We start from the raw sequence: 72,089 nt of genomic DNA on the forward strand, positions 1-72,089 counted from the left end.
TGAAAATGGGACATTGAATCTGATGTAATCCACTCCACCAATAATATACCTATACTCGACCAGGACTATATGTACAAATGTTTCAATGATATAATGTCAGTTGGTGTTGCCTGGGTTATCCCAAATCATGACTAGAACTAAGGGTGTTAACAAAATTCGAAAAATTTGATTTCGAATTTGAGATTTGACATAATTGAATCGAATCAAATTTGAATATTTTAAATATTTAATTGATCAAATTCGAATATTACCTGATTTAATTCGATAAATATTCAAATTTGACCAATTATTTAGGTTGCGTTTGGAAAAGGTGTAAATCCCGATTTGGTGTAATTTTACACCGTAGTCTACTTTTGTATGTGTTGGTTGGGATGTAAAAGAACACCGAAGACCGGTGTAAAACTTTATTTTGAAAGATGTTTACATCGATAATCGATGCATAAAATACATCGTTTTTTTCGATGTAAAACTCGATCGAACTGCCCATCGATGTAAAAAGCAACGACTCTCTTCCTCCTCCACCATCAAGTTTCCTATTTCCGTCGTCGTTTTCCGACTCCATGCAACCCTCTTCTCTCTTCCACTCCCTCTCTCTCTCTCTCTTCTCTCTTCCACTCCACGCCTGCCCAAAAGACCAGAGCCTCTCAAAAGAAAAAAAGAGGGAAAGCAAAGCCATCGCCACCTCCACCTCTTCTTTTTCTCCTCTTCACGGATCCATTTCGAATTGAAACTTGAAACTTTTCCCTCTCGAAAAACGAAAAAGAAAACAGAATTGACGACAGTAATAATAACATATTAGAGAGAGAGAGAGTATCAAATCGGTTTGGATTGGATTTCTGATGCTAAAAGAGAAGTCCATTAAGCTTTTCTCCTTTAGATAAAACCCATAAATCTTTCTTATTTTATTTGTCTTTCTTCATCTTCTCTTCGCTATTGTTGTCAAGAAAATAGAGAGCTCAAACCAATAGGAAGAAAAACACCTAAAAATGGATTCAAGGGGTACCAGAATAGAGAATGTTAAAAGAATTTTCCAGCAATTCGATATGAATAAAGATGGAGGTCCCAATAGGCAAGAAATGGTGTATCGATCTCGTCGTCGCCGAAAATCCTAGGGTTAAATGAGAAAATCAATGCAATCCTTGACGAGGTCTTCAGCCTACAAGGACTTCATTGACGGCAAAAATGGTCTCTCCTAAAGGTCTTCTCTGCACCTACGACGATGGTGCTGGTGATGTTGATCGCGACTTTGATGCCCTAGATTTGGACTTAAATAACGGCATTGGTAAAGCTCCCCCAAGCTTCCAAGGCTTCTTCCCCAATAACCGCTTCCAAGCTCCCCTCAAGCTTCCCCAAGCTTCCAAGGCTTCTAAAAAGAAGCATGAAAATATCTAAAATGCCCATACAGTTACTTAATGACCAAAATGTTTATTTTTCAAACTTTTTTTTATATGTATTGTTAGTCCAAACCTTCTAATCTTTTTTTTTTCTGAAATTGATTTATTTTTTAAATTTATCCTTCATATTAATCATTCAAAAGTAAACTGTAACTTTAAATTATTTTTTTTATTGTTTATAAAATTTATATTGTTTTTTTCTCGTAGAAACCAACACTAATAATAACTGTATGGATATTTTGGACATTTTGTACCTTTTATTAGAGAATTTTAATTTCTAACTAAAGAAGATCCACTTGCAACTGTGCTAAAAAATTAAGAGAAATAATTTTATTTTTGGGGTTCAGTCCACCCTGGGTGGAGATAGGATTTCTACAGGGCTACAAGTAGACTAGGAGGGGCTAAAATTCAAATTTTTTAGATGGATTGCAGTCCATTTATTTTTTTATTTTTTTGGTAGAAGAAATAACCTGCTTTCACTGTTTCACACACTGGCACACTACACACATCACACTTGTCAGCCAAGTTTTCAACTTCGCCCATACCCATTTTTTCCAAGGACCAGAACCGGGTCGATCGACTTGGCAAGAACCCTAGTCGCTTGTCAGCCCTAATTTGGGGAGTGCGCGGTTTTAGGAGAAAGCATTTTCCTTCAAGAACTAGCCCGGTTGGTTGGTCGGCACGTCGAGGTTTGAATATAACTCGGCGAGTTCATAACAGTGTAAGCTCTTTTTTGGACACTTACTAGTGAATAGTGATAGAAACCAGACAGTAGAAACTGGAAAGAGGGAAGAAAAAAAGTGAGATGGATTAAGGTTTAAGAAGGGTTTATGGCGGCAGCCGGCAGCCACTCTCTCTGTCCATCTCCGATGTAATGAATTGGAGTCTCGTAAGGTTTAACTTGAAGTCACTTGCTCCAATCTATATATCATCTTCATTTTTCTCATTCTTGAGCTCTACTCATTTTCTTCGGAAAATTGTAAAATTTGATGTCAAGTAATGCAACTTTGATTTCCTCTACGAATCTAAGCAACAAGTTCGTTTACTTGATTCAAGTCGATAAGGCCACATTTTGCCCCCCAAACTCATCAAGGATAAGCACAGCGATGTGGAGACATATAGCAAGACGAGCTTCTTTAACGAAGGTTAGGCTTTCCCGCGACTCCTCTTCTATCTTACGCACTTTTGGTTTTATGGGTTTCTCTCAAGACTCGATATTGAACGATACAACCAGACCATTTGAGCTCAAAAGCAGCATGAGTTTTCGGTTTTCTGAAAGGAGTTTTCTCCGAAATGGGGAGTTACCATCCAAAGAAGATGAATTGGGAAGGCCCATTTTGGGGTGTTTTAGGAACCCAATCAGTCCTCCCAGGTTATCGAATCATCCGAAGGGTTATGCCAGTGTTGCCGAGGCTGTATGCTCAATGGATGCGGAGGAGGATTTGTCTGCCATCGACGAAATTCAGGAATTATTGGAGGAGATGGGCAAAGAAGAGAAGAAAGAACTTGAACTCAGGGATCAGAAGCAGATAAAATTGGTTGGAGGAATGGGACAAGGGAAGTACCTATTGCTTCGGAGGAGGCAAGTGAAGATTGAGACAGAGGCATGGGAGCAGGCTGCCAAGGAGTACAGGGAGCTTCTCATGGACATGTGTGAGCAGAAGCTAGCGCCCAATTTGCCTTACATGAAGTCTTTATTCCTTGGTTGGTTTGAGCCCTTACGTGATTGCATTGTAGCAGAGCAGGAATTATGTAGGAAGGGAAAGAACAGAACTGCTTATGCTCCATATTTTGATCAGTTGCCGGCAGAAATGATGTCGGTTATTACAATGCATAAATTGATGGGGTTGCTGATGACCGGAGGTGAACATGGCAGTTGCAGGGTGGTCCAAGCTGCTTGCCAGATCGGTGAAGCTATTGAGAATGAGGTCAGTGGTCTTTGTTTTGAAGCGAGTACTTGGTTTGTTATTACTTAAAAGTAATAGGAACCTTTTTTATGTAGAACTGATTTCTAGAGTGAATCTAGTTTGAACCTATTTACTTGCATCCCGGTATTAAATATCTCTTTCATGATGATTTAAGTTGCAAAATGTTCTATACGAAAAGAATATAAGACGACCCACAACATTTTGTTCTTTAAATCTGTCATTTCTATAAATTGTACTTGCAATCATGTTACTGGTTTGCTGGATAAATGTCAAATTCGACAGAGGGTGCAGTAACCATTTTTTTCAGTAACAATTGAAATTTTATTGAAGTAACAAGTATATAGCAAAGTGCCAAGCACCCCTTATGGATAGCTAGCTTTGGTTAGCCATCATTCCATTTCAATAATTTCCACCTATTGAGACTAATTCCCAATACATCTGATTTCTGTTGGCCCCTTATTTTGCAAGCCCATCAGTTAAATTATTAGCTGATCTCAAATCCATCTGTAGACTTCTCTAGTTCTTGATTCTTATGCCAGCTTGTTGGTTTCCCTCATCATGTATCTGTATTTCCAAGGCCCTGCATAGTTCATTGTTATCCATCTGATAATTACTTGTGAATTTCTCTCAACGAATAAATCTCTGAAATTCTGTTTTACCATCCTTAGACTATGTAGTACTGGTGTAGCCATATTTGAGCCTAAAACAAAAAACCGAACCAGTCGGTTTGGTGTTTTTAAAAAACGAGGGTACCGGTTCGGTTTCGGTTAACCAATATAGAAAACCGGCGGTTAACCGAACCGACCGGTATACGTATATTTCTATATATCTTATATATATTTATGTATATTGTATATATTTTTTATATATTATAAATTAATAAATATGCATTATATATAAATTTATAAATTTATAATATATGATATATTATTTATTATTTAAAATATAATATTATATATATTTTTATAATATATTGTAAAAATTAAAAAACCAAAAAACCGACGAACTGAACCGACGGTTAACCAAACCGGTCGACCGGTTAACTGATAGGTTTCGGTTACCGGTTTTCCAAAACCGGTACTACCAGTTCGGTTACAAAATATACCCCACAGTTCGGTTAACTGAACCGTGAGCACCCCTAGTAGCCCATAGAGAAAAAAAAAACAAGGGTTGCTGGGTTCAAAGCTCAAAAGAGAATAAATAGGGTGCAGTAACCATTATGATCCCATTTGAATGCATAACATGCCTTTGCCTATCTAAAAACAGGTTCTTTTTTCTCTTTTGTTGTTTTTTAACTTTTTTGTGAACTAGCACAATGCATGCATATCAACAAATAAAAAAATATATTGGTTTATTATCTTGCAAAAGATATTGCCATGGTGCCTTGGAGGTTGCATTGATGTGAGGCTGTTTGCAAGTTTTGGCATTAAATAGTAAATATAACAAAAGAAAAAAGAACTTAAGAGAAAGAGAAGTACAATCACTGTCAGCTCTATAACACAAGGAAGTGTTTTGACCTCAGTGAAGCAAACTGATGTTGAAATTGAACCAAGAGTCTTCTTTTTAACTCTTGGATAGTTGGTTCTTTCTTGTTTCTTGTTGTTGTAAGGGGTTGATATTTTCTTGCGCATTTTTGTTTTAAGTGCAGGATCTTTTGTCTGGTGTGGTGGAGTTTCTTTCTCAGGGGAAGGGATGATTGTTTTTTCTCTGTTTCGGGTAGAGTGTTGAAAAAGTATATTTGTTTTTCTTTTTCTTATTCTCTTGGGTGATCACTGGTCACCTTCCTTTGTACTTTCTTTTTTATTTAATAAAACTTATTTTCTTTTATTATAAAAAAAATTTGAGCCATGAATTAAAATTGTATTTGATTTCTTTTTTTGAGTTGTTTTTGAATTTTATATATTTAACTCAATAAGTGAATGGGTTATAACTACATTTGTTTTTTTCTTGAATTTATTAATTACAAAGGCTTATGCATAGAGTTCAGTTTTTCTTATTTCCATGACAAGCATATCCTGAACCTTCTCCCAGATTTGCAATTTATGCTGATCCCCCTTCACATATAGTACAGTTTGAGGGGGTTTCCTGGAATCCTGAACATTGTAAGTGCATAATCAAGTAGCTGAGGGTTTACCTGATTCTGTATAGATTTTGCAGTAAAACCTCAATTTATGGATCAAACCTTTCCTATGTTTACCTTACCCAAGGATCCTGAAATTGCATTTCTTTACTCTTTCCCCATTTAAGAGAATTCCTGGAACATATTTCTATGGCTAAAACCATGTGCTTTTCCCTGTTTGAGGGATGCAGAGCTTGAGGGAGAGTATTAACTCCTTCACACCACATTGTAAATGATTTACCGAAGTAATTGAAAATGTTTGAGAATTGTTTTGCAGGAAACCTCATATGTAGAGTACCTTTTCTACATTTTCCTCTTTTCACCAACGTTTTCTGACTCAATCACTCAATGCCCCACTTAAAAGGAATACCTAAATAATATTTTTTTGATCAGCAAGAATACCTAAATAACATTTCCACATCATCCTTTAATTCTCTTTTTTATGCCATCTCTTTTGTGCTTTTCTTTCTTTCTTGTCCAATTTTGTAAAGATAGAAAATGTAGCACCAGAAATATCAGAAAAAGAAACACTGAAAAGAGGCAGTGAAGTCATTACTGATATAACTTCTTTAGTGTGACCAACCAGAAAAAGAACTTTGTTGACGTAAGTTACCTGTGGTTATTACTTATTAGCTATTTTATTTGATGTTGTTAACATTATTCAAGGAATGGATCCAAATAGGAAAAACTCTCACTGGCCCTTAGATTCCACAATATATTCTTTAGATTCCACAATATTATTCCATTTTACTTTCTGATTTAATAAAGTTTGTAATCATCTTTCTCATTATGTTCTTGATTCTCAGCATGTTAGACCTTCTTTATTTCCTCCTTTTATGAATTAGTAATTTGGATTTGGAGTCAAGGGTGTAGGATATTTAAAACTAGCACATCCTTATGGGGAAGTGGTATTTCTTCTTTATCCTTTACATTTTGAATAAAACCAGGTCCTCTGGAAAAATTTGGAGGTCCTGTTCATCAAGCAAATAAAAGAGTTGTTTCTGGGCTTTCTATCCACTAATTGAATATATTTTTGCTTCCAAGTGATCCTCCTCCCCACCTTTACCATCTTGAATTTCCACCATCATTGGTGAACATTCATTTTTAAATATTGTTGGGATGGATCAGGTTAGAATACACAAGTTTTTGGAAAAGACAAGGAAAAAGACTGATAAGGATAAGAAAGCTGATGGCGGTGAATCTGATCCTGTAATCAAAGAACAACAAAGATTAAGGAAAAAAGTTACTGATTTGATGAAAAAACAAAAGCTGCAGCAAGTCAGACAGATAGTGAAGGGCCAGGATGATTCAAAGCCATGGGGCCAGGATGCTCAGGCTAAGGTATGTGTTCTTTATGGCATTTACTGGGGGAATAAGTTCTGGTTTCTTAAGCACAATGCTGTATGCGAAGGTTTACATTTCGTTTTTGTGTATTCCAGGTTGGGAGCCGTCTTATTGAATTATTGATGCAAACGGCCTATATACAACCTCCAGTTGATCAGTTGGCAGATGGTCCACCAGATATTCGACCTGCTTTTAGACACTCCCTTAAAACTGTTACTAAAGAAGCACAGTGAGGATTCTGTCCTATCTTGTTGATTTACAAAGCTAGATATGAAATTCGTTGTATATCACCACTAAACATTATTAATAGGACAGTTTTTTTTCCCTTCTTCTCTTTCAACAGGAAAACTAGCAGAAGATATGGGGTTATTGAATGTGATCCCTTAGTTCGCAAAGGGCTAGAGAGAACTGTAAGTTAAACCTAGAACTTTGGTAGAGACTGGTGTTGCTGTCTGAGATTTGGTACTCTGCTACAAATAAATTTACTTTTCTACCGTGTGTGTGTGGGTAGCTGTGTTTGCATGTTTTAATTACATGAGACATCTTCAAATGAAAAACTGTTTTCTTAAAAATTATAATCACTGCTTCAGTCATGAGGGCGTTAAGAATCTTATGCCATAAAAATTGCTCCTTTTTATAACAGGCAAGGCACATGGTGATCCCTTATATGCCAATGTTGGTTCCTCCAGTCAACTGGACAGGGTATGATTTCCAGGTTCTATTAATTTCTGTATTTCTGCATTTCAGTTTTTATTCATTTTCTGACTTGATGTTTAGTTCATCTGACAACCTAAGTTCTGACTGGTGAAACTGGGATTTGTCAAATAAGATGAGCTATTTGATGATTTGATCACAAACATTTTTATCTATTTGGATTGGGAGCTATATATAATTATAAGCTAATAACTGCATACTGGTTGGTTATTCACATGAAGCCTGTGCTTATTTTGTTTTATGGTTTTTCTTTTACATCTTCTGGAAGATATGATAAAGGTGCATACCTGTTCCTACCATCTTATGTCATGCGAACACATGGAGCAAGACAACAGCGAGAAGCAGTTAAGAGGGCTCCCAGGAAGCAATTAGAACCAGTTTTTGAGGTTTGAGAACTTTGGATTTGTTTTTAGTTTTGTATCTTTTTACAACAATGATGCTGTGGATTTTGTTATCACTCTTCTGCTTGTTTTTTGTTGCAATAGTGACTCAATGGTGTTCTAAACTGTTTAGGCCCTTGATACACTCGGCAATACCAAGTGGAGGGTTAATAAAAGGGTTCTCAGTGTTGTAGACCGAATATGGGCCAGTGGCGGTCGTCTTGCAGATTTGGTTGATCGTGAAGATGTGAGTCACATTTTCTTTAGTGGATGAATTTTTAGAACTTTTTCATCCTTGTTTTTGAATAAATATCAGAAGTTCACAATTGTTGTTCAAGCACATATAAACAAACATGAAGAACCTAATATGTTCTTATTCTCTACAGGTTCCTATTCCAGAAGAACCTGATACAGAAGATGAAGCAGAGATCAAGAAATGGAAATGGAAAGTTAAAGCTGCTAAGAAGGAGAACAGTGAGAGGCATTCACAACGATGTGACATAGAACTTAAACTCGCTGTAAGAAGATTTCTTGTCTACCCCATAAATTGGTTATTGTAATAGATGCTCCATTATACAGTTTACCAACTGTCCTTATTTGAGAGCAGGTAGCTAGGAGAATGAAGGATGAGGATGGCTTCTTCTACCCACACAACCTTGACTTCCGAGGTCGTGCATATCCCATGCACCCATATTTAAACCATCTTGGTTCAGACCTGTGCCGGGGAATCTTGGAGTTTGCAGAAGGGCGTCCTCTCGGAAAGTCTGGCTTGCAGTGGCTGAAGATACATTTGGCAAATTTATATGCTGGTGGTGTGGACAAGTTATCCTATGAGGGTCGAATAGCATTTACTGAGAATCACTTGGATGATATATTTGATTCTGCAGACAGACCACTTGAAGGTAGGCGCTGGTGGCTAAATGCAGAAGATCCATTTCAGTGCTTGGCAGCATGCATCAATCTCTCCGAGGCATTAAGAAGCTCTTCACCAGAGACTACCATCTCCCATATGCCTGTTCACCAGGTACTTTCTCTTGGAATAGTCAGAAGTCTGTTCTTTGTAAATTATCTTTGTGGGAATTATCATGTAAGGAGACTGTAATTACATTATTTTTTTATGGGATATTATTAGGAGTTTAGAACCTTCTTCTCTATTCATGGGAAGGGGAGCAATTTTGTTAGGCATTTATGAGAATATTACACCTATACATACATTCTTTGAGAGACAAAATCTCTTATCTCTCCTCTTTTATTTTCATTTCCTTGTTACAGTTGTGCCCAAAACATTCGATTCACCCTACCCCTTGTTTTGCTAAAGCATCAGCCATGCTATTCGCTGACCATTGCACCAATTGAGGCCTCACTTCCATCTTCCTAGTTATCCACTTAAATTTCTTGGATTCATTTTGATAAGTATATGGAGCATTGTCGTCATTCTTCAACCATGCTATTAACGATTTTGAATCTCCATAAATAATCATTTTTTTATTCATTATCCTAGCCTTGTACACCCCATCCAAAAGGCCCTTGATTCCCATACTGTTCCCATCAAAATTCAGTTTAACATAATCTTTTTCTGGTGCTGTCTATACTCCATGTATTTTATCCTTTTTTGAGGTTGACCCTGCTACTTTTTTCCATTTTTTCGTAATGTCTTATGTGGAGAAAGGAGAAAATCTTTCTAGTGTTATTACCTAATGGGCCACTTTTACTATGATGCATTCTATTAGAGCTTCTTTGCTCCTTTCATTCTCTGAAAATTCTTGCATTCCTTTCTTCCCATATGGTCCACATAGTTACAACCCATCATCAGATCATAAATTTCAAAACTAATCATTCTTCTATACATTTATTTGTCCATAGAAAACAAACAAACAAACAAACAAACAAACAAACAAATAAATAAATAAATAGATAAATTTCTTCTGAACATGCAAAGTTAACTGAACATTGGAGAAAAGACATTGAACCTATCTCTTCTTTTTTAGTTCCTTCAGACTCCACTTCTGGTTTTGGTGGAACCTCGGCCTGCGAAGGGAAATTAGGGATATAGACTTGGACAGCCTCTTACCTTTATTAGCCATCCTTGAGAATATCTTCCTTGATCCTAATAGGGGAGACACCAGAATTTGGATCCCTTCTACTTCAGGAACCTTCTCTTGTGCTTCGTTTTTTGAAACCTTAACTCAGTCATCTGTCCCTTCTGGTGTGTCCTTTCCGATTAAGGAATTTTGGAGCAAGCCCATTCCTCCTCAGGTTGGGCTTTTTTGTTGGGAAATTTTCCTGGAAAGAATAAATACAAATGATCTACTTCAGAAAAAGAGACCCAATTCTTGTTTACTTCCTAATAGATGCTCTCTCTGTAAAGATGATGGGGAATCCGGTTACCACCTTTTGGTCTCTTGTAAGGTTACTAAAACTGTTTGGGAGTGGGTACTTTCTCGCTTTGGGTGTACTTGGAACCCTCCTGAGAGTGTCCAAGGTTTGTTCTCCCCTTCGTTTTTTAGATGGCCTAAGAAGCGAGGGAAGATGATGTGGATGAGTATTAGGGCAGCCGTGTGTTGGTCACTATGAGAGGAAAGAAACTCTCGAATATTTTCAGAAAATGAAAGATCCCTGGAAGAACTATTAGACCTAATACTTTTAAGGGCTGCCCACTGGTTAAAAACTATGGAACTGTTCTCAGACTTTCCTATTGCTGACCTGTTAAGAAACTGGAAAGAGATAGTAACCTCTACTCTGTGTAAGAGGACTCTTAGTCCCTTGTGGTCCCCTCCTCCCTTCGGATTTATAAAAGTGAATTTTGATGGCAGTAGCATAAGGAATCCAGGGCCCTCTGGGATTGGGGGAGTTTTCAGGAATGAGGAAGGGATTGTTATTGCTCTGTTCTCAGGCCCTATTGGAGGAGACTCTATTAGGGCTGAGATCCTTGCAGCTTTGGAAGGGGTTCAAAGAGCAAGGGAACTAAATATCAGTTGGCTGATTTTGGAAGGTGATTCAAAGGTGGTGATTAGCTGGTTGAAGAAAGAGGACAGTGGCTTGTGGAGTTACAATAATGAAAAGAAAAAATTCTTATGGCTATGTAGAGGCATTGAGATACAATACAGCTGGGTGAAAAGGACTGCTAGTTCTTTTGCAGATGGGTTGGCCAAGCAAGGGGTGAATAGGGAGGCTATTTTTTGGGCTATTTTTTGGGCTATTTTTTAATCTTCTTTCATTGTAATTTTCTGATGGGGAGATAAGACTCTTATCTCCCCCTTTTTTGTACCTAAAGCTTCATAATTCTTAATAAAGTTTCTGTTATTGATAAAAAAAAAATGGAGAAAAGACATCGAAGATGTGCAAGGGAGCTCCTAGGACATGTGGAAAACAGTATTAATGTATAAATTCATCAATTATCTTTTCATTTGTGTCTGTTATGTATCTTATACCACAGTTGTGGTCATCCAACATCCAAACTGATTGTGTCTTTTGTCTCATGCTACCAATCTATTATAATGAATTCTGAAGGATAAAGCAAAAGTCTCCTCCAGGGTATTGGATAATTTTGGGTGCTTTTTTCTGTTTTTAAATTCATACACATAAACTAATGTATAAAAGCAAATTTGTGTTGCAAAACTTTGCAGGAAAAGCCCAAACCAAATTTTCCTGGAATCACCTTTTTAATTGTGTTATAATCTGGTCCCCATGTCCTAGAAATTAATGGGGTTGCAACTTTGGTGGGTCCAACCCAAGCCTGGACCACCCAACCTGAAACTTAACATGGGCTAGGCTTGAACTTTTGGTCCTCCAGTTTTTCCCCCGAGGCTGTGCCTGGGCCTAGCCCTTAGGTAGCCCATGCCTGGCCTGAGTCCAGCTTGAAACCTGCTCTAGCTTACATGCATACATGCATATGTACAAAATTACAATATTCCTATTTAATGCTCTAAACTAGTGATAATAAATAGGTTTATAGCAATTTTTAATACATTGGATGTAATAGACCCACTTTAACTTGATTGACCAACACGTGTCCAGCCCAGGCCTGAGCCCAATCTAAATGGGTTGGGCACATCAGAAATGAAAGACCAGCTGTACCCAGCTTGAGTTATTTTATATTATCTTATGTGACATGGAAATGACAAGAACATGGCATGGACGAGGTGGACTGTCCGACAAGAAATTTATACTAAAAGTTGAAATGTTAGAGACAGACATCACACCAATTTTGACATGTCCATGCAACATGGACGCTATTATAACAACACAATTTTTTTTTTTTTTTGTATAAAAAATAGACAGATTTGTCTTGATCCTCTCATACTGGAAAGCTTGATCCAGTAAGGTTTATGTCTCTATTTTATGCTTTCAGGATGGATCATGTAATGGCTTACAACACTATGCTGCCCTTGGAAGAGACAAGGTAATAATCTTTCTATTTTCATTATTATTTGGTATTAGTTTTTGCTACTAATTTCTGGTTATGATAGTATCCATGTATATATTTGAAGATCTTTTATGCAGATATATGTCATAAGTCATAACTTGTTTTTCATGTTCATCAAATAAAAGGAATGATTACTTGCATCATTCATGAAAACAATGTGGCAAGCATACATACATACATGAAAACAATGTGGCAAGCATCATTCATCAAATACAGTGCCTCATTGGACTGGACCATACTCTGAAGTTGGTCTATCACTTGGCTAAAAATCAAACTGGCAGCATGATTTGGTGAGCACAATCAGATGTTTTCGATATTTTGTGTTCTTCATTTTGTTTTTTATTTGGGATAATTAACTTTTTTTTCTTGAAGAAAACAGAGATATTTTATTTCTAATCTGGTTAAAGAAATATTTTACTCTTTATGTGTGATTGTGTGCCAAGCTTATTTTACTACCAAGCAATATAATCTGCCTTTTCATCAGCTTTCCTTTTTTTTTTATTTTTTTGATTGCTAAATGCAGGGTCAATGGTTATCTTGTTCATTACCTTCATGAGATCACTGTATTGATTGTCTGGTAGATGGAACTAGGAAATGCATTTTGGACTAAATAGTTCACTGCTTCTTGATATTTCTATTTATTTTATTTTTGTGTTTTGTTATTGAAATGAAATTGTTTCATTCATTCAGTTGGGAGCAGCTGCCGTGAACCTGGTTGCCGGAGAGAAACCTGCAGATGTTTACTCAGGAATAGCTGCTAGGTATGCTGATTCCTTAAATACATGAAAGCGTGCTATTTTAAAGCCATTACCCTCCTCCCCCACCCCTGTATAAGTTTTTGTATAGGAAAAATAGTTAAAGAAATAGAGGACATAAGGATGGGGAGTGTGAAAAGAAAATGAAAATTATGATGGTAAACAGCTTATGATATGTGATATTCATTTTATCCCAGGTACCTGTGTTGGACTCAACGTGGCATGGATGTGGATATTGATGTGTTTGACCTGCCAAATCTATGCCCATTTTTCTGTGCCAAGTTTTGATGGATTGGGTGTTTATCCATCTAATTGAACATGCAACCAGCATTCATTAACTGGTTTTTTTTTTATCAATAACACTTTCATTAAATCATCAATAGAAGATTTACAAGAGGAAGGCAAACACACTTATCTTCCAAGAGCAACAATGAACCTCAAGAAAAGGAAAAAACACTAAAGTTACAGCTTAGCCCAAAACAGTGAATCCCTTTCTGCCCCTTGTTTAGCTAAACCGTCAGCTAGGGAATTAGCCGATATTTTAACCCAACATATCTTAACTTCCATCTCCCGCACCAGCCACTTGAATTTCATCCTCTCATTGTTGTACTTCCATAAGCCATTGTTATCTTTAATCAGCCACCCTATCACCACCTCTAAATCCCCTTCAATTATGAGTTTCCTGATGTTCAACTCCTTAGCTTTCTGGACTCCTTCCATAACTGCAAAGATCTCAGCTCTAAGGGAGTCACCCACTCCAATTAGGCCTGAGAACATGGCAGAAATGATCCCATTCTCATCCCTAAAAACACCCCCAATCCCCTATTGTCCCGGATTTCCCCTACTACACCCATCAAGGTTTAATTTCAAGAATCCACCAGGTGGAGGGGGTTCAAGCCACACTCATTACTGACTTGGTCTGTGTGCAATTTGCAATTTCACCCCACTTCCTCAACATGTCATCCACAGTGTAATCTGTGAATAGCTCCAAAGATTTCAGCCACTGTACAGCCCTAATATGTATGATAGCCCTCAGATCTGCTGCTCCTCTCTCAACTTCTGAGAATATCCTGGAGTTTCTTTCCTCCCAAAGTGTCCAACATACTGCAGTCCTTAGTCCTCTCCACATAGTCCTTCCCCTTTTTATCCGCCACCTGAAAAAAGAAGGGGAAAAAAGGCCCTGCAAGTCTGATGGAGGATTCCAGCTACATCCAAATAGGGAGAAAGCCCATTCATTAACTGGTTTGGTTAAGATAAATGTTGCAGTTAGAAGTTGAAGCTTGAAAATATACAGAATTCAACAAGGAATACCATCTAATGAATGAATAATAGACTGCAACTTCTAACTGCTTTTATTAGACCTTCGAATTGCCTAGCCAGATGTCCAATTGATGCCTAGGTGATGCTTTAAGCACACTGTTTAGGCATAAGAGCTTTAAGAAAAAAAAATGTATACTACAATAGTTCGATGCATACAGTGGAAAATTTTCTTGCTAGGCAGAAGCCACAAGGCCTGTAGTATTTTGAACCTTACAGCCAAGTTTGATAAGTAATTGAATTTCATACTTGCTTCATAAAACTTGTTAAATATTAGTAATAATTATCACATACATTCTATGATTATTGTGAAGTAATATAATTGTATAAACCTTTTATCTCCTGAGAAGTGGTCTAATCTAGAATGTTTATAATCCAGAGTTCTTGATATCATGCGAAGAGATGCAGAGAAGGATCCAGAAACTCATCCAAATGCAATGCATGCTAGGATTTTAATTAATCAGGTTGGTTTGTTATTCTCAGGCCCTTGTTATTTTGAATGGTATTTTGTAATTTAGGATGGGGAGGGTTTGTTAAAATATGAAAATGTTTCAACCAGGTTTTTCTCTTTCTTTTAGTTTATATTAGTATGACTTATGGACAGTGTTTTAACAACACAGTAATTTTAGTGTTTGAGGCACAAGGTGCAAGGTGATGCACACACCTTTTTGAAGCAAGGCACAAGTTTTTGAATATTTTGAAAAAAAATAAAAAGATAAAGGAAAGATAGTAATGCATAAAAAATGTAAGCGTGAATTTTAAAAGAAATTAAATATTTTAAAAAGCCTATTAGCTCAAATTAAAACACATAAACGTAACAGATAAAACATATCTAAAGTGAGATTGTATAATTAAAAGCAAGCATATGTGGATTGTACCAAATTGCTTCAAGCAGTTTGGTTGTGTGATGTTAAACGTCTTGCATTCATGATCCTAGGAAACTGGTCTTCAGCCTCCAGAAAGGCCTCTTGAGGCAAGTCCAAATCCAAACAAGACCATGCAGGGCAGGGGTTTGAGGTGGCTCCTTGATCTAAACTTTTGGCCTCTCTATTTAAAAACTTTTGGCATCAGGAATTGGATATTAGTCATATTGTTGTTGCTTCTTTAAAGGAAATTTTGCCATTTGAGAACCTTAAAGTCAATCAACCATGGCCCATGGAGAAAAGAGAAGAAAAGTAGAAGAGAACTTGAATAAGGTGTGGCAGCTTGTTGTTTATCTGTCCAGCCCTACTGTTAACTTTTATATGTAGTCATAATAAAGGAGGAAAAACAAGTCTGCCCTCATTAGGCAACAATAGCAAAATACAACAAGTATAAGACTAGGCCCACACCCATTCAGCCCAATAAAAAAGAATATAAAATTACAAATATGCAGCACCCTAGCTCACACAGTTTATGGCTTGCAGCAAACCTATTTGCAAGAATTAAAGCTTTAAGAAGTTTTTGTTTTTGTTTGTCTTAAAAGGTAATAGGCAATTACTAGTGTACAAACAGCAATACAAGTTAATTTAGAAGTTGATAAATCATTATAAAGGTGTCAATCCACAAAAAAATAGGAAAAAAAACATTTTAAAAAGGTGGGCACCTGGGCTGGGGCACATGCCTAGACACACCAAGCATGTGCCTTTTGAAAGGGGCTGCACCAAGCAGGGTGCCAGATGGCTAGTCGCTAAGGTCTCTGGCTTGTTGTAGTGGAGACTTGGGATTGAAGCCCTCCTACACCAGGGTTGGGGGGGGTTATGGGTTTGGGGGATGGGCTGCCCCCGTTGTATAGCCCCATAAAAAAGGGAAGAAAAAGAAAGAAGTAAAGAAAGAAAGCAAGAAAGAAAGGGGCTGCACCTGATTTCAGACAAGGTGCATGTCTTAAAATGTTCCTTGCTTGTGTGCATAGATGCACCATAGGGGTGCCTTTTAAAACACAGCTTATGAATTAGATAATTTTAAACATGTCTGGTTGTACTGGTTTTTTCCTGATTTGGTATTTGACTAATAGTTGCTCTTGGCAATTGGACATCTCTAGGTGGATAGGAAATTGGTGAAGCAGACAGTGATGACATCTGTCTATGGTGTCACATATATTGGAGCCCGTGACCAAATCAAGAGGAGGTTGAAGGAACGTAATGTCATTGCAGATGATTCGGAGCTGTTTGGTGCATCTTGTTATGCAGCAAAAGTAAGTGGTAGATAGAACTACAGTACTTTATAAGTTATTTTTGAAAGATGTATGACATCCTTTCATTTATATGTCATAGGAGATGTATAACAATGATATTTTATTTTCTTTTGTTGCTTGAATAGACCACCTTAACTGCATTAGGCGAGATGTTCGAAGCTGCACGTAGTATCATGAGCTGGCTTGGTGATTGTGCAAAGGTATGTGTGTTGTTTATTTTGTGACTCGTACACATGTTATTCATGTAAAATGTTGAAAATGTGCCATCTCATCATCTGAACCTTGTCCCAACTGTATGGGGTTGGCTACATCAATCCTGTTTTGTCATTCCATTCAGTTTAGTACCATATCTATTGTTAAATTATGAGTGCTTAAATCGTTTCTTACTACAGTCCATTTCCCTAGCTCATCTAACCCCTTCAATTTGCAATGGTCCACTTCTTACCTCTAGTGCATGACATGAATTTTGTTGTATTAATTATTTATTTGTGGATTTGGACTATGAGGCAAAATAAGTTCTCATATATTTAAGTTTTTAGAAAACTAAGTTTGATCATACGAGCTATGATGATTTGTGATAATATATGCTTTTCAGAGCATTGGGCAATGGGTATGACTATTATTGAGTTATGAATGCTCATACCTTTCCTAGTACCCATCCAATATCCTTTTTGGAGGTCCAAACAAACACATTCTTGAAAAGTTTCTGGAGAAAATATTCTATGTTCATCTTGAGTGAGTTCTCTTAGAACTCAAGCACAGCTTCAGGCCAGAGGAGTAATCTCTCATCCATCAAATCACAGTATCCTCAACTAATAAGTCTTTTGTAGCCCATACAAAAAAATGGTATGAGACCTTAGAGGGAGAGAAGCTAGGCTAGGTTCTCACCTATTCACCAGTTTCTATGGGCCTCGTGAAGTTTATCCTTACATTTCTCACTTTTTGTCCATCAGAATTTTCATTAATTTGTTCTGTTTTAGAGGCTTTATGCCTGCTAACTATGAAGCTTGAACATCAACCAGATAATTGCTTCAGAAAATCAGCCAGTGCGGTGGACTACTCCTCTTGGGCTTCCTGTTGTGCAACCCTACCGCAAACTAGGAAGGCACCTCGTAAGTGATCGCTGATTATATTTTATATGCATACTTAAACATATGTCCATACTGTGTTCTTTTCTTGTAATAAAACATTATCACTATTTGATGCTATTGGGCCCTATTTTGGTTTAAATTGAGTGCAGATTAAAACTTCCCTTCAGGTTTTGACACTACAACGAGAAACTGACAAGGTAATTACTGCTATCAGCTTCATCTGCCCACTACCCTAAAAGTCCTTGAAGTTACCAGTTTTGTTGTAGTCACATGCATCTTACTCCATGCAAACTTCGCTGCTACTATCTCAAGATGTGTTTTAAAAACAACTTTTAAGAAAATATGTTCCTGGATGCATATTATTGGTGATTTAAAATGCTGTCATCAATAATGCTTTTTTCAACTGCTTGTAGTAATCATATAAGATGATGACTGCAGTTGACACTGGATATGTTCATTAATTGTTGAAACTGAATTACCACTTAACATTTGGTATGTGTGTGTTTCCCTGTAAAACTATTCTCTTACTATTATTTTGACTATTATAGGTCATGGTCAAGCGGCAGAGGACTGCCTTTCCACCCAACTTTGTTCACTCTCTTGATGGTTCCCATATGATGATGACTGCAGTTGCTTGTAGGAAAGCAGGCTTGAACTTTGCAGGTTGATAGTGAATATCCATATTTTTCTTTCTCTTACTATTTTTTATTTAGTTATTACATCTGACCTTCCCTTTACAGGAGTCCATGATTCATATTGGACACACGCATGTGATATTGACGAAATGAACAAAATACTCCGAGAAAAGTTTGTTGAACTCTATGAGAAGCCAATACTAGAGAATGTATGGTCTCTTCATTCTGAGATTGCTTTGTCACAGTTAGAGATTGAAAATCTTTGACTTCCAATTGCTTTTAGTATGAGAAAGGCTACTTTCTCTTCGTGTATATTGTACCTCTTGTACTATCTTTAAATCATTAATATAAATCTTGTTGATAAAAAAAGGCTACTTTCTCTTTGAGGGAATCATGAATATGTACTGGACACAACAAAGCCTGTCCCAAATATATGGGTTCCACTTCAAGATTCCTGTTTTGCCACTCTCTATCAGTGGATGGTGTTAAATCCTTAAGTTGACATTTATCAGAGTTCTAGCAGCTAAAATTATGTAGTACTTGTAATTCTGATTTTATATATCATTAATAAAATTTCACTGTTATTGATCAACAAAAAATTATGTAGTACTGGAATACATGTACTTTGTAATTGTAAATGCTGGAAATGTCGGGAAAGTGTCAACTGAAGACCAATCAAAAAATAACGTCAACTGAAGGATCTGACACCATCTATTGAATGACAATAAAATTTAGCTTTTTACCAAGAGAGGTTGCTTAGCCATCTCTTGGGAGTCCGAACTGTAATTTGGCCTTGCTACATTGTATTAATAAGCTTACATGTTCCTGCTTTCATGCACAGTTGTTGGAGAGCTTTCAACAGTCCTTCCCAACATTAAATTTCCCTCCTTTGCCAGAGCGTGGAGATTTTGATTTACGGGAAGTTCTGGACTCGCCGTATTTCTTCAACTGATCTGCGGCTCAGTGCTTCTCTTATTCATGCTCCTGTATTAGTATTCACTACCTTTTCTATTAAATTGCAAGGAAATGAAAGCTTTTTTTGTATTCTTTTCATTCATGGATTGACAAAGTACAAGGTGAGTCTGGAAGTAGGTTGCATTGCCTACAATACCATCGAGGCATTCAGCTCTATTCATGTGAATATCTCAAATCAAGTTGCCTTCAAACATTAAAGTGACCGACCAGGTTCCACTCTGTAGTTGAACCAGCTTTGACAACACTGGTCTTCGGGGATGATGACAGATTATCATAGAAGAACAACAGAAGACACCGTGTGGGGGAAGGAAGCTTTCCAAAACTGACTTACTAGCAAGATGTTAGAAGTAGTACATGAACTGGTTAGAGAATGAATAAGATGGCAGTGATACGCAGCAGGATTAGCTGAATAAACAGACCCTACAGTTGGTATATGCATGAAGCAAGTTGTCCTTGACAAAGCTCCGATGGGTGTAAAGCAAGAACAAGGTAAAGCTGCGGATATCAGTGATGAATGCCATGTGACAATGCTCTAAGCAGATGATCTAATTGAAACAGACTGAAGAAGGTATTCCAATTTCCAACTTCTAGCGCACTACACTGCAGGATAATCATTGACCTTTAAATGTGTAAAGAGAGCAGATCCCATTGAAGGTTGTTTAGAAACTCCATTGGCCTGATCTGTGTGGTTTGTATGTGTCCGTTGTGGTATTCAATATTTTTCAGTCTCTGTATCAATATCTTGAGACTTGTATATGCGCAGAGCATACCTGTATCTTGCTTTATTCTTTGTTTGAACAATACAAAAGTGAAAATGATATAAGTTGCCATATTGGCGAATTTGAGAAATAATCACGAGTTGCATGACATCCATGTGTATGCACTGAAACATGCAATGTTAGTAAAGAAAGTTGATTCCATTTAACCTAGTTCATTATCTTTTTTTTTTTTCCTTTCAGTGGTAAAATATGGTAAATAAATGATAGCTATGTCCCAAACCATTATTTGACTATTTTTTTCCCTTTTGGCATTCTTTGTGTGTGTGTGTTTTTTTTCCAAATGAATATGCGATTCTGCACTCTGGAATCTGGATACTATCCAGATACTCAGGGATTTCCTACTCGCTTTTCCCAGAGATATGTGGCTGCAATTCACGGCGGGTAGAGAGGTTAGGAAAAGCGATAGAAAATCTGGGCTCCTGCATCTATTAAATGTTCTACAATTCGAAGAAAAATCGTTGGCAAATGTCGTAGATCTACACGAAAGCGTAAAACTAGCGTTATGAGCATCGTCTTCCTAGCTTTTCCAACACATACAAATGATTGAATTTCCAGCATTTGCAACTGTTACAAATGGTCAACTATATTTTACTATGGTTAAAATCAAATGTTTTAAAAATCGACCTGGAACCGGAACTGCTTTGGCCATCAGTTTTCGGGTCAGTGGTTCGACTGACCGATTTGAACAGATGGTCCATTCCAAATTAAAAAATAATAATAATTAAAATAAAAACGGCGAAAACCATTGTATGGGTCGAATGGGTCAACGGTTAGACCGCTCAAGTCAATGGGTCACTGACCAAGTCAACGGTTTGACCAAATAACTGGTTGCCTGGACGGTTCCTGGGCCGAACAGTCCGAAACAGTTCAAAAACACCGATAAAATATTGAATAGAATACAAATACTACCTACCTTGTACTTTAGGAGTAGTGATTTATAAGTCCCCAAACTATCATTTATGAGTTATCTTGTAACTGAACAATCTTGTATTTTAAAGAATTTGTGCCTGCGGCAACTTAGCGTGCCCCACAGCACATCCTATCGTGTATTGGGAGCATCTTTGATCTTCCAATGGCAACTTCAGGAGATGTTTCCAATACACGCTGAGATGTGCATGTGGGGCACAGATTCGAACTCTATTTTTAGATTCCAACACTTTTCTCCCACTATTAACAGTCCAGTTTTGTACCCTTATGAGATTATTCTGCCCTCTTTTTATTGCACCTCCAAAACCCTAGTTTTAAACATTTTCTTTTCATTCCACTTTCAACTTTCTTGTCTCTCTCTTACACCTTGAAAAAAGTTCAAAACTATTCAAATGCTAATGCTGGGAGAAGAGTATTAGAAATTTAGAATCTGAGAGTACAATGTAACTCTTGGGGACCTCAGTATCACTACAACACTATGGTAGTTCTCTCTATATTTTTTTTACCATGAAATATTTGATCTAGCAGGAACAAACTTTCCACTGTAATTGTTGGGCTAACAATATAATTCATTTCCATCGAACATCAAAGGGTACGTTACTCCCAAAATGACGAGCTTGCCATACTTGGAAAATTTGATATAATCTCGAAGTCCGGTGGCCTGCACATTTTTCTTTCGAAATACTTTTGACAGAAAGCTTGGAAATGTAGTTCAATCAAAATCATAAACAGGATACCCCAACTCTTCTATTCTACGACTTTGACGATGAAGACGGCAACCTATTTATAATTTTATATGACAAATGATCCTCTCGAAAACGCCATTGTACCATCGTAACTTTAGGCTCATTTGGGAAGAGTGCAAATACAAATATGCACAGTGAAACACAATTCTAACACTGCTGAGTGCTGACCATAGGCTTTTATGACGCATCCACCTCTGATACTCGTACATACGCATTTGTTTTCATGGACTGCTGCAAATGATTTCGGCTTCTACGCAAAAAAAAAAAAAAAAAAAAAAAAAAAAAAAAAAAGAAAGAAAGAAAAGAAAAAAAAACTCAATATCTGAAATTGGATTTCAATTTTTGGGGTGAAAATTTATTAATATTTTATATATTATTTTGGAATTTATATTCTTCACTTTATTAGTTTATACAAACAGAAATTTCAGACAAAATATATAATAAAATCCCAAATTTTCAGCTGAAATACATTGAGCTGAAATTTTCAGGATTCCATTTCGGTTTGAAATCTCCCAAAATTTAAAACCATGCACAAATATTAGAAAAGAAAATGAACAAAAAAGTTGTGTACCGTCTCGTGAAAAAAAATGTTATATGTACTCTCTTAGTAACTCTGGCCTTGTTTTTGTTAGCATCTCTCCTGCCACTTAAAAAAAAAAACTCTACTGTTGATGTTTGGAACTTTGGAATGGAGGAAAGAAAAACACAGGAGAGAGCACTTGAAACTTAAACATTTGGGATTCGCTTTCATATAACAGTTGATCTTCACAACATACATGGAACTTTGACCGGTTGTCATGAAAACGTAACATCCCGCTGCAATGGCTCCCCAAGTTATCGGTCAAAAGTCCTGAGGTTATCCTCCTACTTTCAAGAATACATCTGCAGCCTATGTTCGTCACTTCCAAACCCATTGAACCTCGCCAAGGGTACCAGATGTTCAGTGCACGCCAATATAAAATATGACCATGCTGGCGGTTCGATATAGTTAAGATGGATTAAACAAAAATGAAACTATTGGAGTACTTAATCAGTAACCATAACGGTCGTTCAATGAAGTCCGTCCATCACCAGATTGTCCTGCATGTTTTTAAAGAATCAGAGGATTAGTCTCAATTAAAATGGAAATACTGAGAAAAATGGAAGACTACATCTATATAATAACCACTAAATTATGTATGAACGAAACACCCCACCTTCAGGAGGCATCCATGATTCATAATCTGGACTACTGTTAAGAAAGGCAGGTCTCTCAGGACCTAGCACTCTTCTAGGCCTTGCATTATCCTTTCTAGATTCCATTCCACCTTTAGTGTCTTGGCTTTCAGTTCTTTCCTCGCCCTCTAGTGCATAATACCCACGCTTGTGCTTTAACAATAGTGCCACAGCATCTGCAGCTGTGGTTTCAGCTCCCGTTGATGAATACATGGACTGTTTTGCTTCATTAGTTTCTTCGGATTTCTCAACCTGCTTTCGCTTCCTTATTATTAGACCAGGAGCGGCAGATTCTATTCCAGATTCTTTTTCCTGTGTCTCATCCACAGTTCCCAAGGCCTTTTTCCTGTCTTTATAGTCAACAAACTGGTCAAGTTCATTTACACTTACTGGAACTTCATCATGTTTGATCTCTTTTATTTCCATATCTTGTGTAGCCCCAAGCCACTGGGGCTTTGAGACTGTGTATATTGGTGGCTTGCTTTCTGTGGCTTCATTAACATTCTGATCAGCTTCTTGTTGCTTGCTAGCTTGTATGGTAGCATTTTCAGTTCCCTCCTTGATGGTGGATCCATTCCTGGGCTTTGTTGATGTAGAGATTTTCTTTTGTTCAGCAGGAAGTTGTTTTGTGACGCCAGAAGTAGGTCTATCTTGTTGACTACTTTTTGATACCTGTACCCTTTTCCTAGCAGCTTCTCCTGTTGGATCAGCAATTTTCAGCAAGTAGAGGATCCTGTCCAATTCAGACTGGAGAGTGGATAGCTCATCCTGAATTTGCACGGTCCTACCGAGAACTGGTACAGATCAGAAATCAAATGACATGTTCAGTGAAACTATGAGTGATTCCTTGAGTATGTCACCATGCACCAAATTACTTGGTTGTAAAATTGTATAATAGGCAACAACATCACAACGTATCAGTATGAATGACATGTAAGAATTTCACCACCACTTTTCTTGTCCATTTTATTGTAAAACATACAGAATGTAAGAACTATTTCACCAGACTACAGCAAATGTTTTGTGAAGAAGAATGTACAATGATTAACTAACCTAGTTGGGAAGAAAGTCCAGTCATGTAAGCATCAAGTGCATCTCCATCATCATTTCCACCCTCCATCTCTGGTGCAACTTTACTCTTCTCAGTCAAAAGCAACTTTTTCTTCTCTTCCATTTCATTGATGATGGCCTCTTTCTTAGCAAGAAGAGTATCAGCCGTTTCAATTGACTGGTGATCACCAGTTTTTAGGCTTGCAGGCTTTTTCTTCTTTGTCCGGTCATAGAATTCATCATCATCACTGAACATGCAAGCTAAAAATTAGCATGCTCTTATTCCCCAAGTTTGACTGTGGAAATACATATTGATATGTAATTGTGTACATTATTTACAAATTAAAACTACATACAAGAAACTTTCCAACATGGAAACGAGGCCCTCCTAGAAATAATTACACATACAAGCTTAAGAACAAAAGAAATCATTTAGATGGCTACTATCAAACAAAAATTTCCTCATAATTATATAATAGTTTTACTTGAGACCCTCCTAGAAATAACTACACACACAAGCTTAAGAAAAAATAAACATTTAGATGGCTACTGTAAAACATAAATTTATGTATAGTTATTAATAGTTTTTAGGGAAAATAACTGATCAGTCCAGGTCAGAATTTTTTAGCCCCACCGTACAGGGGGGATGAATCCTGACCATGAATTGATGCCAAATTCACGGGCAGGATGTGTTTTATGGGGGGGGGGGGGGGCTACTAGTAGACTATGGGGGGTTGTCATTCAGAATTCTGCATTGGGTTGCAGTGTACTTAACCCTAGTTTTTAACTTGCAAAAAGATTGATGTGACCTTTCTTCCATAAACAATTATTAATCCAGATGTGAATGTTCATCTGGATTTCAATTTTCCTCAAAGAGGTATTATATAGATTAAAATAAACACGAGTATTCTAGATTAATCACTTAGGAACGCTAAGAGATTATTAAAAAGTAGGAATTTTTTAAGGCAACATTGGTTACCTAAGAACTTCATCTTCTTCCTCTGTAACTCCCTTCTTACCACGAATTACCTTTCCAGCACGTGCTCCTATACTTTCTTGGATACTTTCATTCAGGGTCTCTTCCAAGCTCTCAATTTCTTCCATAATCTGAAAGCAACATGCAGAAGAGTTGGATTAAGCATTTCAAAAAGTGCAATTCTGGGTATCAATTGAAGATGAGGATAATAACACTTTTGCAAGAGACTTGACCTGTGATATTCTTTGCTCATTCCGAGCAATCTGAGTTTGTTGGCCCTGTGTCAACCCACCTTGGGCAATGTCCTTTGCTCGAATGGAATCTATTTCTCTCTTCATATTAGCAACCTTTAGCCAAAAGAGTTGTATTTAGAAAAAAAACTAGCGCAAATCTAGAACACATGGGGGAAGAAAAAAATTAGCATAATCAGCAAGCATGGAGAAGGATGGGAGGGACCTAGTAGTCCCTCAAAAATATACACGAACGAAGTTTGGATATTCTAGCTCTTGAAAGTGGTAAGGGCTACAATACTACAAATCTTGTTCTATTCCACTTGTTATTCATCTCATAAAAGGTTAACAGCCTTGTGATTTAGCTTCAACCATTGGCAGTGTTTTTTGTGTGTATGAATGCATGTGTTTTTGTTGAGTAATTGGATTCCACCAGCACCCAACATATTAAAACTCAACTTTGAAGAATGTAGCCTAGGGCCTTTGGGTATTGGGGATGTTTTTAGAGATGACTAAGGGGGCATATAATAGCTATCCATTCAGGACCATCTGGTCAAGGAGACTCAAACAAGGCAGAACTGGAACTGGAATTACAAGGTCTTAGACTCGGCAAGGAGCAGAACTATAAGAAATGTGGTAGTGGAAAGGGATTCAAAGGTGGCTATTGGCTGGCTTAAAAGTTACAGCCAAGGCATGTGACAACATAGATACACTCTACAAGAAGTGAAAAAGCTGATAAGGGGATTAATAATAGATTGAAACTGACAAGAAGGTCAGAAAACAGTGCGGCTGATGCTTTGGCTTGACAAGGGATTAATAGAAACCACTTGAATTGGGGGAAATGGATGATTAATTCCATGGAGCAGGCAGCTAAGTGACATCTTACTGTCCTCGGGATGTTAAGCATACTTGTTTCATTGTTTTGTACATAATACTTTTTCCATCATCTTAATAGAATTACATTACCGATCAAAAAAAGTGCAATCAGATAAACAACAAAGGTAATAATTTACCAAACTTCATTGCATCACAGAATTCAATCAGCAAAACAGTACTAGAAATGAACAATCACTTGCCTTCTCTGTCCTTTTAATGATTTTATCACGGGTTTTTTCCTGCTTCTCTGTGAGCTGACCTTTGTAGGTTTGCCAAGTTACTTCATCTGCATCTTCCTAGAAATTAGAAATAAACAGAGTAAGTATGGAAAAGAACATGATATTACCAAATCTAATTTATCAGCCAAATAAATAGGAACTTAGAGGTGAAAGAAATAAAGCTAAATAAAAGAAAGAATATCAAGAAACGATGTCGTCAACATAAAAGAGACCATCCAAATGATCAAATGATGAATTTTGATCTTGTCACCAATAAAACAAAGAGGGAAAATATCAAATAATTAAGTGCTAGTGCTATAAACAATATGAAAGTAAACCATTCAAATTCAAAGAATCTTCTTATATGGTCAATACATTTTTTTAGGTTCAGGTTGATCTCCAGGTTTTACCCATACCATTCAAATTTAAAGACTCTTCTTATTTGGTCAATACAGTTTTTTGGTTCAAGTTGATCACCAGGTTTTACCCATATACGTAAATGAGGGCAAGAAGTACCATTGACCCTCCATACTCTTTCCATTTTCTTTCTTCTTTTAAGGCCCCATTCGTTTACCAGTAAATAATCCTGGGAAAGTTGATCAATGGGTATTTTTTTCCCATTGACCAACTTTACAATGTTCTTTTTGCATTAAGCAGTGGACCCCATGGTAAGATTACCTTTACTTACCTGGGTAAAACTTACCCATCTCCCAGGTGGGTAAGTAACTTTTCCACCCGGGGAAAACTTTTATAAAACATAATGGGACAACTTTGCCCATTTTAATACTAGCTTTTTATAGGTAAAAATGTCATTCTGTTACTTACCTGGGAATTAAAAGAACATGGGTAAGTGAATTTACCCAGGTAAACATTTACCTGGGTAAGTGTAGTTACCCAAGTAACCTAACAAAGTTGTAAACGAAAAAGGCCTAAATGTCATTCTGTTACTTCCCTCTCTTATTTTTCTCCTTCATTCTATTTCTTCCGTTATCTTCCTGTTCTTGAGAATCCTAAAATACAACTACACTGTATAGCACCCTCGCTCTCTCTCATTCCCTCCCCCACCCCTGAATTTTATTTTATAATCGCCATTGTCATTGCCCCACCTAAGTGGGATAGGTAGCACTGTAGCACGAATACTAGTCCTCCGTTATCTAAGCCCATATCTTCTACTAAATAATCTTCTAACAACTACTTACAACCTAAACCCAAGTCGTTTCATGCCCATTCCCTTGCCTATAGAAACTTCAACTTGCACCAAATTGTTCCTTATGGATGTATTAACTATCTTCTTCTGTACATGGTCAAACTATAGAAATCCAAACTCCTTATTGTTGATTGGTGCTACCACTAAGCTCCACCCAATTGGAGAGGACCAACTCACACACTGAATCATTCAGAATGTCCATTATGCCATTACAAGTTATAGTAAGTGACTATAAACCACTGAAAATTAAACAGATAACAAGGTTCTCATTAGCAAGTGGTTCTACCACTCTAGTACTAAACCTGAAAGCTCATGGAAATCCAATTTAGAAGCAATGTTTGGACTGAGAAACAGTGGTTGGGACCTGGGTCAGGCTTTACCCTCCTACAGCTATCCAGTGTGTTAAGGAATCGAGAAATATTTCAATTCTTTTTTTTAATCAATAACACATTTTATTAATCAATCATAAATGCTAATTACAAAGGAGATAAACTTTCTTTTTTTTTATCAATAACAATAAACTTTATTAATGATGTTAAGCTTTGTGAAACTTTAATTACAATAGGGGGAGGTAAAATGTCTTAACTCCCCACCAACAGAATACAAGGGAAGAAAGTAAAAAATTAAACCAAAACAAAGATTCTCTATTCACCCCTTGCTTGGCTAACCCATCGGCAAATGTGTTAGCAATTCTCTTCACCCAGCTGTATTTCACCTCAATATCCCTAAGCCATTTGAATTTTTTCCTTTCATTGCTGTACCTCCACAAACCACTGTTGTCTTCCTTTAGCCATCTAATCACCACCTCCAAGGACCAAATATCTGATGTTCAGTTCTCTTGCCCTTTGGGTTCCTTCCAGAACTGCAAGAATTTCAGCCCTAAGAAAGTCACCATCTCCAATTGGGCTTGAAAACATGGCAGTGATAACCCCATTCTCATTCCTGAACACTCCCCCTATCCCAGAAGGCCCTAGATTCCTTAAGCTACTATCATCAAAATTCAGTTTTATGACTCCAGAGGGAGGAGGGGACCAAGAGGGGCTAAGAGTCCTCTTACATAGGGCAGAGGTAGCTATCTCTTTCCAATTTCTCAACAAGTCAGCCACTGAATAATCTGAGAACAGCTCTATAGATTTCAGCCAATGGGCTTCCCTTAAGTGTATCAGTTCTAATAAGTTTTCCATGGTTCTTTCCTTGTCTAAAAAAAATTGTGAGTTTCTTTCTTCCCACAAGGACCAACACACTGCTGCCCTAATGCTTCTCCGCATAATCTTCCCTCTTTTCTTAGGCCATCTGAAGAATGAAGGAGAGAACAAACTTTGCACACTCAAAGGGGGATTCCAAATACACCCAAAAAGGGAGAAAGCCCCATACAGTTTTAGCAACCAGACAAGTAACCATAAGGTGGTAACCAATTTCCCCATCAACTTTAGCAACCAGCTCGCGAGCCTCACGAGCCGAGCTTCACTAGGCTCGAGCTCAGCTCGATTAGCAAATGAGCCTATATATCAGGCTCGAGCTCAGCTCGGCTCGGTTTAGCTCGTGAGAAGCTCGGCTCATGGCCACCCCTGACACTTTAATGGGCAGATCATGGGGATCTTCCTGTCTTGTTTTGAGAAAGAGCTCTCCTTTTTTTCTAATAATATAGATAAAACTCAATAAAAGAAAATATACAAATGAGGGTAATAAGAAATCACCTGAAAGGAAAACAACCAAAACGAAAATCACCAAAAAACTCCCCTCACAGCCAACCTAATTCCTCAATTTCCTTTAACCCAACAAAAAAAAAACACATCACCAAAACCAGATTATTTGAAATTAATCCTCTTCCATGGCACCATCATACTCGATAATAATAATAATAATAATAATAATAATAATAATAATAATAATAATAATAATAATAATAAAGCAGCTGCACTGTTCTTTTTCTCCAACTCGCAAAAAGCTCTTTTTACAAAATCCTCCCTTCCCAAGAAAAAAAGGCCTAAATACTTACTTGAATTTCGCTCAATTACCTTCTCCAATTCAATTTTCTTCTCAACCTATCTGACTTGATTAAATATCACTTCAACCTCTTCCTTTTGATTCTCAGTATCTTCCTCATTGTCTTCAACTATGTTCCTCCTCTTGCACTACACCTCCTTTTGTGGATGTACAGGTTCTCACTGTCCGGGGAGTTATTTGAGTGCGTATGTCTGTGTGTGTGTGTGTGTGAGAGAGAGAGAGAGAGAGACCCAGCACTAACAATAAGTAGTTTGTCCTACACTAATATGCTAACAACCAATAGCATGTAAACACCATTGATGACATCACTATGAACCTCATAGTCGATTGAACTGCTTACCATTAGCATTGGGATCTCAAGTTCAGTTTAGTTTTACAAATATTGGTTCCATGTGATAAACTTATTCAAATTTCTATCCTCCTTTTCCCATCCATATCAGCATCCTCTTCACTATACCCATATCATATTAATGACATCTTGTTTCTTGATCAACACTTGCTTTGAAAAGCATGTTGCCTATTAGTTTTCTCAAGAGTCTATGAGTAGAAATAAGAGCCTTATTGCAATTATGAGTTATGGCTGTCACAGATAGTTGTCATGGGGTGTAAGAGAGTGGAGATAGAAAGGGATTTACAAATTACAAGATAAGCATTGGACAGTTCAGGAATGGGAATGAAGGACCATTGCTCTTCAGGCATCAGGTTAAAAAAGGCAAGAATCATTATATCTCAAGTAAACACATTTGTTCAGATAGGTACGATGAGAAGTAAATTCCCTACCAGACAGCCTAGCTAAAGATAGGATGGGCAATGTGCAAAGCTGATTTGCTCTGGGATCTTTCCTTACCAGAATAACATAGTAGCTGATCTGTTTTCTCCTGATATATATCTTTGATGCATTTTGAGTTTCTGCTTTATCTGAAAGGTCTTCAGCTCTGGTTATACTTTTGGAAACCATAGTTCATATAATTCTTCGCTTTTATTTTATTTACTTATCATGAACAATATGTTAGGGAAAAAAAGAATTAATTCATAGAAGGAAAGATGCTACTGCCATTAGAGAAAAAGAAGGAACTTTCAATTAGAAGTTATGTATTCTGATTTCTAGAAGGATAATGGTACTGAAACCGTGGCAGCCAAAGAGGCATACACATCTTTCTAACACTAATTGCAAAACTACCAACATGCAAAGTTAGAAGTGCAGACATAAACATTGCTTTGCACAATGTGTCACTGCAAAGAAGCTTTCTCTTTTCTTTTTCTTTATAATACTAATAATTAGTAAATCCATCAAATGAAGCATATAATCATACAAACCTCATCTTCTTCAACTGCATCCTCTGCCATACCCCATGATATACCTTCTGCCAGAGTTGCCTGCTGTCTTGCTCGTAAAAGTGAAGCTTCACGATCTTGCATCTCCTCTCGAATCTTTGCATATCTAATATTTGCCAGGTCATTTTCCTATACCAAATAGTCTATTAGTAGTTGATTCTAGCACCAGAAAAATCAGCTTAATCAATTAGAACTTTTAGGTTTTAAAAAAATGATCACAAGACTAAATAGGAAAATCGGAATTTTAAAAGAGAATTATCCATCCCTGCTGTCCCCCCCCCAACAGGTATGTACCTGTTACCTGTTCATATAAAAGAATGAGTGGATTGGTTGATTTTCTAAGAAAGATTATTAAGACAAAAAAATCTGCCTCAGAATTGACCCACAAACAAAGCATTAGACGCTCCCTAACCCTCAAATCCACTTCACTCCCTCAAATTAAATGTCACATAATGGGACTGAAATGCTCTTATCCATGGAAGAGAAAACCAATTCTATAAAAAAGATAATTGAAACCCCCTTTTCTATTTTAGCAGATTATCAAATAAACCACCACAACCATAACAAAACATCCATGCAACTTAGCTAACAAGATACTTTCTCATAGTCAAAACTCAAAATAAGCAGCTAACTGGACATACACCACAACCTGAAAAATTAATTATTTTTTTAGGAAATAAAATTAAAGAAATTACTATCATTTTTCTTTGTAAATTACACTAACTGAAATCTAAGTTGGAGAACAGAGCAAAGGCAAATACCATGTAAGCCATTGATCAAACAAAAAAAAAAACATGCAAGCGATGTATCTGCTTTAAAATCATGTAAGAGCAAATAGCATAACTAATGGTGTATGCAAAACTAATAGCCTAGTAAATTCATCAAACAAGACAAGCAAATAGTTTTGTTAGGCAAAGGGTACAGGCCCTCATCTGAGGGAAGATGTGGGCCAGTATCAAATGGTTACTTGGTTCCTTTCTGATCCCAGATTATAATACTTATTTACTTATTTGGAGCAGGAAATGCTATGTCAATGGTGGTGAGGGATGTGGCAGACATTTGGAAAAAAACATGGATAGAATGAAAAAGCACAGCTGCAGTTTTTTTTTTTTATCAATAAAGCATAGCGTAGCTGCAGTTTGCAGACCAAAAATTGAATAATGAAAATAATTTCCATGTATGCAGAGATTAATGTAGAAGCAAGTATATAACAGAAATAAAATATCTGATCAGCAAATCCATCAAATTCTTAATTTCAATAGATCACAAACCAGTCTTACCGGAGGCATCAATTCAGATGGTCCTTGGAATATATACAACCTAGATGAGCTGTTAGGAATCAAATAAAACAGATGATTAATAGGAATTAGGATGAATGAAATAGTTTTACAGTATTTTCAAGCATCTGTAGCTGATTCTGACCTTTTCATTTAATTTTCCTTAAAAGAATTGAGCTAAGATATTCATGACATCAACAATATGACCATACTAACAAATCTTGAAAGTTCAAATAGAGCAGATTCTGCAAATGTTAGTTTTATCAATAAATGGAAGTCGTAATCTATTTTAATTTTAATCTGCATCATAGATTTCAGATACGACCGAGATTCCTTTTAATCAAAGAATGAAACCATGTTCCCCAAGGTACATGACAAGAAAGATGACTTCTTCTTCCAGCACTACAGAAACTAGGTGAGTTTATTTCATACCCACAAAAAAAATAAAAAATCAAGTATAAACCAGAAATAGGCACACAAAATATGAGAGTTCAGAGTTAATAATTATCCAATGTATCATGTTTATGTTGATATAAGTCAACCAATTATAACATGTTGAGCATGTTGTAAAACACCTGCCTAGAATCTTTAGCCTCCAGGGCACCTGCCTTGTCACCTAGGTGTTTGCCTAATGGGCTGAGCAAGTACCTTTTATAAAACACTTGAGGTGATGCAATTAGGAAACCACCTTGTCTTGTCACCTTGATAACCATTCTTTTGGGTGGGTCCTTTACTATGTTTTTGTTGACAGGACTAGCGTAAGTCATGGTATATGGTAGTCTTCGGGGTGTTTGAGAGCCTGAAATTTGTGGGGAGGGGTTAGATATGGCCTATGTAGAGGGTTTAGTAATTGTTTTCAATTTTGTCTTTTGGAATGGTGGGGTGTCGTCTTTGGGGTGCTTGGGCTGCAAAGCCTGTATCCTCCTTGTAATACTTACTGCTCTTTTTTCTTTAATGAATTTTCTTTTACTATCAAAAGAAAAAAATGTTCCTAAATCCCTCAGGAGAAGAGCAGGAGATTGGTGAAGAATGCCCTACCATAAGGACATAGAAAACACCACAAGTTGCAGTGGACCATAATGGTCTGTACTGAAGCATGTTAAATTATTAGTTTTCTAGCATATTGCCTCCCAACTAAATGCCCTAATTTTTTATGGGGTCAAACTGAACCTGACTGCTTTAGTCGGAAGTGCACTCCAGGGAAGACCTCAAGGAAAAGAACCGAAAAAAAAAACACATTAAAGCCCATATTCTCTCATCATAACTAGGAAAATTCAAGGAACTTCTACCAGCCATTATTGCTCAAGATAGTCCTTTTTTTTCTCTCCAAAGAGGAGCATACCTGCATATAAAGATAGTAGTTCACTCTACATTTCCTAGTTGATAAAAGGTTCAATGTTTTGTTCGGAAACTCTATTTCCATTCCTTTAGAACTAATGACTTTTCTCCTACAGCAATAGAACTAAAGCATTCCCTCCCCTTAGGTTAGTAAGATCAAACGCACCCACTTGGGTTTGGGTACTGGGACTACTAATATCCTTCCTTTTTCTTGAATGATAGAAAAAATAATATTATTAAAAATCGAAGGGGAGATACAGACTAGGGTAAGCCCAGTAGCATAGAATGGCAATCTTGCAGTAGTAAAAGAAAAAAAAAAGTTTCCCCACAAGGATACATCTTACACGAAGGATATTTTATTAATCAGCACGAAGGATACATCTTACAAAAATCCCCACAAAGAGATGTGAGATGCCACTTCTAATCTATTACACAAAGCTTACAAATGAGCCCAGAAAAACTGATTCCTATGTACCCCTTGTTTGGCTAAAGAATCTGCCAACCCATTTGCCCATCTTCTTTCCCATTGAATTGTGGCCAACATATTTGATGTTAACCATCTGCGCCTTCTCAAAGCCCCTCTATAGGACCATGCTGCCATTTCCAGCTCTTTTAACCACCCAACAACCAGTTTAGAGTCGCCTTCAATAAATAAGTGTTCCATTGCCAGCTCCTTAGCAATCTCTGCTCCTTTTAGAACTGCTTGAACTTCTGCATTGACTGAATCTCCCACACCTATAGGACCAGAATATAAAGCTAAGATCTGGCTCTCGGCATTTCTAAACACTCTCCCAATTCCAGACAGCCCTGGATTACCTAGGCTGCTGCCATCAAAATTTAATTTAATAACACCTTCAGGAGGTTTACACTCCACCATAGGCTTGACTCTAACAGCAGAGCTTTTGGCAATTTGCTCCCAATTCCTCCACATGTCATCAAAGGTCCAATGTCTTTGCCCAACTTATGGCCCTATTTAAAATGCTTTCCCATAGACCATTCCCATCCCTCTCATTGTCATTAAAAATTCTGACATTCCTTTCCTCCCAAACAGTCCACACAAAAGCAGCTCTTGCACACCTCCACAAGACTCTACTCTACCTCTTTTCTTTGGCCACCTGAAAGTTGTTGGTTCAAAAAGATTACAGATCTGCCTTGGTTTTGTCCACCTGCACCCAAAGAGATCCACAGGCCTACAACAAGAGGGCAAGAGATTAGTAGATGGAAACAACTTTCCTCATTTGCTTTGCAAAGGATACACCAGTTAGGGGAGATACAAAGACCGGGTCTTCTTTTTTGCAAGACATCCAAAGTATTTATTTTCCCAAGAGGCACTTCCCAACAGAGGGCTCCCACTTTTGGAGGGACAGGCTTGGACCAAACCTCCTTGCTATGAAACGGCTGAGGATTAGGAGTTGAACACGGAGACAAGAAAAAGGAGGCACAAGAAAAGGAACCCCAGGAGTTAGGCACCCAAATGCAACTATCAAGAGAGGAGGGATCCAAACAAACAGGTTCAAGAATTCTAAGGAGCAAGGCAACCTGGTCAAGCTCAAAATCTCTGAAATTTCTTCTAAAGCCCAAGTTCCAGTTAAGACCGGAGGAAGAAGAGAATGATGCAAACTTCTGTATTGGCGCATTTTTAAAACACGAGAAGGCATACAAAGAGGGGAAAAGGTCCTTGAGGGTAGAGTTACCAACCCAAATGTCCTCCCAAAACAAAACCTTATCTCCAGTACAAGCATCATACCTGATCAATCTCAAGAAGAGAGGAAGAATATAATAAATATCCTTCAAAGGAGAGTTCAGCATAGCCCACCAAGATACACCAGCATCCCAACCATTACCTGCCGCCCCATGAACACTTCTCACAACCTTGTGCCAAAGTCTTTCCCTCTCCAAAGGCCACCCCCACAACCATTTACCCAACAGAGTTGTGTTCTTCTTCCTTAAATTGCCTAAACCCAAACCCTACCCATAGCAATCTCAACCTGAACCTGACCTGACTGAATTGAGAGAGGATACACCAAACCTACCCCACCTCGCCCCATAGTACACCTATACTCAATTGACACTATATAAACTAATATTTCAAAGTTGCAATGTCAACAGGTTGGGTTCAGCAAGGGTTTACCCCAACCCAAACCTGACCAGAAACTCAAATAAGACTAACCTGACCCTAACACGATAGGATCGGTTCAGTGCGGGTTTACCACCTAACCTGACCCACTGACATTTCTACCTCTAGGGTAACACACATGCATGATCAAGGATTGAATCAAATATACCACCCAAACCCAATTCCCAATAGCTCTCCAAAACAGCTTAAAAATTAAAATCAATCCACTCACCCCACAACATACTCAAGATTGCTCAGTGTCAGGCACCTTGTTAGAAAAATTAATTTTTTACTTCCCTTTCCCTCAATCCTTTACCTTAACCCCTTATCATCCCTGCCTCTTCCTCTTTCAGAAATTGGGGCTTTCTTGTTTGATAACTCAACTAACTTCTGTCCAGCATATTTGATAGAAGGAAATGAGCTAGACTGAACTTTCACTCTGACATTTAACTTTGAGAATGCTAATATTCCATAAAGGGTCACCTGGTCAGATTCCTCTCTCTTCAAAATGGTAGAAGTATCACAGTAGCCAATCGTAGCCTCCAATAAAAACACCCCCAATTTCTTGCTTAACTCTGTCATTCTATTTAGCAGAGATTATAGAATAGGATCATGCTGGACCTTTCTAGATCCATCAAGCTTGTCCTTGATTCATTAATGGTTCCTCTTCCTCCAAAGCTGATGATCCATAACTTAAGATCTTCCCTCTCCCTCAGAGATGACTTCTTCATCACCACTTCTATTAATCATCATACCCTGTCTTGTATCCTTCCATTACCCAAACCTACAGGGTTGACCTCCTCTGCATCACCCCCCAGACTGTGTTCAAGTTGGAAATCTACTAGAGTCAGGGTCCAAAATTTGAAAGCTCCCCTCATTTTCCTCCTGGCAGCAATAAATCCTCCATTGGGAATCCTCATCAGAAGCTTGCCCAACCCGAAATCTGAAAGTCCCCTTGCCAACCCTTTTCCACTTTTCAGTTTGTGAAAATCTCCACTGGAGGCTGAATTCTACTAGAGTTGTGCTAATGAATTTACTTTCTCTGTCATTTTGAGAATCACATCAATGCCTGATTTGCTCAATCTTCATTAATAAAAATCTTCCTTTGTTTACCAACAGAAAGATTAAGATTCCAATTTCTGATTCAACAAGATAGTCATCACAGAATGCCAATCCACTTAGATTTGCTAAATTGTTCAATTTTAAAGCACTGCAGTGATAATTATGGATTGAGAATCAACCCCATTTGGCTACAATGCACAAATCAAATAATAATATGAACTACCAAAAAAAAATCTTTTTCATTCTCAACCAGTACAAAGAAAATAAAAACAAGAAAATAGGAGATGAGAAATAAAAGAGATGAAGGGTGTTTCATGATGCAATATTATAAGCAGAGAAGTATAAGGAATTTACTTACTGGCCAAATCGTATCACATCACCAACATGCAACCCCATGTATTCCTTTTTCTTCACCTAAATCAGAATGAGTAATCCATATAAAAGTTACTTAAAGCACCCATCATTGAAATGATCCATTACCCCAGCAATAATTACAAGAGGATGTGAAAATGATTTAATATCATGTGAACCTAGGAATAGCTCCAATAAGTGATAAAATGAAGGAAAGTACACTAAGATGGTTTGGTCACATCCAGTAAAGACCATCTACAGCACCAGTAAGAAGTGATCTTTAACAGGTTGAAGGGTATAGAAGAGCCAGGGACAGGCCAAAAAAGATATGGATTGAAGTAGTTAGTAATTATTTAAGGGTCCATAACTTCACAATGGATAATGGAAGACCAGGATTCATGTGGATGACCCCAAATAGTTGGCACGAGGCTTAGTTGAGTTGAGGGGACATTGCTTGGTGCAATGGTAACATCTCAGGCTAACAAGCATGATAATGTGGGTTTGAATATGAAAGTGGTCACTTAATGCAAAAAAAAAAAAAAAAAAGAAAGCTCAAAATTAGGTCCTTATCATGGTTTAAAATACTTCAATACTTCAAAGGCCTAGTTAGCACTTTACTAGACCATAGAAAAACCATTTCCCTAATAATGTCGTTTATCAACCAAGAGGTTTCATATTTCAAAGCAGCATCTTCAGAGAATACCTAACCTTTGATAAATTATTAGTGATAAACTAGCTAAAAATTTTACAAGGCATGGAGCAAAAGAAAAAAAAAAGTTGCAAGCTACTACCTGCTGCTTGTTGACAAAAGTGCCATGTGTACTGCCAATATCATAAAGGTATGCATCTCCATCTTTATTGAACTGAAGAACTGACAAACACCAAAGACAAGATGTCAGATGACAACACTTCATGAAAACATTTATTAGGATGCTACAGAAAACTAGCAAGTTCCTCATGTATCATCCACTAAAGTGAAGCCCCAAAATTGTTATCAAATGCCTCAACCAGTCACTCTAGCAACTTGAATACTTATTTTAGAGCCTCAAACATCTTATAGAATATTCCCTGTGGTAGAAAAAAAACTCAAAAGATTAGCTTTCATATAGAGATGGATATTGTTAATTCTCTATCTTACCAGGAAAGCAGGAAACCAAGGTTTTTTTATCAATCAGGAAAACTTCTTATATGGATAGGAAACCAAATTATCAAAAGACATAATTTTTAGCGAATAGAACATAGGTTTTCTTCTCCTTGGTAGGGAAGGGTCAAAATACTTCAATATTTTTTCACCTCACTAGGCTTTCAAAAGATGCACATACCCTTCAAACCTTGTCTGTATTCTTTTCCTGTTTGCTTCATGCATTACTTGGATGATCCTCGATTCCTATGTCATAACATCCACAAATTGCTTCCTATGATATAAGTAGAAATCTGCTGAATTAAAAAAATATGAAAGAAAGTAGTTTCTTGAAGAGAGAAGGAAGAGAGAAGGAGAAGGAGAAGAAGATAAGAAGAGAAGTTGAAAGAAAAGAGAGCAATTAATCTGGTCGCCCCCTTCACTTATTATTTATACTAAAATAATAGTACAGTACAAAGACAACTATGCCCTTATAGGGTGGCAAAACATAAAACAGCATATATAACACTCAAAAAACATAATACAATTTGGACTCACATAACTACTATGGTCCCCACCTCCTATCTAACAACTAACATAAACATCTACTCAGAAAAACATCATAAAACTAATTAATCTTCAACACTCCCCCTCAAATTGGGAGTAAATGTCACACATTCCCAACTTGCATAGATCATGTTCAAGCTTGTTCCTTGCCACCCCTTTAGTGAGAACATCAGCCAGCTGCAACTCTGAAGAGACATAAGGCAAACAAACCTCTCCGACTGTTACCCTTTCTCTTATAAAGTGTCTATCAACTTCAATGTGTTTTGTCCTATCATGCTGAATTGGATTGTAGGCAATATTGATTGTAGCCTGATTGTCACAATATAACATCATAGGTTCTTCTGCTTTCACCCCAATCTTGCTCAAAAGAGATCTAACCCAAAAAAGTTCTGAGACACCATGAACCATGGATCTATACTCAGCCTCTGTACTTGACCTTGCCACAACCGCTTGCTTCTTACTCTTCCAGGAGATCAAGTTTCCACCTACAAAGGTGCACTCCTGATGTAGACCTCCTGTCATCTAACCATCCAGCCCAGTTTGCATCTGTATAGGATTCTAGGTGCATGATTTGAGAAAAGAATACCTCTACCAAGGTGCATGCATGTACTGACTCACAACGCTGACAACATAAGAAATATCTGGTCGTGTCATACACAGATACAGCAATCGGCCCACCATTCTTTGATATCTCCCCACATCCTTTACCAATTCACCATCCACACCATTAATTCTGTGATTTGGATCAATAGGAGTGTCTGCTGGTTTGGTCCCCAGCTTCCCAATCTCTCGCAGTAGGTCAAGTAGATACTTTCTCTGTGAAATGAAGATCCCATGTTTGGATCTTGCAACTTCAATCCCTAAGAAGTATTTGAGCTTACCAAGATCTTTGATCTCAAATTCTTGCTGCAATGATTTTTTGAGATCATCAATCTCCTCCAGATCATTTCCTGTCACCACTATATCATCCACATACACAATCAAAATTGACACCAAAGCATCTCTCCTCTTCACAAAGAGGGTGTGATCAAACTGTGTCTGTGTGTATCCAAACCAATGAATGCCCCTCTGAACCTGTCAAACCAAGCCCTAAGTGTTGTTTCAGTCCATACAGAGATTTTCTGAGTCTACACACCTTTCCTTCACCAACATTTTCATAAAAGCTTGTTGGAATGTCCATATATACCTCCTCCTGTAAGTCACCATTGAGGAAAGCATTTTTGACATCAAGCTGGAACAAGGGCCATGAATAGGTGGCTGCTAGAGAAAAAAAAATACGAACTGAACTCATCTTAGCTACTGGTGCAAAGGTTTCCAGATAATCAACACCATAGGTCTGAGTATACCCTTTTGCTACCAACATTGCCTTGTACCTCTCTATCTTGCCATCGACCTTATACTTCATTGTGAATACCCATCGACATCCGACTATCTCCTTGTCTGGGGGAAGATCAACTATTTCCCAAGTTTGGTTTTTGACCAAAGCATCCATCTCATCTTGCATGGTTGTTTTCCACTCAGGTTTGGAGAGAGCCTCAGTAACATTCCTGGGTATAAACACAGAATCCAAGGAAGAAAGAAAAGCACGGTAGGAGGGTGATAAGGCATTGTAGGAAAGATGGTGTGAAATGCAGTGGGCTGTACACTTTCTCTTCCCCTTACGAAATGCAATGGGAAGATCAAGGTCAATGGGATCAGCTGCAATAGTGGTGTTAGGGACTGAAACATTATCATCAGAAAACATAACAAGCTCAAGAAGAATACTTGGAACTGTATTTGCCGAATCTGGAGTTTCAAAAGGACTAACAAAGAGTGGTGTGGGTCAAGGATGTGTGGAGTCAACCATCATCTGTCGGCGCTGATATTGCTGTGAGGCTGCCCGTAGTGGCTCAAGTAATGAAACTAGAGGTGCAAGTGGTGGCTGAACCGATGCTGGCTAAACTGATGGTGCAGGTGCTGGCTGAACTGATGGAGGCACCACAGAAACAGGAAGAGGAACAGATTGTGAGTTCTCCTCCCCAAAACTCTCCCCCTTAGGAGAACCACTCGAGAAGAAGAATGTGGATTCAAAAAAGGTAACATCCATAGTGACAAACCTGCTCCTCGACAATGGGTCATAACAGCAATACCCCTTTTGGTTCTGAGCATACCCAAGAAAACACATTTCTTGGCCTTAGGATCAAATTTCTTACGATGAGGGCCAAGAATGTGAACAAAAGAAACACAGCCAAAAACCCTCGGAGGTATATGAAATATCTCTCCATCTGGAAAAATGAGGCAAAATGGCACCTTAAACCCCAAAGTCCATGAAGGAACACGGTTAATCACATGTACGGCTATAAGAACTGCATCTCCCCATAACTGCACAGGGACTGAAGCGCGCACCATAAGACTCCTTGCCACCTCCACAATGTGTCTGTTTTTCCTCTCAGCAACTCCATTCTATTGCGGTGTATATGCACAACTGCTCTAATGAACTACACCATGTTCTAAGAGATACGTGGTTAGATCCTTCTCAAAGTACTCTCTGGCATTATCTGATCTAAAAACCTTAGTTCTCACTCCAAATTGTGTGAGAATCATCTGGTGGAATTGTGTACTAAGTTAAGAACCTCATCACGTGATTTCATCAAATATAGCCAAGAATACGTGTATAATCATCCACAAACAAGAGAAAGTAACGGAATCCTCCCAATGGAAAGATTTGATATGCCCCCCATACATCAGTGTGAACAATATTAAAAGCAAAAGTACTTCTTTTATTACTTAGTTTAAAAGACTGTCTACAATGCTTTCCTAACTGACAACTCTCACACTCCAAAGTAGATAATTGAACAAACCCAAACAACTTTGGGAAAAGACATTTCAAAGAATTAAAAGAAAGATGTCCCAAGCGATTGTGCCAAAGCATAATCTGGTTTACTAACTCTGACCAACTACTAATGCTACTGCTAACATGATGGCCCTAATGTTTCGGAATCTCATCCAGAAGGTAGACACCATTCACCTCACGGCCACTCCCAATCATCTTCTTTGACTCCAAATCCTACAAAACACAATTACCAAGAAGAAAGGTCACAGAACAATTCAATTTTTTTATCAAAGAACTAACACACAGTAGGTTGGTATGAAGTCTAGGGACATGTAAAACAGAGGACAGAGTTATATCATTGGTCACTCTAACTGTCCCCTTCCCAGCAATAGGCATATGTGAACCATCTGTTGTAGAGACTCTGTCTCTACCAGAGCACAACTGATAGGAACTGAAAATGGTAGGGGCATTAGTCATATGCTCAGATGCTCCTGGGTCTATAATCCAAGGAGGTCCCTCCTTACCTGAAGTGGATGCAAGATTCGCAATTGCATATGGACTACCTGTATGTGCAAAGGAAGTGGTGTAGTTGGCTCCTGCATTCTGTTGTCCATCGGGAAGGCTAGAGCTGGGTGAACCTTTCTTACTCATAAGCTGTCCAAACCTCTCCAATTCTATTATCACTGCTGCTACTGCAATGGATTCCCCAATCAGTTTGGGAGAGAGGGGCTGAAGAGTCTCCTATAGTGGCTACATTTGCATTTCCCTTCTTGTTTCTTATCCGAACAGGCATAAGATTTGGATGAAGCTTCCAACAAGTGTCCCTGGTATGCTTAGGCTTCTTGCAATAATTACACACAAAGTCCTTCTTATCTTCCCTTCTAGTCTCACTACTCCCCCTGTCTCCATCCGGTTTAGGTTTTGTTGTAACAACCATAGCCGACTGGTCAATCTCAGGTTGTCTCAGCATTACATTCATCCTACTCTCCTCTCCAAAGACAAAAGCATAGGCCTGAGAGAGTGTCACACCCTCCCTAGAAAGAATATACTGCCTAGCAATGTCAAATTCAGGGTTCAGCCCTACCAAGAACTCAAAAATCCTATTCCTCTCTACCAGTTTGTGATAAGTTGTTGCATCATTTACACTTTCCCATACCACAGTTTCTAAGTGATCTATTTCCTGCCATAGAGTTTTCAGCATGGAGAAATAAACAGCAAGAGGTTTTTCTCCCTGTTTCATACTTATAACCTGATTTCTTAACCGATAGGCTCTGGCTTCATTTTGCTTCTGAGAGTAGGTTTCAGTCACTCCATCCCAAATCTCCTTAGCAGTATTAGCCCATAGGAATTTTTTTGCAATATGAGGTAACATAGAATTACACAGCCAAGACATTACCATGTAATTCTCTTGCACCCATCTGGAAGAGTCTGTATCAGGTTTCTTCTCCTCCCCAGTGAGATACCCTAATTTTCCACGGGCACCAATAGCCATCTTAGCTGATTGTGCCCACTCCAAATAATTTGTGCCATCAAGTTTTACTGTAGTAATGATTCCAGACCCAAAAATATCACTACTACCTCCAACACCCAGTCTCATAGTATTGGTAGATTTCATCTCAGTATTCTAACTCTCCATTTTACTTCAAACAGTTCAACAGTAAGAAAAAAATAGATTGGAGACCTTCAAAAAATAATTTAATACCACACACACAGAAACCAACCCTTCCAGAAGAAGAAAACCCTAGCTGGAGGGAAATCTCTCTCCTCCCCACGCCTTCCAACAGGGAGAAAAGTGAATCAATCACTCCGGGAGGCCTAGAAAATTTCAGAAACCAAACCGCCCTCTTCAGAAAATCAAAAGAAAACTAACAATACCTGGGCGCCCAAGATCAGATCAAAAACAAAGAGTCCAACTTTTCTGGGACTCTTCCCCGTACTCCAGTTCTTCCTGATTTTGATGCCGAACAATAGATCACCTTCCTGATGTCCAGATCCCACCAAAAACTCCAAGAACTGGGCAATCTATAGCTGATCGATCAGTCCTTTACTTCTTCATGCAATCAGCTGATCTAGGGCTGCATGAGAATGCTTCAAGAAACCCTAGCCGATGCTCTGATACCAAGTAGAAATCTACTGAATTAAAAAGTATGAAAGAAAGTAGTTTCTTGAAGAGAGAAGGAGAAGAAGAGAAGTTGAAAGAAAAGAGAGCAATTAATCTGGCCGCCCCCTTCACTTATTATTTATACTAAAATAATAGAACAATACAAAGACAACTATGCCCTTATAGGGTGGCAAAACATTAAACAGCATATATAACACTCAAAAAACATAATAAAATTTGGACTCACATAACTACTGTGGTCCCCACCTCCTATCTAACAACTAACATAAACATCTACTCAGAAAAACATCATAAAACTAATTAATCTTCAACAATATATTTGTCCTATTATCATGAGATGAGAATAGTATTAACATAATTAATAAAATCCACTCCCCACTCTCATCCAATCATATACACAAAACCACCATATCCCTAACACATAGAAGAGTTAGAATAACAAGAGATCTCCACCCTCATTTAGCAGCAGTATATACCAAAAACTAATAGTAGGACATAGTTTTGCCTTTTATCATCATCATCATCATCTAAGCCTTGTCCCAACCACCTGGGATCAGTTACATGAATCATGTTTCACCATTCCGTTCTGTTCAGTGTCATATCCATCATTAAATTATGGGTGCTTAAATCATTTCTTACTACTTCCACCCATATCCTTTTCAGTCTGCCCCTAGCTCTTCTAGCACCTTCAACTTTTTTTTTGATAACTTCTAGAACCTTCAACTTTTAACAGATCACTTCTTCTAACGAGTGTTGTAGATAGTCTTTTATGTACATGACCAAACCATAGTTTTTCCATCTGATGTGCAATACAACAGACTTGGGTCAAGCAAAGGTTAAGCAACAAAAGTAGATCTTGTTTTTGCTACCTTTGGCTTGAATACTCCTACACCACCTCTAAGTGTGGGACTCTTCTCTTCCATATCTTCTGATCTCTTTTCCTTCAATAAATTTCTATATATGGTTATTACCGAAGGGGAAGAAAGGTTGAACAATGATAACCTAGAATTTTGTCTCTTTATTTCTGCATGGAAGGACTGCCTGATGCAAATGATGTTTTCAGTTAAACTGGTTGGCATATGCTTTAACCTCATTGCTTTTGCATTTTGTTACAGGAATATCCTTTCCTCAACTTGATCCTAAACTCTGACTCATTTTCTCATTAATCGAACTTGTGAAATGCAAATGCAAGTTGAGATTTCTTGGTTAATGAGACACTATAGTAAAGTTTTAACCATGCATGTCAAAATATGGTAAGAAAACTAGTTTTCAAGTTAAGCTAATAATTCATAGATAATCGTGTGAAGTAGTTGCATAAATTAACAAGGGCATCAAGTTCTGAAATTCAATGATCCTATATATCTTATCATCAGAGAATCTGTTGTTTAATTAAATGAAAATGCAGCATATGAAACATTAAACATTAAGAATTGAGAAGCATAATATATTGCCCCATGTCAACATTCTAGTATATCATGTGACGCATGTACACAAAACAAAACAATTTGAAGGGAAGTGTGTGTGAGGAGGAGGGGGGGGTTTACCAGCATGAAATCGAGAAATGGTTGGGTGCTCAAGGACAAAGTCACATAAATCTACACGCCCAAACATGTAAGCCCCCTTCTGGGATCTGCATCACCATTTAAGTATGTAATGCAGACATAGTAAGCTTTCGTCTCTTGTTAGTAACGAAAAAGAAGTACGGCGTTTCTGTTTCAGTGTACAGAACAGAGTGTGCCTATTGAACTTACATTTACAAAGCTGTAAGCGGTTGTAAAACCAGAACATCAAAATTGGAAGATAAATTTTTAAGCACAACAATAAATCCCAATGAGATTTCCCAGCTAAATTTATGTCCTACTTCACTTCTCCGGTCATCCCCCTATGTCCAAACTTTCGGTCTACAATTAAAAGAATGTCGTCTAAAATTCCGGGAACGAACCAACAATACAAATTTTAATACCAAAAATGAGTAGGAAGGGAGGGAAGGTTTCAAAACCTCAATACCCATAAATGAAGAAAATATTTTTTTTTCTTTTTTTTTGGTGGGGGGGGTTGGTTCTGGATCCTTCAAAGTTTAAGTATGAAACTAAATTTCGAAGATGGAAGCTTGTAGAAGTAATTACTTACACGTCGAAGTGGTCAATTATAGAACCATCCTTGAGAACTTCCAAGAAGAAAGGATGACAAGGTGCTTCACTCCACGAGGGAATCGTATAGGGAACTGCAACACTTGGGGATTCACCAGAAGCGGAGCGAGAGTTAGGTCTACTATTATTGTTTTCAGGGGTCTTCCTATCCGATTCCGGAACATGAGTTTCGCTATTATTAACTTGGGTTTCTTCTTGTGCAATGATTTGTGGTTCAGCAAGGAGATTAGTATCAACTATTTTGGGTGGATTGATGTTTTTGGGAGGGGGAGGACCCATTGGAACTTTCATTGTTACAGGGTTTGAAAGATCACTTTGAGGATTCATTTGGGTGTCTGAACTGGAATCTGTATCTGTACTGGAGGAGCTTGGGTTACTAGGAGAGGGAGGACCCATGGGAACCTTCATTCTTCTCTACAGGAGAATCGAGGACGAGGGGGAGAGGGAGAGGTGAAGGGGAGAGCGCGAAAGATCAATTTGCGTCGACGGGGTGCCTACTGCCTCCCGCGCGTCGACCGACGACGGATTTTGTTCGGTTGGCATAATCCCATTCCCAGACCTCGGCCGACCTGTCCAAATTCGAACCCGGTCCATCCGACCCGACGCCCCATCTAATTTCGAGGTGATTCAGGTTCAACCGTTCAAATCAAAAAGGCCGTCTTGGGCACGGATCGAGGTGTCATTTTTTCAACACATTTAATCAGATGAAATGTTAATTGGGGAGAAATATCATCCTGGATATCTCTTTTTATTTTGCCCGTCTATATCACTGTTGGTTAGGCCCTTTCATGGGCATGCTTAGGAGTTCAGTGGACCGGTTTGGGTTGGACCCGTCCAAATCAAAATTAATTTGGACGGATTGGGCGGACCAATAAAACATAGTGAACTAGACCAATCCAGTCCAAAGTATTTACTGGATTGGATTGGACTGGTCCATATGCAATGGATTTATATTGGAATGGGTTTGATTGGTTTGATTGCCCAATGTCAAGTCCATTGGTAAAAAATAAGAATACAGGTGTCAACCAAATTTGGGTTGGAACCAGTCTAAATTGAAATCAGTTTGAACAGATTAAACGATCAAGACATTGAGTTAGACTAGTCCAAAGTATTTATTAGATTGGATTGGACCTCATCCATTTATAATGGAACTCATATTACACCAGATCGGTTTGGACTAAATCCGGCCCAATTGACACCCCTAGCATACTTACATGTCCCAGACTTCCATTAACAAAATAGCAATACATTCTTCTGGTGAGATGTTTTGAAACCATTGTATGGCTCTTCATTCATAGAAAAATAATCTGTTATAAGTTGAATGGGTTTAAAGAGTTAGGGGCAAACTAAAAAGGGTTCAAAGTGATAAGAAATTATTTCAATGCTCATAATTTAACGATGGATAAGAATAGAATGGCTAAATAGGATTTATATATCCGACTCCATATAATTAAATTTGGATAAGGCTTAGATGATAATGGTTCATTCCTATGTCTAACAATGTTTGATTGCTTTTATTTTCCATTGCCAAATAAAACGTGAAATTACTTTACCATTCTAGTTGGAGATATTGAAACCAACTTGATTTGTACATTCTCCGTAGTCTCTGTGCCACTTTCCCTATAGTTCTTTCTAATCTCACAGGACTTGGTTGAAAATTTACTTGCAGAGAATTTTTTCAAGGGCAAAATGAAATGCTTTGGAGATATACGTTCATGCAGTGTAAATGTTATAAGTTATAACCCAAAACATCTCTAGAAGTTGGTAATGCTGTTCAACTACCTAAAAATCTTCACATCCCCCCGATGCATGGTACAACCTAACCAATCTAGAAGGCAACGACCTGTCCTGTGATATGTACCAGAAAGGGACCTCTCCCCATCTTTCATGAAGAATCTCTCAATCAATCAGAAAGATGTCTGACGCACCTTTGCTTCCTCAGGGCATTCAAAACATGCTGATATCCCCGAGGAATAGGCCACAATGATCTTGCAGACATGTCTAACAAAACCAACCAGAAGCGTGGAGACAGCCTTGACATTAGGCAAGATGAGGGTGTCTGATGAATAGACCCCAATGATAGAAACCTAGGTAAGTAGAATTCCATGGACTTGGAACACATTGAGTAGTGGCGGTTTTGGTAGATCCATTGATTCTATGAAAGATTCTCCAATCCAATTGCTGATAGTTTATGAACTTCATCACTTTTTAATGAGTAGTTCTGTGAAAATTGATGTAATGTCGACCTTTGTTATATTGTAGTTGTGAATCTGACAAGAACGCCTACCAAGCCTTCTAGGTATAATTGGCAAACCTGCTTGTTCTTGTTACAGTCCTTTGTATTTTGTTCACTGTTTCTAGTACTGTAGGGGCCATACTCTTCTGGAGAGGGTCTAGATTAAGAATTAGGTTTTGGGAAGGAAGCTTTGCTAGGAAGTTGACTGATTCGATTTATTCCAATTGGGTTCTTGATAAAGGTGACCACTGGTCTTGCAGACATGTAGTGTGAACGTGTGATCAGGAGTTTCATTGATGCAAAGTTCCCAAGTTTTTCGTTTGGGAACTTGATAAATCGTATAAATAATGGATGTTGATTTAGACAATTCCGTTTAGCAGAGTTATCTCAGCTGCATAGGTTTTAGTGTTCTATCAAAGAACAATTTCCCCAAGTTTGCCATCTCCCATCTGCATCTCATTAATAACAATTTTATTTTCTTTCTTTCAAGGAAATGACAATGGTTAGAGAACTGTTTGGTGCACATTTGAACATTAGAGAACCTTACATCCTCCATTGGTTATGTAAAATCTGCATTCTGCATTTGAAGAGAACCTTACATCTATAGTACAAGATAGATTATCTAAAATTATATGAACATAAGCTACCCTCCGCTATTACAGCTCATAGAATAGCTCAAGAGGAATGGATATGTAAAACAATCTTGCATTCATAGATCTCTAATGGCTGAAAGTGAAAACTGAACTGAGTGGATAGTTGTTTACTTGCTTATTTTAAACCAGCAATTCAACTATTAGGTTCCACCAATAAAACGTCAATGGAATTATAAAAGAAAAGGTTTTGCAGGAATCAAAACCTTTATCTTCATTCCTCTTTGTATTCACAGAGTAAGACGAGGTCCCAGTGACTTATGTATTAGGACAAGCCATGCCTCATCTTACCATATAAACAAGGGATCTGTTTTGCTACCAAAAGAAAGATCTGGAACCTTTTTTTTCCTATTATGAGACAGTGAATCTGATCTCAAGTGGAAATGTTATGTGCTTGAACTAGATTAGCTTTCCTGAAAAGAAAACAAGTCTACTAAAAGATGGGATATGGCTGGCTACCTTCAGCTTGGTTTCAAATCATGGAATTCTTCCCTCTGCAGCTTTCAGTCAGAGTTAGTGAGGGATATTAGAACCTGTGTCCATTATGTGGTTGCCCACTCCTTTCTCTACCTGATTTCTCATTCAGATTTTTTGAACTGTTGTAATATTAAAAGGACAATAGTGAAACCAAGCGCAAATTAATCATAAGCAATCAGATTACCTCATTTTAATAAATAGCAGAAATGACTATTATGAAGAAGGTGAAATTCGATAAGCAGCTTGCACTTTTGATTCCAACATGGAAACATATTTATCAAGCATTGAGATTACAGCTTCAAATTCTGTAACTTGCTGCTCAATCGAGTCAATCTGCTGAACGTATTCATCAAAGTTGTTGCTTTTACCCTTCAGTTGCTCAACAAAAATCCTTAACCCAGAAGCCACATCACCGAAGCCCTTGTATTCCTCAGCCACTCTGAGATTCATCTTCTCCAAAAGTTCAAGCAAATTGTTTGTTCCCTGAGACAAGTTAAAGCATTCAAGCTGTCACTTCAGTGGGCATAAAAGCTTAATCCTTCCTCACAAAGAAATGGATGCCTCCTTTAGGCCTTTAACATGGAAATGTTATGACAATTCTATACTAAAAATTCTATTCTGGTAGCACTTTTCAATTTAAAAGGCTGCAATTTCATCCCAAGTCCATCTTGTCTTCATGTTAATCAACAATTTTCAATTTAACCGACTCTGCACTTTCTTTGAGCAGTGCATAATTTTACACCATACGGGAGTCAAATTGGCATTTGGCAATACCCTATACATGGTTCAGAGTAATGTTCCAGTTGGCTCAAATGCTGCTTTTTCTATTTTATTTTTTATTTTTTTGGCCAATTACGCCTCGTTTAGCTGAGAAATAGCTCAAGCATTATCGGGGTCCTAGAATTATCTCCCTTGGTCCCTATTATTTTATTCTGAAGATCACTAATAAATCGAAACTACAATTTTTTCTCAACATTACTCCTGGCTTTTTATGGTTTACTCTGCAATTCGAGTTTTAGAGTGCAAGCAAGAACCCAAAGAATCCAGAAAATTTGGCAATAGCCACAAGATTATTTTGAATCAGAGACATTTAGTAACCCAGAACCCCCCCCCCCCCAAAAAAAAAAAAAAGTTACGACTTACAAGTACTTCTGGATTTAATTAACTGAAAACTACTCATATTCTCTTAAATATGTTTAAAGAGATGAAGAGGATATGTTAATCGCTTAAGATCCATGAATTGAGAAATATTTGGCATCTACCATGTTATCTTGAGTTTTGAAATGCAAAGACAACTGAAACTAAAGAGGAGGGAAAGGCAACGAGGAATCAAAATTCGACACAGACCTGAAGTTCGCCTTTGATCATTGTGGATACGTTGGCGAAAAGATCGTTGAGTGATTCGGTGAGTTCATCCCTCTCCAGTCCCTCCTTCCCAGCCATGTTCCTCCACCTCCCGGATTGAGTATAGGATACGCAAAATGTTGAATCTTGAAGCGCTCGGTGTTTCGCCAAAACGGAAGAATCGTGATTATTACAATTTTCTGAGTGGTTTGTAGCGAGTGCGGATCTACTGCACTTACCCTGCATTTCCATTGAGCATGCGACAGTTCATGTAGACTGTTCCGGATGGGCGAGGATTTGCTACCAACACTGTCCAAACATGCCACTGCAGCTGTAAATTTAGAACATCTCGCTTGACATTCATGGGAGATGATCCCAATGTGCGGCTGCAGTTGCCAGTTGGGACAGGGTGGCAGTGTATTGTAGACAAGAGAACTCAACCCATTCCGGGTCTCCTGCACCGAGTTCCGCATCAGGGCCACGCCCGTTCGAATAGCTCTACAGCCTTGTATTGGAAATATCTCCGTAGTTAAGTGTTTTATTTCCAAGCCGATCTCTCCTATACTGCCGTTCTAATTCAGACGTATTTCCAATAAAATTCTAACACTGTTCCAACAATTCATTATAGTCACACATCAGGAATATATATGAAAGATGCAAGTTTTAAGTCATATTTATTAGAAAGGCAATTTTAAGATTTTGAATATGTAAAAATCAAGATATACAAAAATATACTAAAAATTAAATAAATCCTAAAAAATGTATTAATAACAATAATTACAAGTTTATATGATTGTAATTAAGTTATTTAAATGTAAAAATACATACTTTAACCATAATATAAAGTGTGAGATATTGGGATAGAATTAATTATCATTTTAATTGAAAAATGATGGAACAACTAAAATGTGTATGCATTAATTTTCAAAAATCAATATATAAATTATCTTAATATTTATTGATATATAAATTCTAATAATTAATTTTAGCACATCCACTAAGAAAAGAGAAAACTTACTTAAAAATAAAAATGTATATAACCATAAGAAACAAATGGAGTGTGGCCTACTTATGAACCTAACGAACAAAGTTTGTAACTTTTATACCAACAATTATATGAGTTAAAATTAATGGCTTGTCGAATTAAGGAATAACAAATGAGGTTAATGAGAGAGAGAAGAGCATTGATGAGAGAGAATTTGAATTAGGCGCTAGAATTCAATTTTGAAAATTATACCTTAAATATAGAAGTAATTAATGAATTTGATGAGAGAGAAATCAACTTTAAATATAGATTAATGAGATTAGTGAGAGGAAGGGGGACCCAAAACTAAGGTTGCAAGTTAGGCAGGTTGAGTCGGGTTTATGATCAACCCAAACCTGACCCTAAAATTTTGACTTAAGGCCTAAGGTTAAGTTCGATCTTCCCAATTTGAGCCTAGCCCACACTATAATTTGATTGATGCATTCGAGTTAGGCTCACTAGCTCAAATTGGGTTCAGGCTACCTAAGGGATAAACTCGGGCCCAACTCGAAAAATAAAAAGTTGGACTTCTTGGGCCCGATGACCAAATCCAAGCCTAGCCCGTGTAAAATGTTGGTTAGGCCCACCCAAGTTGCACCCCTACCCAAAATGAATTAAGTGTCTCAAGATGTATTGGATTGTTTTGGGCCTGTATCAACCAATATCAACTCAAAATAGGCCGATATGGGCCTGCATCGATTCAATACACATGAAAAGGAATGCAACACATGATTTGCACATGTTATGTGTATTGGACCTTTGTCGGAAGGATATGTATCACCCGATATGTTGTGAACCTTAGGAAGATGTTCTCAATGTGCGACTACAGTGGCATGTTGCAACATTGTTACAAACAATGTTATGAGAACCGGACTAGGCATATAACTGGAGAGGGGAGAGGTTCATGGGTCAGAGGTTCAACTGGGGTCGAATAAGAGGTTGAACCGTGATAACGTGGCAGGCATATACATATATATACTAAGGGTCATATAAATATTAAATATAATACATTTTACAACTTTTAATATACTTAAATATGGTGTATTGATGACAAAATCCTTACTTTTTAAAGTAAATGATTAGGATTCAAGTCTCTTAAATTACATTTTCTTTAAATGCATGCATAATAAAGTAATATATAAAATAAAAGTCATTAAATAATACCATTTAAGAGGTGGATTAATGGTAATTAAGCAATATATGCAAATAAGAGGTCATATGTTTGAATCTTGTTAAGCACATTTTAAACTTTTTATTAGTTAAGGACCCAAACGGTTTCATGAAACCGGGGTCGGTTCATCAGTTTTTTGGTTGGTCAACTAGTTTTCACTAGTTTTTTTTAACCAAAGCAATTATTGGGGTATGACCAAACCAGCTAGGGTCCTAGATCACGATTCAACTGGTCCAATCAGTCGATCCGGTCCAGTTTTCTAAATACTAATTACGTGTGTTTTGTTAGGAGCATATCCCTACCAGTTCCATTTTGTTTGTGACAAGTTTACCATTGTCGTGTGTAAAATGCTTATACATAACGCAAGATGGAATAGAAAGTAGAAATCAAGTAAAATATTCATACCCAAGAGGTTTCATGAAACCGGGACTGGATCATTGGTTTTTTGGTTAAACTGGCCGGTTAGTCGGTTTCCACTAGTTTTTTAACCAAAGCGGTTATTGGTGTATGACTGAACCGGCCAAGGTCTTGGATCACAATTCAATCGGTCCAACCGATCAGTTTGGTATGGTTTTCTAAACACTAATTACGAGTGTTTTGTTGGGAGCATATCTCTACCGATTCCATTTTGTTTGTGACAAGTTTATCATTGTTGTGTTTAAAATGTTCATACTTCATACACAACGCCGAATGGACTAGAAAGTAGAACTCAAGTAAAATTGGATTTTTTTCCTCACAAAATTGGTCCTCACATCACTTTGATTTGTACATTAGAACATCTTCCTAATTGGGTAGGAACATGCTACCAACAGAATGCTCACAACATTGTACCAACAGACCACATCGAGAACATCTCCTTTTTTTCATTAATGGGAAGATATTCCTAATGTATGGTTGGTGTGGCTAGTTGGGACATCTTGAGAGATTTTAGTTGGTAGCATATCTGAACTCTCCGTACTTTAATTTTATGATTTCATTCATGGGAAGATATTCCCAATGCATGGTTGAAACTTGAAAGTGTTACGAAGACCAATTTTGTGAAGACAATTTGAAATTCAAATAAAATAGGCTAGGCAAATCAATCAAGAGTGAACATGTCAATCTTCAAATGCATAAAGTGTTGGACGGATTTCATCCTCACAATATTGATTCTCACATCATCCTCACAACCTTTGCCCCATGCATTAAAAATATCTCTACTTATATGCTTTTATTCATGTTATTCCCAATGCGAGTCAATATCTGCTCCTGGTAGGACGTCCTAATCATACATAAAAAACATATCTAATGTTATTATTCACGAGAGATGTTTACAATGTATGGTGGTATGCCATGAATGGCTGAAAGTGTCACGGGGGCAAGATTCATGAGGTGGGGGTCTCACGTGGGCCTATGCACTCGTACACTTTGATAGGTGATCCATGTAATGATATGATTATTTCAATTTGCCCAGATTCTTTATAGCCCATTCAATTGTTTCGTGAGTTGCTCCATATTGAGGGTTAGTTTGATTTGTAGTTAGAATCGAGATTGAAATCTTTTGGAATAATCTATTCCCATAGTTTATTTGGTTCAGATAGGAATGAAAATGAGAATTAAAATTAGCAGGAATGATATTTCATTCCCAAGAAAAAGGCAGGGAATGACCATTTCTTTAAATAGGGGAATGCCATTACAGCAGTAATGGGAATGAGATTTTAATCCCACCCAACCAAATAGTTGGAATTGGAATAATAGATTCCAAGTCCGGACCCCTATTCCTGTGAATCAAACGGGGCTTGAAGTACTTCCATCATCTCCATAATCAGCTGAGACACGACAAAATGAAAATATAGGGTAATTGTAGCAAAAGTAAACAACAAATCCATTGCTTTAGGCGGTGTTCAGAAGCGTGGTGAAACCACGCTATGTTGGGTTTCAAACTATGTCATACCTAATTTACGGGGTGTTCTATAGTGTGGATGAGAGATTGGTGTGTGTGGACTGGTCCACACCACACCGTGTGGCAGGGACCAATCCACTACACACCACAGTCCACAGCTGTTCTGAATTGTGGATAAATTGTGTGGACTGGACCAACCCACACCCACAGTAGTGTTTTATAGGCGTGGTGCGGACCAGTCCACACCACACTTTTTGATTCCAAGTATCTCATATATACTTATGAATGATCTACACCAACATTTTAAAAAAGACCTAAAAACGAAAACGTTTTGGCCACCAGTTTTCGGGTCGATGATTCGACCGTCTGATTCGAATGGATGGCCTGTTCTGACAAACAAATTAAAAAAATAATTAAAAATAAAAAATGGTAAAAAACCGTTGAACTGGTGGACGGTTGGACCACTCGGGTCAACGGGTTGTTGACTTTTTCAATGATTTTTTGCCATAAACCAGGTTTGGGGTAAAACAAAACCGCTTGCCTGGGTGGTTCCCGGGCTGAACGGTTCGACCATCCGAGTCAGCGGTGGTTTGAAAACCTTGATCTACATAGTTAATCATAAATATCTAATTTTTGCATTTTATATGATAAATATATTGAAAAATGCATCAATGAATTAATATTAACCAATAGATATTATTTTTTATAAAAACAATAGTAAATAATTAAAAAATAAAGAAATACATATTTTAAATATTTTAAATATAATTTTATTGATAAAACACTAAAATTAAAAAGAAATTAAGTAAAATAATTAATATTTTATTAATAAAAATATTAACATGTGAAACAAATAATATGTAGCCTTTCAAGGAAAGTGTGAAGTGGGGGATCAAAAATCAAGTGTGGACGGTCCCCAACCACGAGATTTTGCCGTGGATGAGAAATTGAGGTGTGGATGGGACCTGTCCATGCTATATTGGGGTGTGGATAGGACTGATACCGTCCACACCCAACCAAATGCGACCAAATCCCATGGAAACAGTCCTATCCACGAGATTTACACGGTTCTGAACACTGCCTTAGTCATTCAAATGTGGTGTGGTGTGGTTTAAACCCCACCATATTGTGGTGTGGTTTTCACCACGTCCAACATAGCGGCCATAGGTTCTTCCCATGGCCTCAACCACACCACGGGGTACTATGGCCCCAGTGTTAGTTACGGTGTTTTGTATGTTTGTTTTTAATATTTTAAATTATAATTAATCAATTTTATTTTTATTATGTAATTATTTTATTAGTTTTCTTATGTAGTGTTTTTAACCCTTCGTTGACCCTATTGGTTGAACTTCTCGAACCGTCAACCGACCGAGATTTTGGGTATGGTTTTAGTAAAAATCGTTGGATGGTTGAAAACTGTTAACTTGGTCAAAAACCATCTGACCTAGATGGTTGGACCGTTAATCCCATTCGACCTAGTGTACAGTCAAAAACCATTGACTTGGTAAAGAACTCTCTAACTTAGACGGTTGGACTGATGATTCATTTGACCTAGTCATCGGGTCACTAGTTGCACACTAACTGTATATGCAAAATTTGGGAGGCCATAACTTTGCACTCCAATGTCCGATTGAGATGATTTTTTTTTCTTTTTCAGTAACTTTTTGATATCTATGCGTCCCAAGATGTTGTAGGTGCCTTGCCCCGCTGTTTTTGCAAAAAAAAAAAACTCTTTTTAGCCTCAAATTGCATTTTTAATATTTTTTTACAAATAAAAAAATTAAAATATAAGTTAAATATAAAATAATACATATGTTACATATAGAACTAGGGTTGTAATCGGATCAGATTCAACAAAATTAGCATCCAACTTGACTAGTAAAAACCTGCATCTGAATCCGATCTGAAATCCAATCGGATTTGAAGACCTCATATTCGAATTCGAATCCTAATGGACTCATATCAGATTCGGATTTAATCTGACTCTGTTTAATTTTTAAAATATCATAAAAATAAAAAAAAAACATATAGAATAATATTATATAGAAAATATTTTTATAACTTTAAATATAATTATATAAAATTCATATATTAAAATCAATACATATTATAATATAACCAGATTAGATGAGATGAAATCCGAATCTGATCTGATTATTAATGGGATGTAGATTGCAACATCCGAATCCTATTTGATTAGATAAATACCTCATCCGAATCCGAGGTAAACAAATCAAATGTTAGTTTGGGCATTGGATTTTTGGGTATCATTGATGGGCCTATATGGAACATAATTATATGTTATTTATTAATAAAATACATGTTTATATACCTACACACACATATATACATATACATGTATGAATTGATGTATTGGTAATGTGAAACGGTTTGACCCATTCAACCCAAATAGTCGAACGGATGACCCGTGACCTAAAGGCAAAAATAGTTTGGCCTTGGGGTTGGCTTTTAAAACACTGCTCTTATGTATGCTTTTTATATTTTTATACTACTTTAGTTTTTTTATCAATATTAGTTTTTTTTTTTAAATTTAGTATTGTTATTATTATTATATTAATTTTTAGTTTTTTTATTCTTTTGATAATATCAAAAGGATTTTTTTAAATTTTTACCACATGTTAAATTAATTCATATTATTGATTTGCATTTTGCTTAAAAGCACCAAAAAATTTTACTCTTGATTGACGACGTAGATCACCTCACATTGTGTATATGAGATACACGAAATCAAAATACAAGGTGTGGCCTGAACCACACAACACCTTGTAGAACGCCTATATAAGTGTAGTGTGGTTCAGACTATGGTGTAATTAAAAACACACCGCCCAATTTCTTAACCACACTACAGAACACCCCTTAATGCCCTCATTGTAAACTTGTTACAATTCACGAGTTCTCGACTAAGCAAATTCCTTATTTTCAAAAACTAAAGTGAATAACTAGACCCTATGTGATTATATCGAATCTGACCAGTCCATTGATGAGTGTTGGTTCATGTTTCTCCTGTCGTCTCTAGGTGAAGGCATTTGAAATGTTTATTATATAAATAACACAACACAACCTGCATAATCTGAATTAATACGACTAACCTATTTTGATTCTATACTAAATGATACATATAATCTGAATTAACACGAAATTAACACACTTAATTTGTTTAAATTAAACAAAAATAACTTTAAATAATAAAAGAAACATTCAATCATCAACTATTCAAACAAATTCATAAAAAATATTCAATGTCTTTCTTACCTATGGTAGTATTCTATCCAAATATGCATATATGATTTTACTTAAAACTTTGGATCCTAAACAAGTCATTTTTGAGTTAAATGGATCGACCTAAAATTAACGCAGACATGATTTTGATGTGAACACAATTAAGATAAACCCAACCTACTAATTTGGTGTTGTTTTCGAATTATTCTAATATTGCTAGCCCTAGTGCTGGTTGCAAGCATTATCGATCAACAATTCAGCACATCACACCACTCTTCACATGCTCACACAACCACACACTATCTGCTGTGCATTCTGCACCATACAGCACATAAATAAGCTATTGTTATTACTGATCTTCCTTAAAGTAGGTGTATCATAATCAACCTAAAGTAAGGGTGTCAATGTATCACATGGTTTTTAAAACCGGACCAGACTGAAAAAACTGGGAACCGGTCACTTGATCGGTTCTGTTTTCCCCCAAAACCGTTGATTTTGGTCAGTGAACCGCTGAACCAGGAGATTAACCGTTCAAATGGTTTTGACCATTTATTATTTTTTTTTGAATTTTTTTTTGAATTTTCTGTTAGAATGGGCCGAGCGTTCGGTTCGAACGGTCAAACCGTTCAACCCGGTAACCAGACCCCTGACCGGTTAGATCACTGGGTCAGTTTTAAAAACCATGATGTATCATAATCAACCTGTCCAGTCCAAAATCAATTTGGACGGATTGGACGGACCAACAAGGCATATTTGATTGGACCAATTTGGTCTAAAATACTTATTAAATTGGATTGGACCTAGTCTGTCAGTAATAAATTTATATTGGATTAGATTGGATTAAGCCAATATCTAGTCCATTAATATAAGATAAGAATATAAGTATCAATGGATCAGGTTTGAATTGAAAACAATCTAAATTAAAACGAATTTGAATAGATTAGACCTGATCCAAAATGGTCCAAAATATTCATTGGATTGGATTGAATTGGACCTGATCCATTTGTAATGGACTCACATTAGACTGGACCAGATTGAACCAAATCCAGTCCAATTGGCACCCCTACATAGAAAAAAATAAGAATAGTTTATAGAAAATTACAAAACTATACAAATGCACTATATCTATAGATGGGATGTATTCCAAGCAGGGTAAACCTGGTCCCTAACCCTAAATATCTAAGCGTAGTACTACCCCGTATACCATAGCGTCAAAATTGATTTCATTGACCGCGCCATTAGTATGCCATCTAAATGGCAACCTGTGTTATGGATGGGATATTGTATATATTTTGAATATAGGAAATGAGAAATGACCATAAAGTTATTAATATGATTTATCTATTTTATGTTAGATCCCAAAAGGCCAAAATGGTCACAAGGGATCTAAGGTATAAAGGAAAATGGCAATAGAAAGTATCTTTTTACTAATTCGTGAACTTTTATTGTATTGTTGCTTTGCTTGGTAGACTTATTCAATCCATTCTAAGTGCCCCACAAGACCTCGACAATTAGCCCCATAGTTGAGTAAGTAGCTGGAGTCCGGATGGGCTACAAACAAAATGGAATCATGCACACCATCAAGAGTGTACTAGTGTGCAGGACTTTGTGTCTTGCTCATCCCGTTGCTTGGAAGAATATCTACTCGTGTAGCATCCTGTAGAGTAACTTTCTATTGAAATCACCTGATCATAAAAAGTAAAAAGGGAGGTTCGACCATCATATTGGAAAAACTTATAACCAATCAAATGCATGTTCTTGATGCTTTTTTACAAGAGAGAGGTACATCGAGGTATGGAGTATGGACCAAGGTTTTAATAGTAACTGATAACTAAACAGCAATATTGCCACCATTACATAGAGAAAAGAAATAACAACACGAACAAGAGAACCTCATAAAAGAAAAGCAAATGTGCACCAAGAATACGGGAGAAAAACAGGCATTTGCATTCATAATTTAAACGACTGCAATCCACACACATCTATCAAGCTCAAAAAGCAGTACAACAATTTACTCTCTTCATACTTGGCAGAGCAACTCAACTAATCATTATTGAGTTGAGTGTCCATATTATTCAACATAAACCATCCTTGGATTCCAACTGATCCTGCTATTCATGGGCCTTTCTGTACACAGTACTAGTCTGCCCTTGGTATCTTGTTTTTCTACTGAAAGTCCATTCCAACAAACGATCAGGATCGTGGGGACGAGTTCTTCTTGATCAGTGCATAGGCATCACTGTATATGGCCACCAAATTTGAGAAAACTGCAAGGACAATCATGAAAACAGACAGGATCTTGTCCTTCTTTGTTGCTATGCCATGAGGATCCCTGAAACAACCAAAAGACATATAGTTCTCTCCCCCAGAAATAAATCATTCAGGAAATTTAAGGGCATTTGGGCATTCAAAGTATCAAGAGACCAGTTCTGTCAGTGCAGTGGCGAGGAAAACTTATCCATCATCATGTAAGTGCATGGTGACTTGTATCCACAAAAAAAGTACTGAACACATTACAATTGGGATAATTGTCCACACTAAGAACCATAAACATTTAAAACTGAACTTGATTATTGCAACACACAGACTTGGAGCAATTACAGAAAATGCTGATTGCTGAAAGAATATAATTAATAATGATGAAGCCAATTGCATAGCATGTAACTTTAACAACTACAAGGGCAATAGACTAATCACATGAGCAGAACTCTTTGTATTCTTTGAACTTGTGAAGGGGGGAGGCCTACACTTGCAACCATGGGGACAAAACCTCCAAAGTACTTTATTTTAGCATGAAAATGAAAATCAAAATAATGAAATAAATTATGTATCAGGTTAACCATGAAGGCATTTTGCTTTCGTTGCCTATTGACTTTATTCAATGGTACTTAATGGTTTCCAAACAAAAACTCAGAGGCTGACACACAGACACACAGCTTGGTGTTGCATTCTACAGAGACGAGATTGCCTACTGAATTTTCATTGGATTTATAGGTCCATAACATAACCAATCATGATTACCATCAGTAAGTAAAAACTAAACCAATCAAAATACCAAACAAAAAAATGCATTCTTCTAAGCATAACTACAGCATACCATCCAAAATGATAATAACCCCACTTCTACAAATTACCACCCATGAAGTAGGTAACATACCTTAGAGCAATGGCAGCAGGAAAGATGAACCCTATGCAGACTGCAGCAGTTGCACCTGTGAACTGGAAAGCATCCCAGATGCTGGGTATGAAATTTGCCCCCAAGAAGATGAGAGACATAAGAACTACATTGATCAGTGCAAATCTTTGGTTATCCAAAACCAAAGGCCTGGCAGAGGGAAACAGGAGGCCATCCAAGTTGAGTCGTAGGGCAAAAAAGATGATAGGAAAGACAAGCATGAGGTGGACAGCATAGCTAACACGAACAGCATCATTGAGCACTGAGCTAAATGGGATGCCAAGGTCGGTATCAAAGTTGGCTAGCACATCATCCAGGGTTGACTCACCAAATAGGAGAAAGCCAAAGAAGCTGGTTGTTATGTACACAGTTGAGCATAGCGCAAGTGAAGTTCGCACAATTGATTGAATCTGGGAAGAGTCTTCAAGCTCATTGTCAATTGTGTGCACTGCAAATATAAAAAAAAAGGTGAAAAAGTTTAAACATCCAACCACAACCAAAGGCATAGTACCAAAAATACAAAAAACAAAGAACACATTCAGAAGCAGCAATCAGCTCAGGGGCTGTTTGATAACAGTTGAAGTTACTGAACTGAATGACTTATTGTTTTGTCTTTTATGGATAGAAATAGTTAAATAATAAAATATTCTAGATTATACTATGTTACCCAACTTCAGCTTCAACCAATAAGGAGCCCTTGACCTCCTTAAAATCTTATTCACTAAAAGACAAAGCAATAAGCTTTTCAATTCAGACACTTCAGCTGTTATCAAACAGCCCCTCAGTCTATTTAGGGGCCTGTTCGGGGGGTGCTAAAGCTTTGATTGAGTTTCTTTTACTGAGATGCTTTGGAGAAGCCACTAAAAGAAGCTTCAGTAGAAAGCCATATTTTTGGCTGTAAGATGGCTATTTTGAGCTTTCTGGGCTTTTCACCAAAAATTATTTATAAGATGTCTAGGTGGGGCCCACCTCATAAAACAAGAAGCTGCTATGTCAAAGCCCTCTTAAGTGGGCACTAGGTTAGTTATTTCTCTGACAAGTTTAAATTCCACATTCAGCAAGGATATAAAGATATCCTCAACTGCAGAAGACTAAAAGTGAAACCCAAATTTCCTCAAATGACCAACAAGGCAAACTACCATTCTCAGAAAATTAACATCCCTTTTCACCAAAGTACATAAACAAAATAATTAGAAAAAAAATATCTCCCATGATCATTTTCACTAAAAATGCATGAACATTTCATATCCCATAAATGCCATGTGTATAATTGTGTTTATATTAGAATGATAATGGCATACCATTATAGTGGCAGATATAAGCCGTTACAAGAACTGGAACCACAGTGAAGAGTTTCCAGAATGATGTCATATCAGTAACATTTGGAAGCCACCTGGGCATCTCAATGCTTCCACTTATCAATTTGACAATCGTGATTCCAGCAGTAATGACAACAAAAGCAATTGCGAGTGCAACTGATAAGGCAGACGTGTACCTCAATGAATCTGCACAGAAATTAACATGAGATTCTCCCTCCAAAAATTTAAGTCTGAACAATAGATACACAAACAATTATTTAGGTTCTTTGATAGAAGAGCAAGTACAAGAACCTAGTCATCAAAGTACAAATCAACAAGCAAACAAGTCTCTAGAACCCAAAGGCATGAAAGAAAAATGCAAGAAAGTTCCAAGCTTTCCAGTGAAATCTTGGGAGGGATGGACTGGATACAGACCTAACCTTTGGCATTTTTTGCACACAGTGGCTGCTCCCACTGAAATCTTGTTTAATTTTGCTAAATAATGAGTCCAAGGATTTAAAAGTTAACTCTCACTAGATCATTCAGAAATAACTAATATAATGGAGGAATCGACTGGAATGCTATCAGGAGCACATACCGTCATTTCCCGAAAGCTATGTTAGGCTTAGGCCATGAATTTCCCTTGAAGCAAGCAAAGATCAAGAAGACATGGAGGCACTGCATTAAATGCTCAATTACCTGATATAGATAATTCAAGGTGTCCTCCATGCCTTAAAAGGCTCAAATTCCCTGAGATCCACAGTGCATAGTGTGGGTGCTACCTATCGCATGCCTTGAAGCTCATATCTTATAGGAGGCATGTATACGAGGCATAAAGTGAAAAAGCTCATATCTTATAGGAGGCATGCATATGAGACATAAAGTAAAAATAAGATTTTAGCTAAAGGACTGCAGCATAAAAGAAGAAAAATCATTTTCTTAATCATGTTAAAATGTTAAAAAAACACTACACTTTAACATTTTTAGGTTTCTAAAAAAACCCTTAACCACTTCCAAAAAGAAAACACATTTTCAATTATTTTTAATGATAAGAATGTGAAAGTGTAAGGGTTGAGGTTACACCTGATGCATGGAGAGGCAGTACGACCTTGTCCCATGCCAATGCGTGGTCTCTAGGGATTAACCTATTCTGAATGACAAATATTTAAGGACCATCCAAGAGTGTGGGCCTAAGGAATGAGGACCATGTATTCCTCAACAAGATGCTACTGCAACTCAAACTATAGAGATGAACTGAAACAAGGACATATATCAGGTAGCACTTCCTCAATGGATTTTTATTAAACTTACAAGGATATCTAAATCTACTTAGACAACATTAATTGAATCCTCTAACAATTAAATTCCTGCAGAGAAAAATGATGGCATCATGGAGATCATTTTCATCAGTAAATTAATGAAAAACAGCTATTGCAAGTCCGCAATGGCCATCTCATGCCAATTAAGTGCTTGTTCGATAAATAATATAAAATCAATTGCGAATAAACTTGCCTACACGCTTGAAACAAGTCAATGGAGCAAAAATAGCAAGAGTTGTGACAAGCAGAACAAAGGCACGCCCATTCCACCAGTGTGCTCCAAACCAGCCTTCCAAGAGACCAGCATGGTGAATTCCACTTGCAGATGTTCCAGAAAGCACATCACCTAATAACGGAAGTGGTTGAACCAATGAGTTAGTAAAAATTATCCATGCGACAGACCATGAATAAAAGTTCTTAATTAATTGAAGGGTGAGAAAGGAAAAACAAAAACTATTCCGATAAATCATTATCTTTCTACTTCAAGAAGCTAAGACTATAGGAGAATATAATTCTAATAAGAAAGGAAAATAGAAACAAAACAGATGAAGTGGATGTAAGCTATACCAATTATAATCATGTAAACAATCAATACACCAACGTTGTTGATAACTACACAGATCTGTAATAACACCCTTCCGACTTTTCCAAAGGCGTCTCCCATAACTCCTCCATATGAATCTGTTTTGCCAGCTTTACTGAACCGGAGCAACATATCAATCGAAGCCTCCGTAAGGAATGCTACAAAGATGATCATAGCTATCCCTGCGCCAAGCCCTAAAACTTTCATGGTCGCAGGCAAAGCCATAATTCCAGCACCAACGATGGTAGTTGATAGATTAAAAACCGCCCCACTAAAAGAAGCACCATTAAACTCATGGAACTCAAGATCTTCATCTTGCCTTCTCGGCAGCAAAGGAGCATTCTCGTCAACAACCTGCTTTTTCTTTCGTGATGAGCTCTTCTCCTTCACAGGGGCAACGTTTCCGATAGTCATCTTTTGACGATTTAGGACTCCTAACAGAATTCGTAACACAGTAATATACAATAATTTCTTGGAATTTACAAAAAAAATCGAAAAAATTAATCACTTTTTAGGGGAAAAAGAAAAAAAAAAAAGAGCTGTACAAAGGGCTTATTCAGAAATGGAAGATCGGAAGGCACAAGCTTCCGATTGAATTATAGCTAAGAATTGCTTTGAGTTTTCAGTAAGCTTAAAAAAGGGGTTGCTATTTGCTAAAGGTTCAGATTTCAGAAATAAGCAGAAATTCCAATTAGAAGCCCCAAATCGCACAAAGGAGAGAGATCTACTCCAGAGGCCAGACAAATGGGGGATCAGCTGAGGATGTCAAGACAAAACAATCCAAGGATCCCCGATTAAAGCCGAGACAATACGAATGAGAATTTTCAAAACCAGGAAAGCACGATATGAATGAGACTTCGAAATCAACTCAATTGTTCGACGAAAGCAAGCAACTAATTCCCGACACCTTCACGCAAAAATCGACAAGAAGCCACAATAAATAAAGTTCAACTATTAAGACCTCAGAAAAAGGGCTTCTCCGCTTCTCACATGGATCAAGTTCAAGTAGTCTACCGTCTTATCTACGATTTGACTGAAACAGTGAAACTGAACCATAATCGGAAGTAGAAGTTATCTTCATTCCAAGGTGTAACTCGAGTTTATCAAAGAAATTTTTACAGGTCCGATCCGACGGAGATGAAAGCGTCACAGTCGACGGCTAAAGCACTAAAAGCCCTCTAAGTCGAAATATACAAACAATCTCCGCCTACGTTGGAAAGATCCAAGTCAAGACAATTTAAACGCGTACATGAATACATGATACTGTCTGCATTGAAGGCTAGCGGCTTATGCAAATTTAATAGCGCTGGAGATATTTCAGCAACGAATATTACAATGCTGCCCTTGCATTTCTTGATCTTCTTACGTGGATACGGATCTGTGACTGGGCCTCCAATTAGACTGTACGGATACAGGTAATCAGGTAGACCTTCCCGCCAACAAGAACGGACCGACCATATTAGTTTACTGATCTCGTGTTTGAACTTTGAATTGAACCCTATATTGTTTCTAGCCACGACAAATGCACCTTTTCATTCTACGAATTCCGGGGCGAAAGATTCAAGATTTTACAAACTCCGCACTCCCCCACATAAGAAGATGTCATAGCTCATAGGTCTTTTTTTTTTTTTTTTAATTTTTATTTTATTTTTAACTCAGAAAGCTTTCATTACTTATAGTAACATATTACATTGGGTATTATGGCTGTTCACACTTTCTACTACGATATTATATTTACATGCATTATAAGTAAGTTCATGAGCAACCGTATTCATATTTCTATTTACATGGTCTATAACAGTTATATCAAAAAAGGATAGTAGATGTAGAATTTTCTGTTTGATGGCTTGAACTTGACAGTCTATTTCATTATCCATATAGATGTTGTTTACCAAGCTTTCTGAATCAGAAAAAGAAAAGATAGCCAGGCTCTTCATCTTCACCTTTATGGCATATTGAATGCCATGTAAGAAGGCCCATCATTCGGCTTGAAGTGAGTTAGCTACTGCAATTCTTCTGCTACCTGAGAATATTTCATTATCATTTGCTCATGTTCCTGCCATACCAGATGATGGATTAAAGGTCCCATCAATGAACATTTTGTATTGTGCAACTAATATTATATGAGCATGTGATGTAGGAAATTTACTCTATTGAAGATCTTATTTTTGTGCTCCGCTACATTCCTCATATCCCATATCAACCTGAATAGTATAAGGAACTTTGCAATGAAGGCTTGTTTTTCTTCTTTGCTTAGACAGTTTAATTTAGAGTCTATCCACTCCTGTATGAAAAGATAAAGTTACTTATTTCTTATGAGTTCTGGGTTTATTCCTAAACAAGCCGAGAGCCATACTGCTCGAGCATAGGAGCACTCAAAGAAGAGGTGTTGCCAGGTTTCTGTAGTTACATGGCACAGTGGACATTTTCTCTCTTCCTCAGCAATGAAGTGCTATTTGCCCTTTGTAACAACACCATTCCACCATACCTTCCACATGAAAAGTTGCAACCTCATTGGAATTTTGCTTTTCCAGTTCCAGTGATGTCCTGAAGATGATGCTTGTGTTGACATGAAGAAGTTATAACCTGACTTTACATCATATATTCCCGATTTGGATCTCTTCCAGATGACAGGTGATGAGAGATTAAAGTTTGATAGATTGGGTAGCAGCTTTCTTGCTTAAAGACTGATTCAATTTTCCTTCTATCCCATTCACCTGACGTGGTGATGAGCTCATTCACTTTTAAACCCCTTAACTGAGTGGCTGCTTTGGGCTTTGTATCTGGGATCCCATTAGTTAGCGCTGGTACCCATGGATCAGAAACAAATACCTCTGTACCATTTTTGATCTGCCACATTGAGTTTGGTTTTAAATTATCCCATAATTGGATAACCTGCTGCCACCATCCCGAGTCCGCAAGCTTTTTTTTTTGAGGGAATAGATAGATTGATTTTTAACATATTTTGCTTTTATTGCCTCCCTCCGTAGCTCCTTTTCATTGGACCACAATCTCCAAATTTGTTTTGAGATCAGTGCTTGATTAAACCCCTTGTGAAGTTTTAGAGATAGTTCATAGGTCTATAAGACACTTATTACTGATGTTTTTTTTTTTTTTGGTGAGGGGGGGGGGAGGATTTTTGGACTGTAATCCCCCTCAGAAATTTTTTTTGTTTGCTATTACGAGCTTTTCTTTTCCCTCTTTTTCTTTGTTTGGGCCCAAAATAAGTTGGGCTTTGGCTGATCCGGCTAACCCATATGCCCTTAACGATCTCACATTTGACAGTTTTTTTAGATGGGTTGAGTGACTTGAGTCTCTTCAAGTGGGTAACGACGACTCACGAGTCACGAGGCTCCGGTCGACATCGAAATCCACCTAAACTATAAAGCCTGCGCTAACGAGTAACGAGCCGCCAAATAATACCGAGTAACAAGAGAGTCCGTTATGGCTAGAAGGGCGTTTCTGTTGTTTATTTGAACCGGAAGAGCGGTTCTGTTCACATGGGGTAAATTCGGAAAACGATATTTGAAATACTTATCGTTATATGTTGGACAGACATTAACCATTCAGAATTTAAACACGCCAAAATAAATAATTTGGCGTTTTGGCTTTTAACTTACTCCAAAAAATGATAAAAAATGTAATTGCAAAAGTTAAATCAAATCAAGCCCCTTTCTTAATCACTATCAGTTAATTGTAGTTGGGGCGATAATAAAGCGTGGTTCTGGTTCTGCCACGTGTATTTAACGTTCAAAAGAAAGGAGCTGGGAGTATCAATTGTCTCAGAAAAAGTAGGTGGGCCTAGGTCCAGGCGTGAAGTGCCAATTTTGAAAAGACAAAATATTAGGGTGGCCCATGGCCCACTTGGTCGGTTCATCCAGCCGTAGGACCGTAGCATACAATATAGCTCATTTATCCGGCCCTTGCTGTTGCCTAGGTTGCTTATTGCTAAGCTCATCTTATAATCTATTGGCTGGTGGATTTGGAATTCTGGATTATTGACTGTAATCAGATGAGATCGCATTTGATAACAACTGGATTTGGATCTTCACGCTTGTCATCATCTCAACACGGCAACTTGTACCCACCTAGTGGGTGCAGTTATTCTAGCGTAGCATAAGATAAAATTTTCCCAAAGGCCTGCATATCGCATGATTAGCACGTGGGGTGAAGAATGGTTTCAAAAATCAAATTTCATTTGGCTGGGGGCTAGGCAATAGTTGTGCACAGAGGTGTATGATTTTGATTGAATGCTGTGGAGTGTGGGCCCTTACAATTGTCAGGTTGGAATTTATTGTAGAACCCAGTGTTATAAAACCGATCCAGGTCGAACCGTTTTTGTCTTTCTCTGAGTCGCGAGTCACCGGTTTCACCAGTCGGGTGAGAAGAGTATGTATCAATATGTATTTTATTAATAAATAATGCATAATTATGTTTTATATATAATATATGAAATATTTTAAATTTAGTTATAATTTTTTATTTCTAAAAAAATTAAAAATTATAATTTAATGTTAAAAAGGGTTTTTTTTTTTTGAAAAAAATAATGGGGTATAGTGCATTGGGACACATGGATCTCAAAAACTTACCTAGAATAAAAAAAAAATCACCTTAATCAAATAGGTTTCGACCAAATCAATGGTTTTTTTTATCCTTTTTCGGGTTTTACTCAAATCAAACCCAAAATTTTGCTCGAATGACAGTTTGAGTGATTCAACTGGCCAGATCAACAGTGGATTGAAAACACTAGTAGAACCCCATCTCGTAGCTGACAGTGGGCTCTTTCCATTGGTAAGGTTTGAATTTAACCACCAAATAAGAACAAACTTATGGGCTCTTGTTCAACTTAATGGGTGTCATAAAACTCGAGATCAAATCAACCCCCCACAACGTTCCGCAGAACATTCCCGTCGTGTATTGAAAACATCTTAAGAACAAACTTATGGGCTCTTGTTGTGGGGGACTGATTTGAACTCATAAAACTCATAAGAGGTTGTTTGGCATTGATGCCATTTTTCAGAAAAAGTGCCACATTGGATCCAGTTTGGCATGGTTGTTTTCTCAAAAATTGGCTGTTTGGTTGACGCGATTTTTCAAAAATTGGCAATGCATGTAAATTGTAAAAGGGTGATCATTGTTCCCAACAGTTGAATTGGGATCTACTCCACATAGGGACCTCATAGTCACATCCCACTGTGTATTGAATACGTCTCCTATAAATAATAACATACGGAGAATATTGCTGATGTGTGAGTAGAACATGTTGTAAGATCAGTGTAAGGAGCAACCTACATGGATGATGAATCCAACATGGAATCCAATGTGGCATTATTAATTCATACTGTTATGGTGTTAGAACTTAGAACATTGAAGGTACTCGCCGTTTTCTTGCCATTCCATCTCGCCGTTGATACTCACCACTAACGGCACCATCTCCGGCAGGTTTGCTGGTGACAAAGTGTGCAGTGAAGACCTGCACGAACTGAGCCCAACACTTTATCGATCCGGGGGCCAGGTTCCTGTACCAAGTGCGGGCTACCCCCATGAGGGTGGTGGTGAAGGCCACGCACATGCATGATTCGCTGGCCCTGGCGAGGTGCATTTGGGACTGGAAAGCGTCCACGTGGTCGTTGGGGTCGAAGGATCCGTCGTACTTGTCTAGGGGCGGGAGCTTGAAATCTTTAGGCAAGGGGACTGCCAGGAGTTCTGAGGCAAGGGGGGAAGGAACTGAGAGAATCGGGGCGACTCCTACCTCGTCCAAGCTCGTCTCGCCTTTGCCTCTGAGCTCGGATAAGACGCGGGTGTCGATTCGTCAACTTCGACGGCGTCTTCGCTGCTGAGTGGGCCTTGTGCTGGCGCAGCTGGCCTCCGTGTTGCCGAGCTCGATGGGCTCGGAGTGCTGGTAGTCCGCTACTGCCAGTGCGCCGAATTGGTTTCCCACCAGTGGGGACTCCGGTTTGCAGACCCGAGGTGCCGACCTTGCGGGCGAGGTTCCTGATCCGCCTGCGAGCCGCGAGGCAAGGATGACTTTTCTTTCTCTCCGGCCTGGGGACGAGGCCTGGCTGTTTGGGGGATTCTGGGGCCTGGAGGCCTTTCCTTGGTGGAGGCGCCCATCCTGTGGAGAGGCCTTTACTGGCTTCGGGGCAGGGTGGCGAGGTGGAAGTAGTGGTTGGTTCGGTGTCAGTTGGGGGAACTGCTGCTGATAGTGGTATTGGGAGAGGTTGTGCAACACTTGGTGCTGGTGAAGCTGGTGTTGCTGGAACTGCTGCATCTGGGCTTGCATTGCCCGCATGCATTGCATTAAGTCGTCCAACCAATTTTGGCTAGCTGCCAGGGGGACGGCGGTTGGTTCAGTGAAGGTAGTCTCGATGGGAAGAGGGAAGGGGATGTTTGCGGAAGGTAGGCTTACAGGTGCCACTGCTTGTGGCGTAGTCAGATTGGGGATTCTATCCACCGTGAGGGGGATGGTGAACTGCCCAACACACACCACGGGAACTTGGAGCTGTTCCCCGGTGGTGTTTGTCTCTGTGCTGCGTCCGGCGTTGCTGGATGAGGCCATGAGTAATGAGTTTTTCAGAGAAGGAAAGGTTATGAAAGTTTTGGAATATTTAGTGTAAATAATTTACTCTAATAATTATTATCAATTTTAGAAAACTAATTTACTGTAATAAATTATTAAACTAATTTCAAGAAAATTAATTTACCAAAATTAAATTCATTTCAGAAAATTATCATTAAATAATTAAATTATTGAAATTATAACTGAATTACTTAATTATTTACAGTAACAATAATTATTAAATTATTCTTCAGATTATATAATTAGAGTATTTATTAGTTATTTGTCAAATTGTTTTTTGGAAATGTATTTTCGGATATTTATTTAATTGTGATATTTTATTGCAATAGTTAATTTTCAGAAAATTAATTTCCAGAATATTTAATTAACTCTAATAATTAATTTCCTGAAAATTAAACTTCACAAATTGCACTTAAAAGACAATGTTATAATAAATATTCTATTAATTAACTGTTATTTTTATCAAATTTTTCTACTAATTATTAGTAAACTAACATAAAATTTCTACTAATAATTTACCATTAATTAATTAATAATTATATTAAATATAATATTCATTAACAACTATTATTAAATTTAATAATTTGTCATTGTTAACAGTAATAAATCATTTGTTACTAGTTATTGTGAATAACTAAAGTTACTTAAATTTATGCTAATAGTAAATTAAGTTATTCAAACAGTTGATTAAGTGGTAATTGTAATAAAATTTCTATTAACTAATGATAATGCAAACATATGTTTTTTTTAAGCCCTAGGTAGCCTTATGTTACGAATTGATCGATTGAACAGATGAATAGTAACATTATTAACATATACATGCGTCGGACTGCAAGATATGCAAATGATCCGACCCACGTGTCTTGTCTTCTTGACCCGATAATATGCTACAGTAATCGCTCAAAATAGTGAACACAATAAATAGCATGTCTCGCATCTGGAGCATCCGAGCCTAACTAATCTTAGGCAGCTCCGGCTATAAATACGAAGCACCCCGTATAAGGTAAGGGGATTCAAAAACTGGAGCAATCTCTAAGCATTACCTCTCTTTGGAGAACTTAAGCATTATTTGAGACCTTGTCTAGACACATCAGTTCTAGACCTTAAGCTCATTTTGCACACATACCAACTTAACCGTTAGAGTCTTTGCATCGGGTACTCATCCGAGGCCTTTGACACTTTGCTCCTCATAGGGTTCGCACCGAATCATCCTTCGGACCCCTCACAAGGCACTCTCCTCGCTAGCCCTCGGCTTCTACAGTATCTGAAGGGACCTACCACCTTGGACGTAGTCCTCGGCCTCAGCTCCCCCTCTTCGGAGCCTCGAAGCCTTCGGCTCCCTCCTTTGAAGTTCGGGAGCAAAATTACTTTGTTGCCC

At 37.7% G+C, this 72,089-nt stretch overlaps 4 protein-coding genes across 4 annotated transcripts; 1 reads left to right on the forward strand and 3 right to left on the reverse strand.

Moving 5' to 3' along the window:
* Positions 1-2,154: 2,154 nt before the first annotated feature.
* Positions 2,155-20,118, forward strand: LOC104597849 (DNA-directed RNA polymerase 2B, chloroplastic/mitochondrial-like). The gene is made up of 19 exons (XM_010259586.3): positions 2,155-3,322; positions 6,570-6,782; positions 6,881-7,014; positions 7,129-7,195; positions 7,429-7,487; positions 7,768-7,885; positions 8,013-8,126; positions 8,266-8,397; positions 8,487-8,903; positions 12,231-12,281; positions 12,996-13,066; positions 14,757-14,841; positions 16,398-16,550; positions 16,676-16,750; positions 17,573-17,662; positions 17,791-17,838; positions 18,190-18,304; positions 18,382-18,485; positions 19,118-20,118. The coding sequence occupies exons 1-19, from the start codon at positions 2,384-2,386 to the stop codon at positions 19,226-19,228; spliced, it is 3,096 nt and encodes a 1,031-aa protein (XP_010257888.1). The 5' UTR covers positions 2,155-2,383; the 3' UTR covers positions 19,229-20,118.
* A 2,136-nt stretch (positions 20,119-22,254) lies between these two features.
* LOC104597848 (SMAD/FHA domain-containing protein) lies at positions 22,255-46,257 on the reverse strand. Its single transcript, XM_010259585.3, has 12 exons — positions 45,713-46,257; positions 45,127-45,212; positions 37,753-37,832; positions 36,969-37,024; positions 32,098-32,146; positions 30,800-30,946; positions 26,251-26,346; positions 25,178-25,291; positions 24,948-25,075; positions 23,972-24,216; positions 22,900-23,712; positions 22,255-22,783 (listed from the first exon to the last, which is right to left on the reverse strand). Exons 1-12 carry the CDS (start codon positions 46,138-46,140, stop codon positions 22,734-22,736), a joined length of 2,292 nt encoding a protein of 763 aa, XP_010257887.1. The 5' UTR covers positions 46,141-46,257; the 3' UTR covers positions 22,255-22,733.
* Positions 46,258-49,179: 2,922 nt separating this feature from the next.
* Positions 49,180-50,777, reverse strand: BLOS2 (biogenesis of lysosome organelles complex 1 subunit-like protein). Its single transcript, XM_010259584.3, has 2 exons — positions 50,443-50,777; positions 49,180-49,578 (listed from the first exon to the last, which is right to left on the reverse strand). The coding sequence occupies exons 1-2, from the start codon at positions 50,689-50,691 to the stop codon at positions 49,309-49,311; spliced, it is 519 nt and encodes a 172-aa protein (XP_010257886.2). The 5' UTR covers positions 50,692-50,777; the 3' UTR covers positions 49,180-49,308.
* An 8,791-nt stretch (positions 50,778-59,568) lies between these two features.
* On the reverse strand, positions 59,569-65,402 carry LOC104597846 (amino acid transporter AVT6A). Its single transcript, XM_010259581.2, has 5 exons — positions 64,116-65,402; positions 63,742-63,894; positions 62,233-62,436; positions 60,914-61,379; positions 59,569-60,088 (listed from the first exon to the last, which is right to left on the reverse strand). Exons 1-5 carry the CDS (start codon positions 64,543-64,545, stop codon positions 59,950-59,952), a joined length of 1,392 nt encoding a protein of 463 aa, XP_010257883.1. The 5' UTR covers positions 64,546-65,402; the 3' UTR covers positions 59,569-59,949.
* Positions 65,403-72,089: the final 6,687 nt, after the last annotated feature.

This window comes from Nelumbo nucifera, chromosome 4 (genome assembly GCF_055504915.1).
Source record: "Nelumbo nucifera cultivar China Antique chromosome 4, China Antique-T2T, whole genome shotgun sequence".
Taxonomy (NCBI): Eukaryota; Viridiplantae; Streptophyta; class Magnoliopsida; order Proteales; family Nelumbonaceae; genus Nelumbo; species Nelumbo nucifera.

Excerpts from the sequence above, each read along its gene's own strand:
- LOC104597849 (XM_010259586.3), top strand. The coding sequence starts at position 2,384 with ATGTCAAGTAATGCAACTTTGATTTCCTCTACGAATCTAAGCAACAAG. Across the intron at positions 7,015-7,128 it reads ACTGTTACTAAAGAAGCACA|GAAAACTAGCAGAAGATATG; the intron begins GTGAGGATTCTG and ends CTCTTTCAACAG. Across the intron at positions 7,488-7,767 it reads CCTCCAGTCAACTGGACAGG|ATATGATAAAGGTGCATACC; the intron begins GTATGATTTCCA and ends ATCTTCTGGAAG.
- LOC104597848 (XM_010259585.3), bottom strand. The coding sequence starts at position 46,140 with ATGAAGGTTCCCATGGGTCCTCCCTCTCCTAGTAACCCAAGCTCCTCC. Across the intron at positions 37,833-45,126 it reads CATTTCTCGATTTCATGCTG|TTCTTCAGTTCAATAAAGAT; the intron begins GTAAACCCCCCC and ends GGTGTTTGTCAG. Across the intron at positions 25,076-25,177 it reads ATGAGCAAAGAATATCACAG|ATTATGGAAGAAATTGAGAG; the intron begins GTCAAGTCTCTT and ends TGTTGCTTTCAG.
- BLOS2 (XM_010259584.3), bottom strand. The coding sequence starts at position 50,691 with ATGGAAATGCAGGGTAAGTGCAGTAGATCCGCACTCGCTACAAACCAC. Across the intron at positions 49,579-50,442 it reads TGATCAAAGGCGAACTTCAG|GGAACAAACAATTTGCTTGA; the intron begins GTCTGTGTCGAA and ends AACTTGTCTCAG.
- LOC104597846 (XM_010259581.2), bottom strand. The coding sequence starts at position 64,545 with ATGACTATCGGAAACGTTGCCCCTGTGAAGGAGAAGAGCTCATCACGA. Across the intron at positions 63,895-64,115 it reads TGTTTACATGATTATAATTG|GTGATGTGCTTTCTGGAACA; the intron begins GTATAGCTTACA and ends TTCCGTTATTAG. Across the intron at positions 62,437-63,741 it reads GACTTGTTTCAAGCGTGTAG|ATTCATTGAGGTACACGTCT; the intron begins GCAAGTTTATTC and ends ATTTCTGTGCAG.